The sequence below is a fragment of the Thermothelomyces thermophilus genome, chromosome 6 (assembly GCF_000226095.1).
Source record: "Thermothelomyces thermophilus ATCC 42464 chromosome 6, complete sequence".
Lineage (NCBI taxonomy): Eukaryota > Fungi > Ascomycota > Sordariomycetes > Sordariales > Chaetomiaceae > Thermothelomyces > Thermothelomyces thermophilus.
Genome location: NC_016477.1, coordinates 1,794,847 through 1,855,794, shown reverse-complemented (window position 1 = coordinate 1,855,794; position 60,948 = coordinate 1,794,847). Strand labels below are relative to the sequence as shown.

Below are 60,948 nucleotides of genomic sequence, written 5' to 3'. Positions count from 1 at the left end.
TAAGTCTAGTAGCGTATTAATACGTGCCTTACTAAACTAATCGTTATAGTATTGTTGTCCTATTTAATCTTATGGATAGTAAGTTTATATTAGCGTCTTACCTAGCTCTTGAAATTCTAAATGACTCCTATGATCTGGTCTAGCGACTTCGTCATTAGGAGGAAAGGGAAGAGCTTCCTACTATACTTATCAATAATTATAAGTAGCTATCGCGATCTATTAATTGCTTTAGGATAGTCAAACAGATCCTAGGCTACTCGCTAGAACGGGCGTGTTAACTTCTACTTAGGTAGTGTTTTCCTAGAGATAACCTTGCTTATATAAGTATAAGTATAGCTCTCGTACTTAATATATACTATCCCCTTAATATAGATATTTCTAGCGTTATTAACAAGCGCTTTTAACGCTTCTAGTCCGAGGTAACTAGCTCTCAAGTGCTGAAGATCCTTAGTATCCTCTCTTATAGTAGGTAATGCTTATATCTAGGACCTTCTACTATATATAATAAATATATTCTATAAGGACATATAAACATTTATAGTACCTGCTTTACTAATTAAGATATAATCTAGGAAGCTTAAGTAGTAGAAAAGTAGCTTATATTTAAGGAAGGTAAGATTATATTTATATTCTAGCTTACAAAGGATAATATTATTTTCTAGTGTTCTAAAACGTAGTAAGTAGTCTAAGTATAATATGCTAGCCTTATAGCATCTATAGATAAGTATACAATGTTTTATTCGACTACCTTAGGGAGGAAAAGAGGAAAAATACAAGAGTTATATAAAGGAGTACCTTTTTAGTGTATACGTATATAACCTAGGTAGGGCCTAGTTAGGCTCCAGGTTAGGTCCTAAGCAGGCCCTGACCACGCGCCCTATAAACGACCCACAAACGTCTCACGAACTAATCGTATATACTTAGGTAGGTCGAGTAGGTCCGGTCTGTTACTAGGTAGGTCCGGTCCATTGCTAGGTAAAGCCTAGCATTATTTAGCCTAGGTAAAGCCCGGGCCTATAATATACCCCCCTCCTTCCTAGGTTAGTTGCCAGGTAGACCTACCCTATATCACCATGGTAACAAGACCTATACGTGCTAGTAAGTTACGTATAGGGCCTGGTCTTTGTTTTAAGTTCCGCCCGCGCCCTCCTGGCCCTACCTCCGAATAGGTATAAATACCCCCTCTCTTTCCTTCCTCCTTTTACTTCTTCCTTCTTTTTAACCGATACTCCCTTTACCTACTTCCTATCTGCCCTCCCTCTATATTATATTTTTCTTACTACCTATACTTATATTATGTCTATAAGACTTTTTTTTTTCTTTTACATTTATTTAGAATGTCGACCATAGTCAGCTTGCTTAGTAGTAGTAGTAATAGTCGCCGCCCTAGTAGTAATAAGAATAAGGACTATTATATAAGTTTTTCCTTTTACTATTTTGACTATAGTTACCCTATATTTATATAGGACCTTGACCAGTCCTTCACTTATAGTATAAGAACTAGAACACTTCCCTTAGCAGGTTTATCATTAAAGGTGACTCCTCTAATAAGGAGTTCGAGTTACTACCTAAGAAGAAGTAATATTACCTTAACTATGTCTGCCGCCTCCTATATAGTAACTAAGTTACGTACGTTCCTAGCTATAGCACCTCTTATATAACCTATTATACCACTTATAACCCTTATATTCAGAATCTATAGCTCTAGGCTAATAACCCCTACCTATATATAGGTATTAGAAAACTTATATACTACTATAATACTAATACTACCCTTACCTCCTCTACTTACTATAAGACTACTACCTAGGGTACCTATAAGGCTATCCTAATGCCTAAGTTCTCTATACTAGTATATTTATTTACTATAGTCTTAAAAGCTATATAGGCTAACCATTCCCCTAGCTATACTACCTTCTCCCTTACCTAAGCTATAAGTTCCTACTACTTTACTAACAACCTAGGCCTAGTCACCGCCCCTTATACCCCTACCTACTATAGTAACATCGTCTAGGCCGCCACTACCCCTACCCCTACCCTATATACCATCAGGTAGCTTATACACTACGCTATAGCATAGAACGACAACATACTATACTAGATATAGCATATAAATAAGAATATATTAACTTTAGTTAACACTAATACTACCCTTGTCGCCTACGTCTTAGGCATGCTATCACCTACCTCCTACGCCTACTCGTACGCCTCCGCGCGCCCTATACCTATGCCAATTGACTTCGGCCGCTCTCGTACCTACCGCTCTTCTTCGCCTACCGACCGTACAGCACGCCCGATCTATAACCGCAAGGAGCCTGCTAACGTCTTAGAGGAGGAAGAAGAGGAGGAGGAGTTTAAGGAGGAGCTTGTGGAGTAAGTATATAATATACGTTAGTTATTATGTTTTTGTTTTGTAATTAGTAGGTTAGCGTGTTTATAACGTATCTATACGTGTCTGCTGCCTATTTACCCTAGGTTTGCCTATATATACGAAAATTTAAATCGTTTGCTTTTATACCTTTCCTTATCTCCCATTTGTAAGTAGTCTATTATTATAATATATATTTCCCTACTTTTATCTAAATGCGTTAAGCGCTTTAGTATTTTCTAGATTTTCTAATAGCTCCTAAGTTAGGGTATTATATCTCTTCTATTTTATAAGTATATTGTGTTAATTTTCTTTTCCCTTTATATTCCTAGTTATAAGGATTGCTTTTACTTTATATTCCTCTTATAGTAGTCCCTCTTAGGAGAGTTCTAATACTAGGTCTAGTTAGAAATCTAATATACGTTATAAAGGTAGTAGGTTAGATATAGTATACTTAATAAGGTTAATATAGAAGGTAGGGTAGAGGTTATAGAGAATATTTAGAGTTACTATTAATAATGTTAGTACTATAATTACTTTATACCTGGTATTAACCTAGTTAAGTTTATAACTAGGGTAGTTAGTCTTAATATTATATAAGAATAACTATACTTCATCCCCTACCTTAAATCTCTTAGCTAAGCGTTAAGAACGATTAGCGTTTTCTTACTAGCGCTACTATATATACGTGATAGCGGCCTAGGTCTATTTTATACCTTCTTTTAGGTAATGTAAGAAGTTAGTAGCTCTCCCTTATAGAGTTAAGGTAAGAGCGTCTAATAGGTCGGTAAACTACATTAGGCTTATATTATAATTATGAAGGAGGTAGCTTATACTTGTCCTAGTTACCGTCAAGTTATAATTATTAATTACGAGCTAGTATATAAGTAGGTATTTAGGCTAGTCATACTAAGCAAAGGAAACTATAGTCTATAGGATAATCTATACCTCTTAATTTATATATTCTATACCTCTATCTATCTATAGATAATAGGCTATTGATAGTAGCTATTCGATTCTAACAGTCTTATAGAGAGTAATCTAAAACTAGCTAAGCTAGTCTAAGCTATAATTAGTAATAATTTGTATCGGAAATCCGTAAAACCGCTACTATACGTCCTAGAACCGGAGCGTATACACCTCGGCTCCTATTAAGGATATAGCTTTAAGTTAGACATACTTTAATAGCTAGTCGGTAATTACTATAAGGTACTAGGGTAAGTTCTTATCTTATATAGGGAGATCGACTATAAAATCGATAGAAATCTATTTCTAGAAGTAGTTAGCAATAGGTAGGGGCTAGAGGAGTCCTTATCATAGTTATTATAAAACCTTAGCCCTTCAATATATATAATAGTTCCTTATAATTCTCTTTACGTCTAGGGATATAAAGTCCTACTAATAGTCCCGTTAGAGCATTTTAAATGACCTATTCCTCCCTAGGTAGCCTAACATAGGGGAATTATAGATACGTTAAAGAATGGTAGTTATAAGTAGCTCCTATATAGGAAGCTAAAGTCTACCCTAGAACTAAAGGGCGCCCTACGTATAAAGGGAATAATCCATAATCTAGGTCTACGCTATATTTACCTCCTTTAGAAATTTTCGGGCCCTATCTTAGACAGCCTAGAGCTAATATATATAATATTTGTCCTTAGTAACTCCCTTATTCTATAAGGCTATAAGCTATATATCTATAAAAATAGTACTCCCCTTTAGCAGGTAGTATATTTAAGGTAACGACAAGGTATCGGTCATATCTATCCAAATGGTAGAGAGGAGTTATACTATATATTATATATTCTTAGGGTAATCTTATTTATAGTAGGATAGGGCATTAAGATAAGAAGCTTATAATCCTAGTTAGTAACAAAGTTTAAAGTTAAAGAGAGAGAGTATTTTAGTCTATTAAGCTTGCTATTTGCTAATTAAACGAGGCTAAGAGAAGTATTTAAGGTTTTTATAGTTAATTAGGATCTAAAAGGGGGTAGTAATATTACAAAGCTTAGCTAACCAGGCCTTTAAATACAAAATAATCATAAGCAGTTCCTTATTATAGATCGTATAGTTCTATTCGGCTAGGGATAGTTTCGTAAAATAATAGGCTATAGGATATAGGACCCTATCTTCTCCTTATTAGGATAAGCACCTTCCTAACGCTATCCTAGAGCAGTCTGCCTTAAGTACTATCTCCTGTTTAGAATCCTATTATACCAGGACAGGTTCCGACGTAAAAGCTATCTTAAGAGCTTTAAAGGCCTCTTATTCCTTAGTCCCCTACTAAAACGGGGTATTCTTACGAGTTAATCGTATCAAGGGTACAGTTAACTTAGAGAAGTTAGAGATAAAGTCTTAGTAGAAGTTTACAAACCCTAGGAAACTCTATACTCCCTAGACCTTATATAGTACCTCCTACTTACAGATAGTAGCTAGCTTTTTAGGATCTAGGCAAACCTAAGCCCCTACCTCTATAATATGGCCAAGGTATTTAACTTTTTTTATAGTAAATATATACTTCTTAAGATCTAATATAAGTCCTACCTTCTATAGCCTTTAAAGTACGTCCTTTACCTACTTTATATAATTTTTCTTACTACCTAATATATAGATTAAGATATCATTAAGGTATACTATTATAAAGTCTCTAAGTATTAGGCTAAAAGCGTTATTAATATATTATTAGAAAGTTATAGGTATACCTATAAGTCTAAAGGGGTAGATAAGCTACTTAAAGAGGTTAAACTAGGTCTAAAATACTATTAAATACTCATAACCCTCTATAATCTAGATATAGTAAAAGGCCGCCTAGATGTCAAGCTTTATAAACTACTTAGCTCCGGCCAAAGAGCAAAGCATCTCCTTAATAAGCAGAAGAGAATACTAATCTTGCTTTATAATCTTATTTAGCACCTAATAGTCAATATAGAACCTCTATCCTCTATCTGCCTTCTTTACTAAGAGGACAAGGGCAGTAGCTAAAGAGGAGCTAGCTTAGATCTATCCCTTATCTAGTAAGTTAACGACTTACTTTCGGACTTCTAATAAATGATCTTATAGCATATTATAGAGAGGCCCCTAAGAGAGTTTAGGAATCTTTCTATCCAAGCCTTCCTTTAATTTAATATAATAGTCGGCCGTACTACGATATAAGGGGAGTCTACTAGCTTTCTCTTTATTAAAGAGGTTAGTAAAGTTATAAAGTTTATCTAGTAAGGTAACCTCTGACTCTATACTAGGCTTAGGTCGGGTACCCCCTTTTCCTAGGCCATCTCTATTAAAATAGCGTCTCGATTCCAGGATAGTTATTATATCTTAGATGCTAATGACTAGGAAGGTGTCAAAAGTCTTCTTTTTCTATATCTTCTATACTATATCTATAAAGATTATACCTATTATTTAGAAGATTCCTATTTATCTAGGCTATGAAGAGATCTTATAGATAAGTAGTCCTAGTTATATTCCGATTATAAGAATACCTATATATATATCTAGTATAACTTCCTAGTATTTTATCTATAAAAGGCTTAATATAATATTATATATAAGTCCTAGAACTATATAGAACGTGGCCTAGCTCTCCTAGCTATCGATATCCATTATAATATAGACTATCTAAGTAATCTTCTAGTCCGGTTATAGCCTAGTTATAGTCCTAAAGGTATATATAGTAGGTAAACTAATCTACTTAATTCTAAGCTTCTAATACATTCTCTTGCTAATAGCACTATAGCTAGAACATCTACTATCTACTTAAGCGTTTATAAAGCTAACAAAGTTAAGGAAGATTAAAATAAGAAAAGGAGGTCTATCTATTCTTTTGCTAATCTCTACGAACTCGTCTTCTAGGTAGTCGTAGTTTTCTAGCCCCCTTACAAGACTTTGCTTAGGGGCTACTCTTTTCCCTGCTCCCTGTCTTCTTTGTTAGACAGGTCGTTATCTTCCTTTTAATTCTTAGCCTCTAAGGCATTGATATTAGTTCTCGATTAATTCTACTATACTAGCCTTAAAGTAAGGGCAAAGTTATATTTAGTAATAAAGTAACCTTTCTACCTATACTAAATATATACTTTAGCTACCTATTAGGCCATATATACTTCTAGACTAACCTATTCTACCTATAAGGCGTTACCCCTATATTTTCCTGCCCTATCCTTATTAGGTCTCTTCCTTTATAAGTTAATATATAATAAGTTAATTCCGGTTATTAGTATATCTCTATCTATATCTTTCTCTTTTCATAGTTTAGATGCTACCTACCGCCCCTATATCTACTAATACTTATTACTAAGTCAAAGAGCCTTAAGATCTATAGCAATCTCGTAGTATTTCTTGACTACTATTATATAATTATCCTAAGGAATTCCTTATCTGACCGCTATATATTTAAGTTTTAGAGAGAGGCATTATTATAATTTAATTAGGTATAGCTTATTACCCTAAAGGAGGCTACCTACCTTTGATAGCTTAGCCTTAAACCGAATAATAAAGGCGGCAAACGGTTTATTGTCCTTCTATTATAAGAATTCTAATTCTAACAAGGCTACTATCTTCTTATAAAGGTCGGAGAAGATGCTCTTAAGATATTAGAGGGACTAAATTAGGTCGTACCTAACTTTTAGGCCTATAGATTTGTAGTAGGCCGTAACTTAGGTCTATACCTAGTATATAAGGTTTCCTTAGATAAAGATCTATTAGTTATAATTAGAGCTAATGAAATCTCTATTAGCTATAAGGATATATTCTATCGTGCTCTTCTATACTATAAAGAGTTCCTTTTTGCCATCGAAAGGTTATCTGGTTAGGAGACGCTTCTATTACGGTCATTAAGCTTTAAAGGGCACCCTAGCCGACTTAGGGGTTAGGATAGGTTAGGTTTAGGATACCCGGAGGGTGTCGATTATAGCATTCTACTATTCTACTACTGCTTAAAGGGAGTAGACAAGCTCCTGTAATTTCGCTAAGCCTAAGGGCCTGTATACTCCTAAATCTATCATAATTACATTGTCAATAACTCCCTTAGGGAGTTACTACCGGTAGGAAGGTAGTTAAAATGTAATATACTAGCCTTATAGTATCTATGGATAAGTATATAATGTTTTATTTAACTACCTTAGGGAGGAAAAGAGGAAAAATACAAGAGTTATACGGAGGAGTGCCTTTTTAGTATATATATATATAACCTAGGTAGGGCCTGGTTAGGCTCTAGGTTAGGTCCTAAGCAGGCCCTGACCGCATGCCCTATGAACGACCTACGAACGTCTTACGAACCAATCGTACACGCTTAGGTAGGTCGAGTAGGTCTGGTCTGTTACTAGGTAGGTCTAGTCCGTTACCAGGCAAAGCCTGGTATTATTTAGCCTAGGTAAAGCCCGGGCCTATAATACTAAGTTATAGTACTAAGCGCCTACCTTAAGTAGTAGAGCTTCTGAAATAATATTAATATAGAATCCTTTAACGATAGTAATATCCTTTAGTATTAACTTCTTAGTATATAGTCTATATAGTCTATCTAGAACGTTCTTAATTACCTAAGTACCCTTCTTACTAATAGGAAAGGTCGTTATACCTGCTTTAACGAACTTAGGATCTTCTACCTTAACGAACATCTTAGGTAAAAGGAACTTCTTATCGTTAACCAAGTAGGTTATACCATATAAGTCTAGTAAAGTACTTTCTAAAAGAGGATAACACTATAGAGCAACTATACTAAACGCCCTATAGTAAGTCAAGAGCTTACTAAGTAGTTAAAGGCTAATAATTAACGTATTAAGGGAACTAGGGTATCCTGCCCCTAATTGCCTAGAATAGGATAGCTCCCCCTACTTAGCGATAAGTTAATTTTTTAGTCTAGCCTACTTCGGCTTGTTAAGCTCCTAGTAAATCCTCTTATACTCCTTATTAGAAAGGTATAAGCGTTATTCGTTACTATAGACGGCTTACTTAAGTGTATAATAGTCTACTAGATCCTATAGATATCTTAGACGCTTATAGAGATGTCTTATATTATACTACTAACTACTATAAGAGTCTCTATATAAGTCTCTACCTCTCTCCTTACCGCTTTTCTAAGCTATAGGAAGTATTAGTATATAAGTTATTAAGAAGATTCTATACTTCTAAGAGACTCTAGGTTATATATCGTCATTAATTAAGATCTTAGCCATTATAATAAAGGTACTAAACTCCGGAAGTAGCTATCCTATACTATTAGTAAGCTTGATTTCTATCCTCTTGTTCGCTACCTAGGTTAGTAGGATATATATAGCGATAGCATTAAGAAAGGTATAAAGTCCTTATATACCCTATACTTCTAAGATATTATACTAGATAGCTTACTAGAAGGTAATATTAAAGTTATAAATCTAACGTTATAAATTAACTCCTAAACGCTTAGCTATATCAAGACTAGCTATATATTATATAGTAACTATTATATAGAGCGTTACAATAGATAGTATAAATATAAAGCAAAGTACCTAGATAATCTCCCTAATAAGATTAATATCCTTCTTCTTATATGCTTTTATAGCTTTATAAAGTTTAGGATCTATAGTATATACTAGCTAGCATTATAGCTATCCTATCTATTTACTAATGTCTATAATATATATAATATCTTTATAAAAAGAGTCTTATAATTATATAAATTCGGCTATAACGGCTATATTAGAAGGTATTAAATCTATAGATATCAAGGGTAACAATCCTTCTATAAGTTACTCCTAAGAAGCTAGGATAAGGTTATCTCTAGCTTACTTATAAGTTAGGCGCTATAGAACTTCCAGATCTAGCTTATAATCGCTATTAAGGTTAATGAATCCCTATATACTAGCAAATTTAGCCTATAACTATAGTTTAATATATTACAAGTTCTAGGAACTAGGCCCTATAAGGTATATATAAGTCTCGACTAGAATCTTAGATATAATAGACGTATCGTCAAAAGCATATTAAAGCAAGGTAAGAGAGTTCGTAATAGAAGAAGCTACCACTAATATTAAAGATACGTCGGCAGAGGAGTAGTCAAGGCACCAGGCTCATAACTGCCGAACGTAGTAGGAGCTCTAGGAGCGTTGAAAGCAGTCTGTAGTAGGTGGCTATATAAAGGAGACAGTGCCTTGTTAAAGCTATCTACAAAGGAGACAAAACGAGTGGTATTTATAGGCAAAGGGTCTGGCCAATGCGTTGAACAGCCTCATACAGCTGTGGCAAACGCGTGGCTAATATGCTTGGAAGCTCTACAGCTTCCGACACTTGGCGATATGGGAGGTCTTGCCATGAGGTTGGTCAAACAATTCGAAGAGTCAATGATTATCAACTTCCTCTGTGGGTTGAACTCGGGCCGCCTTAAACCCGAGGGTTTATTTACTCCAGGGCTTGCCCCAGATGCCCAGCCAAACTAACGTCAGCAGGGAACTTGAGGGGCAATCGAGGATGCAACGTCACGTAAACCCATATTAGCATTGATTAGTTATTATGCTCTCTCGCTTTCCTTTGGTATCACCTTGGTTATTAAACTTCCGACTCGATCCTTAACAACCCCGTCCCCTCCTTCTCTGATTAGTTCATAACGTTCAATGGCGACATCATCCCACGATTCAATCCTGCTTGCAACGCGGCCGGGCGGATCCGGGCCACCGGCCCCGGCCCCGTCACCGGCCCCGGCCCCGGCCTTGCCGCCGATATCCCGCAAGAAGCAAGCGGCGGTGCTCTTCTCGGCTTTCATGACCACTGCTCTCACGATCGGTTACAACCAATCCTTCGGCGTCTTTCAGCAGTACTACCTCTCGCCCAGCCAAGACGTCCTGATCCCCTCGCCGGCCTCGCAGGTCTCGCCGCCGCCGACGGCGCTGCTCGCCTTCGTAGGCACGCTGTGCTACGGGCTGACCTGGGCCGGCGGCATCGTGGTGAATCCCGTGATCGCCCGGCTCGAGCACGGGAGCTGGGCTTCCGCCACGTCCTCGACTCGGCTCTGGCGCCGCAGGCTGCTGCGCCTGCTGACCCCGCGCGTCATCACCGTGTCGGGAGTGCTCGTCACCTCTGCCGGCTTCGTGCTGGCATCCCTCAGCCGCTCCGTATGGCAGCTCCTTATCACACAGGGCTTTCTGGCCGGCATGGGCATGTCGCTCTTGTACTTTCCGCTCTTGGCTCCGGCGCCCGAGTACTTTACCAACCACCGGGCTACCGCTCTTGGTTTTGTTAGTCCTCCCCCCCCCCCCCCCCCCCGCGCGCCGGGTCTCCGTCCGGGCCCTGTAATTATCCCGCATCGGCAATCTACTGCACAGAATCTTTGAAAATAATTAATGCACTCTCTTCGTTTACCTTCCAAGATGTCCCTTCCCCGGTGTTGCTGCTCCAGCTATTATTACTGACCCTTAGGCGCGTTTCCAGATCCTAGCCGGCGGAGGCGCGGGCGGCCTCGTCCTCTCGCCCGTCATTCGAGCGCTCCTCAGCTCCATTGGTGGCCGCTGGACTCTCCGGCTCTACGCCCTCTTCAACCTCCTTGCGGGGCTACCCATCGCTTGGACGGTTCCGCGGAGCCGGTTCGCGGTAGGGCGTAATACTGCGGCAGTCTCCACTCCCGGTCACCGATTGTCGGAATCCCCCGAGAGAAGGGAGGAGGAGGAGGAGGGGCAGCAGCAGCGGGGGTTCGGCACGCACGTGTCGCGGGCGCTCGCGTCGCGACCGACCTTCCTGCTCTCGGCAGCGGCGGCGTTCCTGCAGGCGGCGGGCGCGCAGCTGCCCATCGCCTTCATCCCCTCGTACACGGCGGCGCTGGGGCTGGGTGGTGATGGCGGCGGCAGTGGCGGCGGCGGCGAGGAGGAGGGCGCGTCGACCATGGGCGCGACGCTGCTGGCGGCCAGCAGCGCGGTCAACGCGGCGTCGCGGGTGGTGGCGGGCTACGCGGGCGACCGGCTCGGGCGGCAGAACGCGCTGGTGCTGACGCTGCTGCTGGCCGCGGGGAGCGTGTACGCCTTCTGGCTGACCAGCGCGCTGCTGGCCGTGGAGGAATGGGGGGGCGGCGCGTCGTCGTCGTTGTCTTCGTCGTCGGCGGCGGCCTGGTCGTCGTCGGCCTGGTCGCTCTGGCTCGCCTTCGTCGCCCTCTACAGCTTCTCCGTCGGCGGGTATTATGCGCTCTTCCCGGCCCTGGTGGCGGATGTTTTTGGGATCAGACACTACGCGGCCGTCAATGCCTTCATCCTCTTCGTGAGGGGGCTGGGGACTTTGTTCGGGAGCCCGGTGGGCGGGCAGCTGCTCGGGAGCGCAGCCGAGGGAGCGCGGGCGTATACCAGTGTTGCCTGCTGGGACGGGGCGCTGCTGACGGCCGCGACCTTGTGCTGTGTTGGGGTCCGGTGGGCAGATGCGAAGGGAAAAGGGTGGAGGTGGATTGCATGAGGCGGAACCGAACCAGATTTCGTTTGAGGGCAAGGCACGCCTGCTTCCGACTTGGCCAGCAAGCAGGCATAGAAGCCAGAGAAGCGCCGTATCAGAAGGCTATAAATATGATAGTGTCCCTGTATTCACAAGTCGAGTCAAGAAGACCGCGAATCAGCCGTCCAGGGGCGGAATAAGGGGGGGAAAGGTTGACGAGTCATTGACGGCCTCGAGCAATGTCAATTCAGTGGCCGCCAACCTCAACTTAGGAGTGGACCGAACTCTCTGAGCAACGTGTCGCTATGTAACGTGATGGCGACCCAGATTGGACGATATGCCTGAACAGTCCTAGAGAAGTTGGGCACTCTTCTGGGATAATATGACCAACCAGAAGAACATGCCGAACGCAGTGATGAGCTTCCGGGAGCGTTGAAAGCAGAATCTACAGTAGGTGGCTATACAAAGGAAAGAGTGCCTTGTTAAACTATCTACAAAGGAGACAAAACGAGTGGTATTTATAGACAAAGGGACTGGCCATTACGTCGCTAAGCAGCCTTATATAACTATGGCAAACGCGTGACTAATACGCTTAAAAGCTCTACAGCTTCTGACCCACCCCCTAGTTAATTAAACATGATAGTCGTTTAACTACGCTTTATAGTAATACTATTCCTAGTGTTATATCCTTTATCGCTCTTACCTTAATAGCTCCTTTAGGGGGCCTGCCTTCTGTATTTAGAAGTCTGAAAGAGTCGAGTATAGTTAAGCGATTCCTTTAAAGCTATAGTAGTTTAAATATAGCTATTATAACCATAGTAGTAATAGTATCCCTAGTTTTAATTGTAATAATCATAGGATAACGCCTTCTATACTTGTATTAGTAGATGACTTGTTATCTATACCTATTGCAAATACTATAGCTCCCTTAAGCTTAACTATTGTAGCTAGTAAGCTAGCTCCTGCTCCTATTATACCTAGGAAGTATAAACGCGCTAAAGGGTCTACTCTATAAGTACTTTATTCTATCGTTAATTTTATAGTATTTTAGCAATTCTAGCGAATTTAATGTTCTTAAGTGACTTTATATAGTTTGGTTTCTTCTGATTAAATTTGATAATAATAGTAACTTTATTATAGTTTTCTAGTGCTTTACTAGTCCATCCGGATCTGCGTAGGACTTAGCAAGCACGAGCCAACGCTCGGCCGAAGTTTTGCCGGCCGAGAACTCGTTCGCGTTCCCGGACCGGGGCCGCCTCCGTAACGACTCCAAACGGCGCCGGCGACGGAGGCCGGAATGCGTCGCCCATTCTACTTCGTTCACCCCCATTGAGTCCTCCAGCACGCGCCCCACGCATTCGCGATGGCGGCACATTTTTGGCGCTAGGGTCCTGTCCCCGGTTCGGGGACGCGAACTAACTGCGCCACCGTATTGACGGTATTGCTAGTAAGCTACTGTGTTCCCGTTCCTGCGTAGTGCTCTCTCTGATTGACTCGTAGATGTGGCAGATGTGGTGTTGCCCAGACTGCTTTCTAGGCTGTCGGAGCGTGAGAACGGCCGCTTTATTGCGTGTTGAGATCTCGATACGGCTAGACCTAAGCGTTGGCAGGCTGCCTAACGCTCGTTCCGTTGCTGCAAGCTCCCCGGAGTATGGGTTTTGTTCTGATCTCGGACCCAGTCCATAGCTTTCGGCTGCTGGAACGGTGAGCTCACCGCCCCCCAGAGTGCCACCCTCCGGGAAGAAGGGCCGCCCGTCGCTGAGTCGCTGGACGCCTCATGGTTGCATGAGGCCAGCCCCAGGTGGCCGCGCCGCAAGCGACTTCGAGATCTAGCTGTGCATCTAATTTTGGCTCAAACCCTTCGCGGAGGGTTGGTTCTCTCTCTCGAAGCGAGGGCCAACGGGCAACAGCTTGTTTCGGTTGGGCGATGGTCTGGCTCGAGATTCAAACCGCAGCCGGGCTTGGTCGGTCTCTTGGTGTCGAGAGCCACCATCGGAGTGGGCATCACGCCTCCAACCGAGGCCACGCGCCGTGGCCAACGCGAGCTGGATGATGGGAGGGTAACAAGGAAGAGAAGTCGGACAATCCTCTTCTATAAAGCGACAGGTTCCGCAACCCGTTGTTGTCTTGATTCTCCCCAGACTCGACAGCGCCGACAACACCTCAGCCAAACACACTTTCCCGTCACATTTCCTCAGCACCTCACCCAGGCACGCAGGCATACTCCTTCTCTCCCACGCACGGCAACTTCCATTCGGAGCAACGCACGCCTTGCACGCTATCCCATCCCATTCCCAGTCCACCCCTACCAACCATCTCCTGACCAACCTCCGCCTACCCGCCGTCACCATGACCAAGTGCAGCCAGTGCCCCAACGACAAGACCGAGGGTCCCGGCTGGGTCATGAAGAAACCCCAGTGCTTCTCGCCGGGCTGCGTCCGCGGCTGGAAGAAGTGTACTTCGTGCACCTACGTCAATGGGTACATGGTGAAGTGCTGCGGGTCCTGCGGCAGCGTTAGCGATGGAAAGCCGGCGGGCCAGAAAAGGTGCTCGGCGTGCGACGGCACGGGTTATTCTAGCCAGACGCCCATGAAGCACGCCTGTACCCAGCCGCACAACCAACCTGCCTCCCGGCTTGGATCGCGCCCCGGGAGCTCGGCTGGTTCGCGGCCCCCGAGCCACAGGCATTGAAGGTTGACTTGTCGGTAACTTGTCGGTGCTGGGAGCAGTGTCGAGCAGGACGTGCTGGGTTCAGTCGAGCAGGGCTTGACTTGTCGGTGATGGGATGGATCAGTCGAGCGGGACTCGACGAGGAGTAGGAGAGAGGAGGATGATAGATATTTCCCCAGACGCTGGCGTCCCGAGGCTTGAAGAGCGCATACTGTAACTACCAGGACCTGCCCAGTTAGGATTTTGGAAATCCAACCGGCGTGGATTGCGCACCAAAAACTGGCCCCCAAACTGGCTCGACGTGATTCGGTCGACTTGAACATTCCCCGCGATTAAAGAGTAGGGTATTTCGGACTGTACCACTGACCAGACGACTAGAGAGAGAACCAGAGAGAGAGACAACCAAAATGCTAGAGCGCCGGATGATCTCAGTTACTTGTCGGGGATGGGGAAATGTGTGGTGGTCAGTGGTCCAGTCCGAAAAGCCCTGCTCCGATGAAAACGAACCAAAAGGTCGAGGCCAGCAGGCACCAGAGTTGGGGTGCACAGACCTCTTTCCAACGCATTGCTGTTGACCGGGTCGAGAGCCTGGCTGGGATCCTACGCGACCACACCTGCCCCTCACTTCTTCCCGCGACTGATCAAAGTGGAGAGCCATTCCTTCCCCTTGCTCTTTATAAACAAGAAAGAAGGGTTTATGCTATTTTCTTTATAACATACTTTAGGTAATTGTTTTTAATAAGTCTTTGTCGCCTTCCTCATTGACACCACCCACTTCCCATTTTTCTTCGTCGGCGGAATGGCCCAGGCGGGAGAGCAGGCAGCGGCGGGGCTGGCCCGTCTGCCGTCGGAGCTGTTCGACAAGATCCTGCTCGACGTGGATACGGTCCGCGACCTCGCCCGCTTCATCGTCACGGCCCGCTTCGTGTACAGACGCTTCAGCATCCAGAGGCGCGCCGTTCTCTTCTGCGTCCTGCAAAACGAGCTGGGCCCCGTGCTGGCCGATGCCAGGTTCCTTCTTGTGTTCCCCTACTCGGACCCCCGCGCCGACAAGGCCGCGTACATCGAGTGGCTGCGCCTCATGGCCTTCGTCTACCACGAGATGCTCCGCGACGGCAACGCCCGGAGTAGCATGCCAGTCCGAGGGTCCGATGCCCTCCCTAGCCTCAAGGAACTCACGGGCCTATGCCATACCCTCTATAAGATCAACTTTCTCGCCGATATGTACGTCACGGCACGCCTCGCCCTATTCGACCTCGCCGGCGGAGCTGGCACCCCCGCCACAACACCGCTCTCGCCCCTAGAGCGCCGGCGCCTCGTGCGCGCCTTCTACCGCCGCCAGATCATGAGCAACGCCTGGGCCGCCACAAGGCGCCCCCACTCGGGCTGGAGCCACGAGGACATGGCCGCCATCAGCAACTCGAGCACACACCAGGGCGAGCAGCTGGGCTTGTTCGGCACCCTCGAGCCCTGGGAGCTACAGCATATCGACCACGTCGATTTCTTCGTCACACGCTTGTGTTTCACCCTCGTGCACTACTCTCCCCGCACCCCCGACGGAGCCCCAGCCATCCTCCCCCGCCAGTTTGACGACCTGATCGCCCACCAGCACCACCTCGTACAGTACCTGCAGACCCATCGCCGCCTCGCCGAGATGGCCGTCCACGACCTGCCCACCGGCAGAGAGGCCGCGCGCTCCGCACACCTGTGGGACGAGTACGTGAACGTCTACCAGATGATCCCCTTGAAGTGCGCGTGGCAAGGGGCACAGGCCCATGACTTTGCAAACCCCATCAGGGACAAGTGGCAGCGGGACGGGCTAGTCGTGCCCTATGTCGGAGACGGACTCGACCTCGTCCCGTACGGCTGGCTGGACGCCCTGCGTGGGCGCTACTTCAACCAGTTTGGCGAATGCCTACACACGATTTCCTGGTTGCCTCCTTGGCAGAGCGACAGGCAATCCGTACAACAGCGCAAGACCCTGAGCCTCTGGACCCACGCCGGGTTTTCCCTGTGGGACAGGAAACGCGTCGAGGCCTTGAAGGAGCTGCCCATGTTTGAACCCGTGTATACCGGATGGGTCTTTAGTCGCTTGGTCGAGGAGAGCTGACAGACAAGGCGCCGAGAGAACAATAGCCGTGATTGTCTGCGAGGGTTTGGAGTTGGTGGAGTGTCTCCGGGGTCAGCAGCGAGGAGTAGGGGATGTACTGGTAGCCGCCCAGCGGCGGGTCGGTGGCCGTGCCGTTGGCCAGCTTCTACGTGGCCGCCGAGCCGGCGGGCGGGTACAGGCCCTGTAGGAAGACCTGGGCCGAGTTCTGCAGCACGTTGTCGGCGGGGGCTGTGGCCGTCAGCTGCGACAGCACCGCCAGGTCGTGGCTCAGGCTGGCGATGGGGGTGCTGGCGCCGCTCTCGACGTAGCGGTTGCGGAAGTAGGTGCCCGAGCTGAGCACCTGGTCGGCGCCCAGGGCCGTCAGCGACGTGGGCGGCCACTCCTTGGACGTGCGGTCGCCGTGGCGGTGGAAGATGTGCACGCCCAGCTGGGTGAGCCAAAAGCGGCGAGTGCTCACCCCAGCTCACCCCATTGGCGGGCGAGCCCGGAGCCATGCGAGTAAGAGTGCCATAGTCCCACGTGAGGTTGGATTCCAGTACGGTCTTGATACAAAAGCGGCAGATCATGTCGGATGAGAGTGCATAGGACGAGGATGAGCGATTGCAGGGCGGAACCGGGACGGGTGCGGGGAAGACGGCATATGTGGTAGGAAACACCCAAATTGGGCAGAACTATGATGGTATTCTCTAGTTGTTTTTGTGGAAGGTTGGGAAATCCCAGGGCAGGTGGACTGTCTGGAGAAAGGAAGGCACGTGGTCACACGGTTTTCCCCCCCCCCCACCCCCCCACACAGACAGCATCACCGTCTGGGCAATGAAGTCATCACCAACCCTGCTTTTCTATACGTACAGGTGAATCCACGGTGTTTACATTCATCAATCTTGGGCCCATGGCACCTTTCTGGCCACCATGCGTAGCATTCTCACAAAGGCAGCGTGTTTCTCCTTCTTCAAGGGTTTTGTGAAGCCATCTGCGGGCATATCAATGCCGTCGACGTGCCTGGCCTCCAGGAGCTTCCTTTCCGCCTATTCAATGGCCCATTTGTATTGAATGTCGATAGTCCGAGTGCGCGCCTTGTTGAGAGGGTTCATCACAGTGAGGTAGGCGTTCAGGCTGTCAGTAAACAGGATGGTCGGTTTCGGCTGCGGAGCTCCGCATTCCTACAAGATCCTGGCCACCCATAGATGTGCAGAGAGGGCGGCTGGCGCGAGGTTGGCGAACTCTGCCTCCGTCGTGCTGAGGGCAACAAATGTCTGCTTCTTCGTTTTCCATACGACTGGTGCCCCCGCTACAAATACCACTTGGCCACTGGTCGAGTGCCGTGATGGCATCCGGTCAGCCAAGGAGGCGTCTGCAAAGGTCAGCATTAATAGGTCCGCGATGGTGAGATCCGGGCCCCCGAATTCGAGACCGCGGTCCGCCGTGCCTTTCAAATTTTTCGCAAGAGGTGCTTCAAAAGGTCCAGGTGGGCTTGGGATGGTCCTACGTTGGCCTCGGCCAAGCGGGAAACTGTGTAAGCAATATCAGGCCGGGTGCCGTAGGCAACCCAGTTGAGCGCTCCCGTGTCCTTCATATAATAAGCCTTCTGCCGATCCATCAGTGGTTGCTACATCGTTGGCAGTTCGAAGTTGGCCGGCCAGGGTGTGGCGGCAGGATTGCAGTCATCTATATCCTTCTTCGCGAGGAAAGCCCTGACACGTAGGACTCCTGGGAAATGAATACCTTCCTGGCTTCTCGGTCGCGAATGACATCAAAGCCCAGGAATCGCTTGTCCTCGCCTAGTTCCTTGAGGTCGTACGAGCGCTTCAGGCCATCGCGCGTACGGTCAATAAGCTTGGTATCGGGTGCGGCGATCATGCCCAGTTCGTTGTTCCTGAAGGGGCAAGCGTCGGATTCCGGGCTCTCAAACCCTAGCGATTCCATCACAGGCTTGATCGTCGAGAACCAGTAGAGTAGGCTCTGCCGCAGTCCGTATAGTGACGCGGGGTCATCACTCCTCAAAAGAAACACACACCCAAAAACCACCCACACATCACACTTCTGCTGGACACGTCAACACGTGTGAAAGATGCAAAGAAAATGCGAACTGCTTCGCGAGTAGGACCTCAAATGTGATTCCGAGACATGTCTCCGTCTGCATGCGGGCACACGAAGGAGAATCCTCCCACCGCCGGAGCGGCGAGGCAGTGGTCGTGTTGAAACAAGTTGATATTGTCGGTGGGCTTGGTGGGGTCAATCTTGGTTGTCCCCCTGAAAACGAGGCTGGGAGGTTGAGCTCCCTTAAGTACATACAAAGGGTGGCTTGCGGGCAGCCATGGAATGCAACGGAAAAACAAAAAGTCCGGCTCCGCTTGATCTGCCTAGACGGCGACGGCCCGGGGTGCGAGGGCATCTATCTCCCTGAACCGCCTTCGAGAGCTAGAAACGGCTAATCATGGAGTACAGACCGAATTCGAGGAGTCACGCTTTCGACGAAGATGACCCCGCCCGGGTTTGCAGCGTTTGTAGGCATACGCTCCAATTGTCTGCCATGATTGGTTTTCGGATGATCTATCCGGGCTCCTCATTTTCGAAATGCTTCCTCGTTATACTACGGGCAGGGCTAAATATAAGTGACAAAGTATATACCTAAAGAAGGCTATTCTTAATTGCCCACTTATAGTAGAGGCTAAACTAATAAGTATCTTAACCGTATTTAACGAAGGGTAATGTCTCCTCTCTTACCTATAGAAATGTTAGGGTAGCTCCTATATCGAGCTAGCAAAGTCTAACCTTAAAATAATCTCCTTAGGCTTAACATTAAAGCTATTCTTTTCGACCTGCCTCTTAAGCGGCTTAGAGCCTCTAGCAAGTAAAATGTTAGCATAGTATAACAAACCTAGTCAGACTATCCTCTAAAAGGGTTTAGCTAAAGGTATATTATCTATAGAGTCTATAGGTTTAGTAAAGCCAAAAGGTTTATAACAATAGATTATCTCTTATAGTAATAATACTTAACTTAGGACTAAGACTATAATTCTATAATTACTAACTAAGGAGCTATTCTCCCCTATTAAAGGAGTGATTTTATAATATACTAGCCTTATAATAACTATAGATAAGTATATAATATTCTATTTAACTACCTTAAGGAAAGGAAGAAGAGAAAGTAAGTATAGGGGCCAAAGGAGGTTCTACTTCTTATATAGGGGTTATATATATACTCTAGTTAGGGCCCGGTTAGGTACCAGGTTAGGGCCTAACCAGGTCCTAAGCATATGCCCTACAAACGCCCTATAAACGTATATAAGTCTAGTCTAAAACTAGGTATAGCCTATTATCGATTAGCCTAGGTAGAGCCTAGGCCCGTAATATACCTCCCCTCTTTTCTTAGTTAGATACCTAGGTAGGTATTACAGATAAGCATATAGACGGCCTAGCAGGCTACAGCCAGGACATAGGACATTCCGATAGCTAATCACTTGACGGACTAATCAGAAGATTATCACCGCCAAGACTAAGGTCTTCACTAGTGATAATAACATATCACCGTCAATAACACAGAATCATAAGGTAAAAGGAGAAATAGTACTAGTAATAACTATTAAAGAAGGATAGACAATTATATATATATAACTAGCTAGTCACTCGTTAAGTAGACTCTAAGAGTTTACTAGTAGTAACAATTCTAATTACAGTACTTATACTAAGTATTGTTAATTATTATAAAAGACAACTCTAGTATTATTATAAACCCTTTAGCTTTACCAAATCCCTTAGATAACCTGCCTACTTGTCCTGCTTAATCTACCTTTGTCTAAACCCTTTTAGAAGAAGTCTAAGCCGGGTTTGTTATACGTTATTACCACTCCCTTTGTTCTATTATAGTTTAGAACAGAGGTGACTTTGACCTTAATATCGATATAGCTACTAACATTATAGCTAAATAGCTACTTACCTAGCTTAGTTAACTCTAGTAGCAGATCTAGGAGTTAGACTAGAAAGATAAGGCTACTTAGGCCCAAATTAAGGAACTCGAGAACGGCGAAAAGCACTTGTAGAAGTTAGTTAACGAGGCCTACGCTAAAATTAAGGCGCTCGAGACTACTAAAGCAAGCTATATTAAGATCGAACTACCTAGCAAATATAGAGGAACTAAGGAGGATCTTGTAGGATTCCTAATAAACCTTTGATCCTACTTCTAGCTTAATAATAATAAGTTTCTAGATAATAAAGCTAAAGTCCTCTATATAGCTATAAGACTAGAGGGTAAGGTACTTAGATAGTTCGAACCTATATAGAACGACTATCTTACTAAGGAAGATAAAGACGACTAAGATACGTTTATATAGGTAATCCTTTGATCCTATAACCATTTCGAAGAAGAGCTTTAGAAGGTTTTTAACGACAAAGATAAGAAGATTTATATATAAGAAAGACTTACTAATCTCTGATAGACTAAGTTAGTAGCCTTCTATACTATATAGTTTAAATAGAATATACTTAAATCTTAGCTTAACGATAAGATATTAATATAATTGTTCTATAATAGCTTAAAGGAAAAGGTTAAAGATAAGCTATATAAGTACGATCGGCTTAAGACCCTAGATAAATATATCGTATAGGCTATTAGAATCGATAATCGACTTTATATATAAGAGTAATAGAAATAAGGTTAAATAAATAGAACTATAGTTAAGGCTAATAACAAGAAAAAGCAAGCATATATTAATACCTTATATAGGATATACCCTAGAGCTATGGATATAGATATAGTATAGAAGCAAGACCGGAAAAAGACGACTAAAGACAAGTCTAATATTACCTACTATAACTATAGAAAGAAAGGGCACTATAAGTAAGAATGTCAAAGCCTAAAGAAAGAGTAGAAGACAGTCCCTAGAAAGGAAATTACGGTTATTAACGAAACTACTAAGGACGTTATTAAAGTAGCGGCTATAAGCTATAAAGATAGGGGTAGTAATATAGATAGTCTCGGATATAATAGCAATAGTAAAGACGAACAAGTACCGTACTCTAAACTAGTCACTATAGACCTAGAGACAGGTCTTGCCGAATAGGACACGATAGGAGAGTATATATTACCAATTTCGATTCTCCTAGCCTTAAGGCAATGGGGTTTTACGGTCATATAGAGGCAGGATAGATCGTAGATAACCGATACCTAAGGAAACAAAAGACCTAGACCTAATGTTCTATTCCTCTAGGAATAAATCGAATAGTACTATAATAAAGTTTTCTAACTTAATACGGAGCTACGCGAACGGGATAGACGTTTAACTCGACTTACCTAGTAGAGCGATAAAATAAAGGACAAGATAAGGGAACTCCGATGTATCGTAGAAACCTTTAAAGGAGAATAGCCTATGATATATAATAGGCCTGATAGCTATACTAAGTACCTTGACGACTAGTAACTTAGTAACAATATATAGAACCTAAAATACTAGTTTATATATATAAGCTATAGAAAAGACGAGCATATATAGGAAAGCTATTGGAAGAAACACTCCTATCTTAGCATTAGAGTACCTATAGTCTATATATAGTAGGAAGGATTTAAGAAAGAATTCTAATACTTTCTAGGTAACGCTATATAACTATACCCTCGATATAAGGTATATATACAAGCGCCCTAGTTTTAGTGTATAGTATACAAATGCCAATACTACTTCCGTGACAAATTCGAAAATAATCACTAGCCGACCTAATAAGAAAATAAAGACAGAAGCTTACACCCTATAGAATAGGTCTATAACGTAAGGAATAGAGTAGCCAAGTTACTCTAGAAAATCGAAGCTCGGAGTTTAGAAGGCATTATAGTAGTTCTAAAACGAGCCTAGCCTAGGTACTATAGAATAGGACAAGACATATAGGACTCGTGCTAGAGTAACGATTACCTCTATTACGCGGACGAAAAGAAGTCGCGAATTCGGGAGCTTCAGATAAAGCTATAGCATATACGACAGAAAGCAGAATAGACCTAATAGTAGGAAGCTATAAGCACTTAATGGCTTACGGAAATAAGCACGATCGACGAAGCTACTATTAGCTAAATAACCAAAGAGGTTAGCACTAACCTAGGAAACAGGTCAGGGCCCTTTAAGGGGCCTAGGAACTATTAACGCCTGTATAGTGGCGAGTAGTAGCGTAATATAGGAGGAACTAGTATAAGAGACTACTATATCGAGACCTCCTAGTAGAAATATAGGAAATCGCTATAATCTTTAGATGATGGTGGTAAGATAAGCGACTATAGATAATAACACAATGGAAATAGCACGAAATACTCGTACTAGTAGATAGTAGAGTAGAAATAAACCTGATTTCGCCGATACTTATAAATTAGCTATAAATACCCTAGAGAATAAAGCGGAAGTATAGCATAGTTAAAGAGCTATTTCCGACGTAATAGGTATATAGGGAGACTAAACCGATCGATATTACTATAGCAAGGAAAACTATAGTAATTATATTTAATATTATAGATATAGGTAATAATAAAGATATAATATTAAGGTTACTATAATATAAAGATTATAACCTAGATATTAGCTAAAAGAATAGTAGCTACCTATAATCTTAAATAGAGTTATATTTAACTAGTAAGATAAGGAATATATAAGGATTATAGGCAGACGATACTCAAAGAAAGGCATATCCTATAGATCTACTATAAGAGACAGATAATAGTAGGCAGACTACTATAAACTTTAAAAGAAGCAGTATAACGATACTAACGTTATAATAAGAGGAACAAGCTAAACCACCAATAGCTATTCTCTCCGTTAACAAATACGGAGTACTATAACTAGAGTAGTAGGTTAAGATAAAAGAAATCGCTAGCATTGCTATAGACGGAACCAAGTTCGTATACTATTAGAAAACCGAGAGACAAGACAAGACTAGGGAAGTACCAAAGGAATACAAAGGACACCTAGCATTTAAACCGAAACATCTAGAAGGATTGCCAGAATACGGCCTATAGGATCACGAGATTAAGCTTAAGGAAGGAGCATAACTAAAGTTCTTCAAGATTTACTATACGAGCTAGATATAGAACGAAGAACTTAAGTAATATTTAGAGGAGAACCTTTAAAGAGGATATATCTGCCTGTCGATATCGCTAGCAGGCTACCTAATCCTATTTGTGCCTAAGAAAGATAGAAAGCTACAGTTATATATTAATTATTAGTAACTTAACGAATAGACTATAAAAAATTAATACCTATTACCACTAATCTTATAGCTCTAAGATTAGTTAGCAGGAGCCTAATATTTTACGTATCTTAACTTACTATTAGCCTATAATTATATATAGATTAAAGAAGGCGACGAGTAGAAAATGGCCTTTAGGATACCCTATAGCCACTATAAGTACCTTGTCATACCATTCGGACTTACAAACACGCTAGTAACGTTCTAAGCCCTGATTAATCAAGCTATCTAACCCTTTCTTGACAAATTTACGGTATATTATCTCGATAATATACTTATCTTCTTTAAGACGATAGACAAATACCAGAAGTATATAAGAGTAGTACTAGATATGTTATATGTATATAAGCTATTAGTTAATAAGGAAAAGAGCGAATTCTACATTAGGAAGACGGTATTTCTAGGATACGAGATATCCCTAGGACAAATCCGGATAGAACCTTCAAAGGTCGAAGCCATCAAGGATTAGCTATAACTAATGTCAGTTATAGAAGTACAAAGTTTTATCGGGTTTACAAACTTCTACCGGATGTTCATTAGGAACTTTGGAGTGATCGTATAACCTTTGTACGAACTTACTAAGAAGAACGCTAAATTCTAATAGGAAGAGTAATACAAGCAAGCATTTACGTAGATCTATAACACCATTACTAAAGATCTAGTACTAGTGCTACTAGACCCTAAGAAGCCATTTGAGGTGGAAATAGACGCTTTAGACTACGCCATCGGAGGATAGTTAGGATAACAAGATAAATAAGGGAAGCTATATCCTATAGCCTTCTTTTTAAAGAGGCTCGATAGACTACGTCTTAATTATTTGATCTATAATAAGAAACTACTTATAATTATTAAAGCTTTTAAGGAATAGCGACTATACCTTAGTAGTATAATTGAACTAGTATAAGTATATATGGATTATAAGAATTTATGATACTTTATAACGACAAAGGAGCTTAATAGACGATAAATACGATGGGTAGAATTCCTTACGGAATTTAATTTTGAGATCTACTATAAGAAGGGTAAAGAGAACGTATAAGCGGACGCCTTAAGCCGATGAACAGATTATACGGAAAGACGAACGGAAATAACGCTACCGTTATTTAAGGAACGAATAGACGGAACGCTATATTATGAAACGTAGATACCTATAGAAGACGATCTACTCGACTCGTTCCTAGAATATTACGTAATCTTTCGAGAAGAAAGGATTAACGAGGTATAGTATTAAGTAATACCTAGACTAGTAGTATCTAATAGAGTAGAAGAAAAAGATAGGAAACTCTAGTACTAAGGCAAAGCGTATATCTATAATAAAGATTAATAGCTACGAATGATTTAAGAACTCTATAAGTCGAAACTCGGAGGATATAAAGGAGTTACGAAGACTATTGTATAAGTTAAGAAACATTACGACTTTCTATAGTTAACGGCACGAGTCAAGGAAGTTATATAGAACTACGATATCTATAATCGAAGTAAAATAGCACGATATAAGCCGTATAGGCTACTTTAGCTACTGCTAATAGCTAACAAACTATAGAGTTTAGTTACAATAGACTTTATTACGAAACTACTAGAATCTAAGGATATAGCTATAGGGGTAATCTATAATAGTATTCTCACTATAGTAGACTACCTGACTAAATAGGTATACTTCTTTCCCTATAAGGAGTCCTAGATAGTAAAATAGCTAGTATACGTGATTTATTGGTAAGTCGTATTAGTATATGCTTGGCCGTAAGAATAGATTACTAATAGAGATACCAAGTTTGTATTAAAGTTCTAGCAAGCGTTAATGTAACGATTAGGCGTTAATAGTAAACTATTAACGGCATATTACCTACAAACTGACGGATAAACGGAGCGACTAAACCAAGTTATCGAGTAGTACTTCCGTTCTTACGTTAACTACTAGTAAGACAACTAGGTCATGCTATTACTAACAGTATAACTCGCTTATAATATAACGCTAATAGAAATAACTAAAGTTATACTATTCTTTGGAAACTATAGATATAAAGCAGACCTTAGGTAAGGATTAGAGGTTATAGTGCTAAGAGTAATAGTCAAAGTAAAATAAATGTATATACTATATAAGAAGCTTAAAAAGGAACTTAAGTTTGTTAGAACTAGAATAAAGAACTACTACGACAAATATAGGCTTAAGGGACTTTGCCTAGAGAGGGGAGACAAAGTCTACCTAATTATACGAAACTTACGAACCAAACGACTAAGTACAAAGCTAGACTTTAAGAAGGTCAGACCCTTTATTATCAAAGAACGAATCTCGACATCTAACTATTGACTATTATTACTATTATCTATATAACTATAGATAGACATTTTTTATATTTCACTTCTCGAACTAGTGTTAAAGAACGCTAAAATCGCTATAAATATCGAAGCAGAAGACGAAGAGGAAGAATAGGACATCGAAGAAATTCTAGATTTATATATTATTAATAGGGAACTATAGTATCTGGTTAAATAGCTCGATTTTAGATTAAAGGACAACTTATAGGAACTAGTTAAGAATTTAAATTACCCTAAGAAACTAGAACAGTTCTACTGCTAGAACTTAGATCGACTATAGACATTAGCTTAGACAAAACGGCTAAGTCGGCCTCTAATAAATCTAGGCCTAAAGAGGACTAATTAAATAGGACGTTAGCACCCTAGGACTATATATCACTAACAACACGTACCTTGGAATCCTATACCCTCTGTTCTTCCGCCTCTATTTCCTCTAGAGACTATATACCTTGACGAAACAGCTCGGAACCCTACTCCTTCAAGAAACGTTTCTAGCGACAAAGACGAGCTAATCGACCGATAGCCGTCTGAAGTTAAGTCTGAAGAACGAAAAGGGCCTCTTTAGTATTAGCCTCTTCTTGTTCTACGCGTTTCTATTTAGATATAATCTTTGTCATTATAAAAGATTAGCTATAAATATTAAGGTAATAAATAAGGCTATAAATAAGTAGATACTATATTAGAATTATCATAAGAACGACCTTAATATATATACTTGCTATAGCAAGAAGAGCCTAACGCTATATGATAAGCTAAGTTCTGCTTAAAATACTACGAACATAGTATAATATCTACGCTAGAAGAATTAATAAAAGAAGCAAGCGTAGCGTGTTGTTAGGATTTCGAAGATCGACACTTAGAGATACGATCTACCATCTCGTTAGTTATTAGCAGTATAGAAAAAGGAAAAAATTACGAGGTATACATAGAAAAGGACGTTAGCGCTATTTGAAACGGCCTAGGATAGGCTTTTAGGTCGAAAGCCTTAAAGGAGGGGCATCGTGTCATGGAAATATATATATAGGATACCGCTTAAGCTGCCTCCCTAATAGGCTAATAGGATAGTAGGAATGATAGGCTAATTAAGATAGGATTACACTTAGCAAGAAATAATCTTAGTAGAGGATTATTAGCTTATGATATAAGCTAGGTAAGCTAGTACGGAGGATTACTACGACTATTAGTGATCTTAGGATTATATATATATATAGATAGTCACTTGTTATAGTGGACTCTAGGAGTTTACTAGTAATAGTAACCTATAATTATAGTACTTATACTAAGCATCGCTAACTACTATATGTGACGAACCTAACTTAGACTTCTTTTAAAAGGGTTTAGATAGAGATAAATTAAGCGGGACAGGTGTATAGGTTATCTAAGGGATTCGGTGAAGCCAAAGGGTTTATAATAACACTAGAGTTGTCTCTTACAGTAGTTAGCGATGCTTGGTATAAGTACTATAATTATAGGTTACTATTACTAGTGAACTCCTAGAGTCTACTATAACAAGTAACTATCTATATATATATATAATCCTAGGATTACTAATAGTCGTAGTAATCCTCTGTACTAGCTTACCTAGCTTATATCGTAAGCTAGTGATCCTCTGCTAGGATCATTTCTTGCTAAGTGTAATCCTATCCTAATTAGCCTATCATTCCTACTATCCTATTGGCCTATTAGGGAGGCGGCTTAGGCAGCGTCCTATATATATATTTCCGTAACACGATGCCCTTCCTTTGAAGCTTTCGACCCGAAAGCCTATCTTAGGCCGTTTCAAATAGTACTAACGTCCTTTTCTATATATACCTTGTAATTTTTTCCTTTTTCCGTACTGCTAGTGACTAATGAGATGGTAGATCGTATCTCTAAGCGTCGATCTTCGAAATCCTAATAGCATGCCACGATTACTTCTTTTATTAATTCTTCTAACGTAAATATTATACTATATTTATAGTGTTTTAAGTAAAACTTAGCTTATTATATAGTATTAGGCTCTTCTTACTATAGCAAGTATATATATTAAGGTCGTTCTTATAATAGTTTTAATATAGTGTCTACTTATTTATAGCCTTGTTCATTACCTTAATATTTATAGCTAATCCTTTATAGTAACGAAGATTATATCTAAATAGAAACGCGTAGAATAAGAAGAGGCCGATGCTAAAGAGGCCCTTTTCGTTCTTTAGACTTAACTTCAGACAGCTATCAGTCAATTAGCTCGTCTTTGTCACTAGAAACGTTTCTTAAAGGAGCAGGGTTCTAAGCTGTTTCGTTAAGGTATATAGTCTCTAGAGGAAATAGAGGCGGAAGAACGGAGGGTGCGGGATTCCGAGGTACGTGTTGTTAGTGATATATAGTCCTAGGGTGCTAACGTCCCGTTTAATTAGTCCTCTTTAGGCCTAGATTTGTCGGAGGCTGACTTGGCTATTTTGTCTAAGCTAGTGCCTATAGTTAATCCGGGTTTTAGCGGTAGAACTATTTTAGTTTCTTAGGGTAGTTTAAATTCTTGACTAGTTCCTATAAGTTATCCTCTAGTCTAAAATCGAGCTATTTAACTAGATACTATAGTTCCCCGTTAATAATATATAAATTTAGAATTTCTTTGATGTCCTATTCTTCCTCTTCATCCTTTGCTTTAATGTTTATAGCAATTTTGGCGTTCTTTGACGCTAGTTCAAGAAGTGAAATATAAAAAACGTCTATCTGTAGTTATATAGATAACGGTAATAATAGTCGATAGTTAGATGTCGAGATTCGTTCTTTGATAACGAAGGGTCTGACCTTCTTAAAGTCTAGCTTTATACTTGGTCGTTTGGTTTGTAAGTTTCGTATAATCAGGTAGACTTTATCTCCCCTCTCTAGGCGAGGTCTCTTAAGCCTATGTTTGTTATAGTAGTTCTTTATTCTAGTTTTAACAAACTTAAGTTCCTTTTTAAGCTTCTTATATAGTATATATATTTGTTTTACTTTGACTGCTACTCTTGGTATTATAACCTCTAGTCCTTACCTAAGGTCTGCTTTATATCTGTAGTTTACGAAGAATGGTATGACTTTAGTCGTTTCTATTAATGTTATATTATAGGCAAGTTATACTATTGGCAATAGTATGACCTAGTCATCTTGCTAGTAGTTGACATAAGAATAGAGGTATTACTTGATAACTTGGTTTAGTCGCTCTATTTGTCCGTCGGTTTATAGATAATATGCCGTTGACAGCTTGCTATTAATGCCTAATTGTTACATTAACGCTTGCTAGAACTTCGATACGAACTTGGTATCTCTGTTAGTAATCTATTCTTACGGCTAAGCGTATATTAATATGACTTGCCGATAGATTATGTCTGCTAGCTGTTCCGCTGTCTAGGACTCCTTATAGGGAAAGAAGTATACCTATTTAGTTAGGCGGTCTACTATAGTAAGAATACTATCGTAGATTACCCCTGTAGCCGTGTCCTTAGATTCTAGTAGTTTCGTAATAAAGTCTATTATAACTAAACTCTATAGTTTGTTAGCTATTAGCAATGGCTAAAGTAGCCTATACGGCTTATATCGTGCCGTTTTGCTTCGATTACAGATGTCGTAGTTCCGTATAACTTCCTTAACTTATACCATTAACTATAGAAAGTTATAATATTTCTTGACTTATATAACAGTCTTTATAACTCCTTTATATCCTCTAAGTTTCGACTTGTAGAGTTCTTAAATCATTCGTAGCTATTGATCTTTATTATAGATATATACTTTGCCTCGGTACTAGAGTTTCCTATCTTTTTCTTCTACTCTATTAGGTACTACTAGTCTAAGTATTACTTAATACTATACCTTGTTAATCCTTTCTTCTCGAAAGATTGTATAACATTCTAGGAATATGTGACGAACCCAACTCAGACTTCTTCTGAAAGGGTCCAGACGGAGGTGGGTGAAGCAGGACAAGCAGGCAGGTCGTCTGAGGGATTCGGTGAAGCCAAAGGGTTCACAACAACACTTAGAGTTGTCTCTCACAGTAATCAGCAATGCTTGGTATGAGTACTGTGATTGTGATTGTTACCACTGGTGAACTCCCAGAGTCCACCATAACGAGTGACTAGCTAGCTATATATACACAATTGTCTGTCCTTCTTCAATAGTTATCACCAGTACCACTCCTCCTTTCACTTCGTGATTCTGCGTTGTCGACGGTGACATGTTATTATCACCAGTGAAGACCTTAGTCTTGGCGGTGATAATCTTCTGATTGGTCCGTCAAGTGATTGGCTGTCGGAATGTCCCGCGTCCTGGCTGCAGCCTGCCAGGCCGCCCATGTGCTTATTCGTGACACGATGCCCCTCCTTCAAGGCTTTCGACCCGAAAGCCCTCTTAGGCCGTTTCAAATAGCGCCAACAACCCTTCGCTTGTGAGTACTGCATTCTCCCTGTTTCTGCGTCGTGGTCGCCATGTTGACAAAATGCCGATAGAGAAACGGAAGTCGCATTCTGCACGTTACCGTGCTTCCCTTGCTCAGAACATCGCTGAGAACGGTTTTGTCGTTATGCCTTGCTCTTGGTGCGCGTCGCAAGGCCTCGTTTGCAAAATGATCGCGCGTACGAAGCGTTGCGAAGCCTGCGTTCGTCGAGGTCGTTCTTGCGATGGCTCTGGCATACCGCTTTCTTCCTGTAAGCACGTTTTCTTCTTCTTTTTTTTTTTTTTTTTTTTTGAATGTGATTCCTGATGTTCGTTCTAGTGGATCGCATTCTCCAGGAGCAGCGTCGTATCAAGGATGCTGAACGTCGTGCCGAACTTGAGCTGGATGAATCTCAACGCCGTCTGGAAGAAGCCCAGCGCGAGTTGTCCGAAAAGCTTGCGCGGCTCCGGCGTCTTCGTCAGCAGAAGGAGTTTTTGGTGGAGAAAGGTGCCGACATGGTGGCGCGTGGTCTGTCGACCTTGGACGAGTTGGAGGAGGTTGAGCGGCAAGAGACGCCTGCTATGCCCTCGTCACAGATTAATGATGCCGTCGATGCTGTCGACTGGGGCGCCGTCTTTGGTTCTGTCCCGGGTTTTCCTTTGGTCGATCCGGATTCTGCCGGTGGAACTGTTCCAGTTTCTCAGGGCAGTTCAAATTCTTGACTGGTTCCCATGAGTTGTCCTCTGGTCCAAAATCAAGCCATTTGACCAGGTACTGCAGTTCCCCGTTGATGATGCGTGAATCCAGAATTTCTTCGACGTCCCATTCTTCCTCTTCGTCCTCTGCTTCGATGTGCGTGGCAACCTTGGCGTTCTTTGGTGCTGGTTCGAGAAGTGAAATATGAAAAACATCCGTCCGTAGTCGCATAGATGACGGTAACGATAGTCGGTAGTTGGATGTCGAGATTCGTTCTTTGATAACGAAGGGTCCGACCTTCTTGAAGTCCAGCTTCGTGCTTGGTCGTTTGGTTTGCAAGTTTCGTGCGATCAGGTAGACTTTGTCTCCCCTCTCTAGGCGAGGTCCCTCGAGCCTGTGTTTGTCGTAGTAGTTCTTCATTCTGGTCTTGACAAACTCGAGTTCCTTTTTGAGCTTTTCATGCAGTGCGTGCATCTGTTCTGCTTTGACTGCTGCTCTCGGCACTGTGACCTCTGGTCCTTGCCTAAGGTCTGCTTCATATCCGTAGTTCGCGAAGAACGGTGTGACTTTGGTCGTTTCTGTCGGCGTCGTGTTGTAGGCGAGTTGTGCTGTTGGTAACAGCATGACCCAGTCGTCTTGTTGGTAATCGACGTAAGAGCGGAGGTATTGCTCAACAACTTGGTTTAGTCGCTCCGTTTGTCCGTCGGTCTGCGGGTGATATGCCGTTGACAGCTTGCTGTTGACGCCTAATCGTTGCATTAACGCTTGCCAGAACTTCGATGCGAACTTGGTGTCTCTGTCGGTGATCCATTCTTGCGGCCAAGCATGCACTGATGCAACTTGCCGATAGATCACGTCTGCCAACTGTTCCGCTGTCCAGGACTCCTTGTAGGGAAAGAAATATGCCCACTTAGTCAGGCGATCTACTACAGTAAGAATACTGTCGTAGGTCACTCCTGTGGCTGTGTCCTTGGATTCTGGCAGCTTCGTGATGAAGTCCATCGCAACTGAACTCCATGGTTTGTCAGCTGTTGGTAGTGGCTGAAGTAGCCCGTACGGCTTGTGTCGTGCCGTTTTGCTCCGATTGCAGATGTCGCAGTTCCGTACGACTTCCTTAACTCGTGCCGTTAACTGTGGAAAGTCGTAGTGCTTCTTGACTTGTGCGACAGTCTTCGTGACTCCTTTGTGTCCTCCGAGTTTTGATTCGTGGAGTTCTCGAATCATTCGCAGCTGTTGATCCTTGTCGTGGATGTACGCTTTGTCTCGGTACCAGAGTTTCCCATCTCTTTCTTCCACTCCGTCAGGTACCACTGGTCCGGGTGCTGCTTGATACTGTGCCTCGTTGATCCTTTCCTCTCGAAAGATTGCGCAGCATTCTAGGAACGAGTCAAGTGGATCATCTTCCACGGGTGTCTGCGTTTCGTGGTGCAACGTCCCGTCTGTTCGTTCCTTGAACAACGGTGGTGTTGTTCCCGTTCGTCCTTTCGTGTGATCCGTTCGTCGGCTTAAAATGTCTGCTCGTGCGTTTTCTTTGCCCTTCTTGTAGCGGATCTCGAAGTTGAATTCCGCGAGGAATTCTGCCCATCGTATTTGTCGTCCGTTGAGTTCCTTCGTCGTCGTGAAGTATCGCAAGTTCTTGTGATCCGTATACACTTGTACCGGTTCAATCGTGCCGCTGAGGTATGGTCGCCATTCCTTGAAAGCTTCGACAATCGCAAGTAGTTCCTTGTCGTGGATCGGATAATTGAGACGTGGTCCGTCGAGCTTCTTTGAAAAGAAGGCTACAGGATGTAGCTTCCCTTGTTCGTCTCGTTGTCCCAATTGTCCTCCGATGGCGTAGTCTGAAGCGTCCGTTTCCACCTCGAATGGCTTCTTGGGGTCTGGCAGTACCAGTACTGGATCTTCGGTAATGGCGTCGCGGATTTGCGTGAATGCTTGCTCGTGTTGCTCTTCCCATTGGAATTCAGCATTCTTCTTGGTGAGTTCGTGCAAAGGTCGTGCGATCGCTCCAAAGTTCCTGATGAACATCCGGTAGAAGTTCGCAAATCCGATGAAACTTCGTACTTCCGTGGCTGACGCTGGTTGTGGCCAATTCTTGATGGCTTCAACCTTTGAAGGTTCCATCCGGATTTGTCCGGGGGATATTTCGTATCCCAAAAAGACTGTCTTCCTGACATGGAATTCGCTCTTTTCCTTGTTGACTGATAGCTTGTACGCGTGCAGCGCGTCCAGCACTGCTTTCACGTGCCTCCGGTGTTCGTCCATCGTCTTGGAGAAGATGAGTATGTCGTCGAGATAACATACCGCAAATTTGTCGAGAAAGGGTTGGATAGCTTGATCAATCAGGGCTTGGAACGTTGCCGGCGCGTTCGTAAGTCCGAATGGCATGACGAGGTACTCGTAGTGGCCGTAGGGTGTCCTAAAGGCCGTTTTCCACTCGTCGCCTTCTTTGATCCGTATGTGGTTGTAGGCCGATGGCAAGTCAAGACGCGTGAAATATTGGGCTCCTGCCAACTGATCTCGGAGCCGTGAGATCAGCGGTAACGGGTATCGGTTTTTCACGGTCTGTTCGTTGAGTTGCCGATAGTCGACACATAACCGTAGCTTTCCGTCTTTCTTTGGCACAAACAGGATTGGGTAGCCTGCTGGCGATGTCGACGGGCGGATATGTCCTCTTCGAAGGTTCTCCTCCAAATATCGCTTAAGTTCTTCGTTCTGCGTCTGGCTCGTGTGGTAAATCTTGAAGAACTTCAGTCGTGCTCCTTCCTTGAGCTTGATCTCGTGATCCCATGGGCCGTGTTCTGGTAATCCTTCCAGATGTTTCGGTTCGAATGCTGGGTGTCCCTCATACTCCTTCGGTACTTCCCCAGTCTTGTCTCGTCTCTCGGTTTTCTGATAGTATGCGAACTTGGTTCCGTCCATGGCGATACTGGCGATTTCTCCTGTCTCAACCCACTGCTCCAATTGCAGTGCTCCGCATTCGTCAACGGAGAGAACAGCTATCGGCGATTCAGCTCGTTCCTCCTGTCGCAATATCGATGTCGTTGTGCCGCCTCTTCCAGAGTCCGTAGTGGTCTGCCTGCCACTGTCCGTCTCTTGCGGTGGATCCGTAGGACATGCCTTTCCTTGAGCATCGTCCGCTCGCGATCCTTGCGCGCTCCCCATCTTGCTGGTCGAATACGACTCCGTTCGGGGTCGCAGGTGGCCACCATTCTTCCAGCTGATGTCCGGGTCGTAATCTTCATGCCATGGTAACCCCAATATCATGTCTTTGTCGTTGCCCATGTCCACGATGCTGAATACGACTGCTGTGGTCTTCCCTGCCACAGTGATGTCGATCGGTTCGGTCTCTCTGCGTACCCATTGCGTCGGAAATGGCCCTTTGACTATGCCATGCTTCCGCTTCATTCTCCAGGGTATCCGTAGCTGATTCACAAGTGTCGGCGAAATCAGATTCATCTCTGCTCCACTGTCCACTAGTGCGAGCATTTCGTGCTGTCTCCATTGTGCTGTTATCCACAGTCGCTTGTCTTGCCGCCGTCGTCCAAAGATTGCAGCGATTTCCCATGTTTCTGCCGGGAGGTCTCGATATAGTGGTCCCTTGCGCCAGTTCCTCCTGTACTGCGCTACCACTTGCCGCTGCACGGGCGTTAATGGTTTCCGGGCCCCTCGAAGGGCCCTGACCCGTTTCCCAGGTCAGTGCTGACCTCTTCGGTTGTTCGGCTGATAGCGGCTTCGTCGATCGTGCTCATTTCCGTGAGCCATTGAGTGCTTGCGGCTTCCCACCATTGGGTCCGTTCTGCTTTCCGTCGTGCGTGCCATAGCTTCGTCTGAAGCTCCCGAATTCGCAATTTCTTTTCGTCCGCGTGATAGAGGCAATCGTTGCTCCAGCACGAGTCCCATGTGTCTCGTCCGGTTCCGCAGTGCCTAGGCCAGGCTCGTCTTGGAACTATCGTGATGCTTTCTGAATTGCGGGCTTCGATCTTCCAGAGCAATTCGGCCGCTCTGTTTCCTGCATCGTAGACCCATTCCACAGGGCGTAAGCCTCCGTCCCCGTTTTCCTGTCGGGTCGGCCAATGATTGTTTTCGAATTTGTCGCGGAAGTGATATCGACATTCGTGTGCCACACACTGAAACCAGGGCACTTGCGCATGTGCCTCGTGTCGAGGGTGCAGTCGCATGGCGTCGCCTGGGAGGTATTGGAATTCTTTCCCGAATCCTTCCCATTGTACGTGGACCGTAGGTACTCCAGTGCTGACATAGGAGTGTTTCTTCCAGTAGCTTTCCCACGTGCGTTCGTCTTTTCCGCGGTTCGCGCGCATGAACTGGTATTCTGGGTTCCGCACGTCGTTGCTGAGTTGCTGATCGTCAAGGTACTCGGCGTAGCTATCGGGCCCATCATATGTCACAGGCTGTTCTCCTTTGATGGCTTCCACGATACGTCGGAGTTCCCTCATTTCGTCCTTCATCTCTTCGCTCTGCTGGGCGAGTCGAGTCAAGCGCCCATCCCGTTCGCGCAGTTCCGTGTTGAGTCGGAAAACTTCGTTGCGGTACCATTCGATTCGTTCCTGGAGGAATAGAGCATTGGGTCCGGGTCTTTCGATTCCTTGGGTGTCGGTTGTCCACGATCCATCCCGCCTCTGCGTGACTGTGAAACCCCACTGCCTCAAGGCTGGGAGAATCGAAACTGGCGGTGCATATTCTCCTGCCATGTCCCATTCGGCAAGACCTGTCTCTGGGTCCACAGTGACCAGTTCGGAGTACGGTGCTTGTTCGTCTTCACCGTTGCCGTCGTGTCCGAGACTGTCCGTGTCACTGCCCTTGTCTTCGTAGCTCGTGGCCGCTACTTCGATGACGTCCTTGGTGGTTTCGTCGATGGCCGCAATTTCCTTTCCAGGGGTTGGTTTCCATTCTTTCTTCGGGCTTCGGCATTCTCGCTTGTAGTGCCCTTTCTTTCCGCAGTTGTAGCAGGTAACATTAGACTTGTCTTTGGCCGTCTTCTTCTGGTCCTGCTTCTGCGCTGCATCCACATCCATGGCTCCGGGGTGCGTCCCGTACGAGGTACTGACGTACGCTCGCTTTTTCTTGTCGTTGGCCTTAACCGTGGTTCCGTTCATTCGACCTCGTTTCTGCTGCTCTCGTGCGTAGAGTCGATCATCGATCCTGATGGCCTGCGCGATGTATTCGTCCAGAGTCTCAGGCCGATCGTACTTGTACAGCTCGTCCTTGACCTTTTCCTTCAAGCCGTTATAGAACAATTGCATCAACGCCTCGTCGTTAAGCTGAGACTTGAGCATGTCCTGTCTGAACTGTGCGGCGTAGGAGGCTGCTGACTTGGTCTGTCGGAGATTGGCGAGTCTTTCTTGCGCATGGATTTTCTCGTCTTTGTCGCCAAAGACCTTCCGAAGCTCTTCTTCGAAACGGTCGTAGGATCGAAAGACTGCCTGCGTGAACGCGTCTCGGTCGTCTTCGTCTTCCTCGGTGAGATAGTCGTTCCACGTAGGCTCGAACCATCTGAGTGCCTTGCCCTCTAGTCTCGTGGCTGCGTAGAGGACTTTGGCTTTGTCGTCCGGAAACTTGTCGTCATTGAGCCGGAAGTAGGATCGGAGGTTTGTCAAGAATCCTGCGAGATCCTCCTTGGTTCCTCCGTATTTGCCAGGTGGTTCGATCTTGATGCGCTTCGCTTTGGCGCCCTCGAGTGCCTCGATTTTGGCGTAGGCCTCGTTGACCAACTTCTGCGAGTACTTTTCGCGGTTCTCGAGTTCCTTGATTCGAGCTTGAGCAGCCTTGTCTCTCTGGTCCAACTCCTGGATCCGCTGCTGGAGTTGACCAAGCTGGGCGAGCAGTTGTTCGGCCGTGACGTTGGTATCCATGTCGGTGTCGAGGTCGAGGTCTCCTCCGTTCTGAACCATGACAGAACAAAGGGAGTGGTAACAACGTGTGACGAACCCAACTCAGACTTCTTCTGAAAGGGTCCAGACGGAGGTGGGTGAAGCAGGACAAGCAGGCAGGTCGTCTGAGGGATTCGGTGAAGCCAAAGGGTTCACAACAACACTTAGAGTTGTCTCTCACAGTAATCAGCAATGCTTGGTATGAGTACTGTGATTGTGATTGTTACCACTGGTGAACTCCCAGAGTCCACCATAACGAGTGACTAGCTAGCTATATATACACAATTGTCTGTCCTTCTTCAATAGTTATCACCAGTACCACTCCTCCTTTCACTTCGTGATTCTGCGTTGTCGACGGTGACATGTTATTATCACCAGTGAAGACCTTAGTCTTGGCGGTGATAATCTTCTGATTGGTCCGTCAAGTGATTGGCTGTCGGAATGTCCCGCGTCCTGGCTGCAGCCTGCCAGGCCGCCCATGTGCTTATTCGTGACAGAATAAGTCGAGTAGATCGTCTTCTACAGGTGTCTACGTTTCATAATGTAGCGTTCCGTCTATTTGTTCTTTAAATAACGGTAGCGTTATTTCCGTTCGTCCTTCTATATAATCCGTTTGTCGGCTTAAAGCGTCTGCTTGTATGTTCTCTTTGCCCTTCTTATAGAAGATCTCAAAATTGAATTCTATAAGGAATTCTGCCTATCGTATTTGTTATCTATTAAGCTCCTTTATCGTCGTAAAGTACCGTAAATTCTTGTAATCTATATACACTTATACTAGTTCGATTATACCACTAAGGTATAGTCGCTATTCCTTAAAAGCTTCGATAATCGTAAGTAGTTCTTTATTATAGATTAGATAATTAAGACGTAGTCTATCGAGCTTCTTTAAAAAGAAGGCTATAGGATATAGCTTCCTTTATTTATCTCGTTATCCTAACTATCCTCTAATAGCGTAGTCTGAAGCGTCCGTTTCTACCTTAAATGGCTTCTTAGGGTCTGGTAATACTAGTACTAGATCTTTAGTAATGGCATTGTAGATCTATATAAATGCTTGCTTATATTACTTTTCCTATTAGAATTTAACATTCTTTTTAGTAAGTTTGTACAAAGGTCGTACAATCGCTCTAAAGTTCCTAATGAATATCTAGTAGAAGTTTATAAACCTAATGAAACTTCGTACTTCTATAACTAACGTCGGTTGTAGCTAATCCTTAATGGCTTCGACCTTTGAAGGTTCTATCCGGATTTGTCCTAGGGATATCTCGTATCCTAGAAATACCGTCTTCCTAATATGGAATTTGCTCTTTTCCTTATTAACTAATAGCTTATACACGTATAATATGTCTAGCACTACTCTTATATACTTCCGGTGTTTGTCTATTATTTTAGAGAAGATAAGTATATTGTCGAGATAATATACTGTAAATTTGTCGAGAAAGGGTCAGATAGCTTAATCAATTAGGGCTTAGAACGTTGCTAGTACGTTTGTAAGTCCGAATAGCATAACAAGGTACTTATAGTAATTATAGGGTATTCTAAAGGCTATTTTCTACTTATTGCCTTCTTTGATCTATATATAGTTATAGGCCAATAGCAAGTCAAGATATATAAAATATTAGGCTCCTACTAACTAATCTCGGAGCTATAAGATTAGTAGTAATAGGTATCGGTTTTTCACAGTCTATTTGTTAAGTTACCAATAGTCGACGTATAACCATAGCTTTCCGTCTTTCTTAGGCATAAATAAGATTAGGTAGCCTGCTAGTGATGTCGACGGGCGGATATATCCTCTTCGAAGGTTCTCCTCTAAATATCGCTTAAGTTCTTTGTTCTATGTCTAGCTCGTATAGTAAATCTTAAAGAACTTTAGTTATACTCCTTCCTTAAGCTTAATCTCGTAATCCTATAGGCTATACTCTAGTAATCCTTCTAGATGCTTCGGTTCAAATGCTAGGTGTCCTTTATATTTCTTTAGTACTTCCCTAGTCTTATCTTATCTCTCGGCTTTCTAATAGTATATAAACTTAGTTCCATCTATAGTAATACTAGTGATTTCTCCTGTCTTGACCTACTACTCTAGTTATAGTACTCCGTATTTGTTAATAGAGAGAATAGCTATTAGCAGTTTAGCTTGTTCCTCCTGTCGTAACGTCGGTATCGTTATACCGCTTCTTCTAGAGTCTATAGTAGTCTGCCTACCACTGTTTGTCTCTTGCGATAGATCTATAGGATATACCTTCCCTTAAGCATCGTCTGCTCGCGATCCTTGTATACTCCCTATCTCGCTAGTTAAATACGACTCCATTTAGGGTTATAGGTAGCTACTATTCTTCTAGCTAACATCTAGGTCGTAATCTTTATATTATAGTAACCCTAATATTATATCTTTATCGTTACCTATATCTATAATACTAAATATAATTATTATAGTCTTCCTTACTATAGTAATATTAATTAGTTTAGTCTCCTTATATACCTATTATATTAGAAATGGCCCTTTAATTATACTATACTTTTACTTCATTCTCTAGGGTATCTATAGCTAATTTATAAGTGTCAGCGAAATCAGGTTTATCTCTGCTCTACTATCTATTAATACAAGCATTTCGTACTGTCTCTATTATGCTATTATCTATAGTCGCTTGTCTTACTACCGTCGTCTAAAGATTGCGGCGATTTCCTATATTTCTACTAGGAGGTCTCAATATAGTGGTCTCTTACGCTAGTTCCTCCTATATTATGCTATTACTCGCTATTATATAGGTATTAATGGTTTTTAGGCCCCTCGAAGGGCCCTAACCTGTTTCCTAGGTTAGTGCTAACCTCTTTGGTTATTCGGCTAATAGCGGCTTTATCGATCGTGCTCATTTCTGTAAGCTATCAAGTGCTTATAGCTTCCTACCATTAGGTCCGTTCTGCTTTTCGTTATACGTGCTATAGCTTTATCTGAAGTTCCCAGATCCGCGATTTCTTTTCGTCTACGTAGTAGAGGTAATCGTTACTCTAGTACGAGTCCTATATGTCTTGTCCTGTTCCGTAATGCCTAGGCTAGGCTTGTTTTAGAACTATTATAATACCTTCTAGATTATAGGCTTCGATCTTCTAGAGCAATTTGGCCGCTCTATTTCCTACATTATAGACCTATTCTATAGGGTAGAGGCTCCCGTCCTTATTTCCTTATTAAGTTAGCTAGTAATTGTTTTCAAATTTGTCGCGAAAGTAGTATTGGCATTTGTATGCTACGTACTAGAACTAGGGTACTTGTGTATATGCCTTGTATCGAGGGTATAGTCGTATAGCGTCACCTAGGAGGTATTGGAACTCTTTCCTAAATCCTTCCCACTATACGTAGACTATAGATACTCTAATGCTAAGGTAGGAGTATTTCTTCTAATAGCTTTCCTATATATGCTTATCTTTTCCGCGGTTTACATATATAAACTAGTACTTAGGGTTTTATATATCATAGCTAAGTTACTAGTTATTAAAATACTTGGTATAGCTATTAGGCCTATTATATATTATAGACTATTCCCCTCTAATGGTTCCTATAATACGTTAGAGTTTCCTTATCTTGTCTTTTATCTTATTACTCTATTAGGTAAGTCAAATCAGGTGTCTATCCCGTTCATATAGTTCCATATTAAGCCGGAAAACTTCGTTACGATACTATTCAATTCGTTCCTAGAGGAATAGAATATTAGGTCCAGGTCTTTTGATTCCTTAGGTATTAGTTATCTATAATCTATCCTACCTCTATATAACTGTGAAACCCTACTACTTTAAGGCTAGGAGAATCGAAATTAGTAGTGTATACTCTCCTGCCGTATCCTATTTAGCAAGACCTGTCTCTAGGTCTATAGTGACTAGTTCGGAGTATAGTACTTGTTTGTCTCTACCGTTACTATCATGTCCGAGACTATCCGTGTTACTATCCTTATCTTTATAGCTTATAGCTACTACTTCGATAACATCCTTAGTAGTTTCGTTAATAACTATAATTTCCTTTCTAGGGACTATTTTCCACTCTTTCTTCAGGCTTTAGTATTCTTATTTATAATGTCCTTTCTTTCTATTAGTTATAGTAGGTGACATTAGACTTGTCTTTAGTTATCTTCTTCTGGTCCTGCTTCTATGCTATATCTATATCTATAGCTCTAGGATACGTCCTATATAAGGTACTAACGTATGCCTGTTTTTTCTTATTATTAGCTTTGATTACGGTTCTATTTATCTGACCTCATTTCTACTACTCTCGTATATAGAGTCGATTATTAATCCTAATAGCCTATACGATATATTCGTCTAGGGTCTTAGGCTAGTTATACTTATATAGCTTATCTTTAACCTTTTCCTTTAAGCCGTTATAGAATAGTTATATTAACGCTTTATCGTTAAGCTAAGACTTAAGTATGTCCTATCTAAACTATATAACATAGGAGGCTACTAACTTAGTCTATTAGAGATTGGTAAGTCTTTCTTATATATAAATCTTCTTGTCTTTATCGCTGAAAACCTTCTAAAGCTCTTCTTTAAAACGGTTATAAGATCGAAAGACTGCTTACATAAACGTATCTTAGTCATCTTCGTCTTCCTTAGTAAGATAGTCGTTCCACATAGGCTCAAACTATCTAAGTGCCTTGCCTTCTAATCTTATAGCTACATAGAAGACTTTAGCTTTGTCATCTAGAAACTTGTTATCATTAAGCCAGAAGTAGGATCAGAGGTTTATTAGGAATCTTATAAGATCCTCCTTAGTTCCTCTATATTTGCTAGGTAGTTTGATCTTGATATGGCTCGCTTTAGTGCCTTCGAGTGCCTTAATTTTAGTATAGGCCTTGTTAACTAGCTTCTACAAGTGCTTTTCGCCGTTCTCGAGTTCCTTAATCTAAGCTTAAGCAACCTTATCTTTCTAGTCTAACTCCTAGATCTGCTACTAAAGTTAACTAAGCTAGGTAAGTAACTATTTAGCTATAACGTTAGTAGCTATATCGATATCGAGGTCGAAATTACCTCTGTCCTAAGCTATAATAGAACAAAGGGAGTGATAGCAACGTATGACAAACCTAACTTAGACTTCTTCTAAAAGGGTTCAGACGAAGGTAAATTAAGCGGGACAAGCGTATAGGTCGTCTAAGGGATTCGGTGAAGCCAAAGGGTTTATAATAACACTAAAGTTATCTCTTATAGTAGTTAGCGATATTTGGTATAAGTACTGTAATTATAGGTTACTATCACTAGTAAACTCCTAGAGTCTACTATAACGAGTGACTATCTATATACATATATAATCCTAGGATCACTAATAGTCGTGGTAATCCTCTGTACTAGCTTACCTGGCTTATATTGTAAGCTAGTGATCCTCTACTAGGATCATTTCTTGCTAAGTGTAATCCTATTCTAATTAGCCTATTATTCCTACTGTCCTATTGGCCTGTTAGGGAGGCAGCTCAGGTAGCGTCCTACATGTATATTTCTGTGACACTGTAAGAGATAACTCTAGTGTTATTATAAACCCTTTGGCTTTACCAAATCCCTTAGACGACCTATACGCTTGTCCCGCTTAATTTACCTCCGTCTAAACCCTTTTAGAAGAAGTCTGAGTTGGGTTCGTCATAGCCTAGGAACTATTAACGCCTGTATAGTGGCGAGTAGTAGTATAATATAGGAGGAACTAGTATAAGAGACTACTATATCGAGACCTCCTAGTAGAAATATAGGAAATCGCTATAATCTTTAGACAATAGTAGTAAGATAAGCGATTATAGATAATAACACAATGGAAATAGCACGAAATACTCATACTAGTAGATAGTAGAGTAGAGATAAACCTGATTTCGCCGATACTTATAAATTAGCTATAAATACCCTAGAGAATAAAGCGGAAGTATAGCATAGTTAAAGGGCTATTTCCGACGTAATAGGTATATAGGGAGACTAAACCGATCGATATTACTATAGCAAGGAAAACTATAGTAATTATATTTAATATTATAGATATAGGTAATAATAAAGATATAATATTAAGGTTACTATAATATAAAGATTATGACCTAGATATTAGCTAAAAGAATAGTAGCTACCTATAACCTTAAATAGAGTTATATTTAACTAGTAAGATAGGGAATATATAAGGATTATAAGCAGACGATACTCAAAGAAAGGCATATCCCATAGATCTACTATAAGAGACAGATAGTAATAGGTAGACCACTATAAACTTTAAAAGAAGCGGTATAACGATACTAACGTTATAATAAGAGGAACAAGCTAAACCACCAATAGCTATTCTCTCCGTTAACAAATACAGAGTACTATAACTAGAGTAGTAGGTTAAGATAGGAGAAATCGCTAGCATTGCTATAGACAGAACCAAGTTCGTATACTATTAGAAAACCAAGAGACAAGACAAGACTAGGGAAGTACCAAAGGAATACAAAGGACACCTAGCATTTAAACCGAAACATCTAGAAGGATTGCCAGAATACGGCCTATAGGATCACGAGATTAAGCTTAAGGAAGGAGTATAACTAAAGTTCTTCAAGATTTACTATACGAGCTAGACATAGAACAAAGAACTTAAGTAATATTTAGAGGAGAACCTTCAAAGAGGATATATCTGCCTGTCGATATCGCTAGCAGGCTACCTAATCCTGTTTGTGCTTAAGAAAGATAGAAAGCTATAGTTATATATTAATTATTAGTAACTTAACGAACAGACTATAAAAAATTAATACCTATTACTACTAATCTTACGGCTCCGAGATTAGTTAGCAGGAGCCTAATATTTTATGTATCTTAACTTACTATCGGCCTATAACTATATATAGATCAAAGAAGGCGACGAGTAGAAAATGGCCTTTAGGATACCCTATAGCCACTATAAGTACCTTGTCATGCCATTCGGACTTACGAACACGCTAGTAACGTTCTAAGCCCTGATTAATCAAGCTATCCGACCCTTTCTTGACAAATTTATAGTATATTATCTCGACAATATACTTATCTTCTCTAAGACGATAGATAAATACTAGAGGTATGTAAAAGCAGTGCTAGATACGCTATATATATATAAACTATTAGTTAATAAGGAAAAGAGTGAATTCTACGTTAGGAAAACGGTATTTCTAGGATATAAAATATCCCTAGGATAAATCTAGATAGAACCTTCAAAGGTTAAAGCTATTAAGGAGTAGCTATAACTAACGTTAGTAATAGAAATACAAAGCTTTATCGGATTTGTAAACTTCTACCGAATGTTCATTAGGAACTTTAAAGCAATCATACGACCTTTATACAAACTTACTAGGAAGAACGCTAAATTCTAATAGGAAGAATAGTACAAGCAAGCATTTACGTAGATCCGTAACGCCATTACCAAAGATCTAATACTAGTATTACTAGATCCTAAGAAGCTATTTAAGGTAGAAACAGACGCTTTAGACTATACTATCGGAAGACAATTAGGATAACGAGATAAATAAGGAAAGCTATATCCTATAGTTTTCTTTTTAAAGAAGCTTGATAGACTATATCTTAATTATCTAATCTATAATAAGGAACTACTTACGATTGTCGAAGCTTTTAAGGAATAGCGACTATACCTTAGTAGTACAATTAAACCGGTATAAGTATATACAGATTATAAGAATTTACGATACTTTATAACGACGAAGAAGCTTAATAGACGACAAATATAATAGGCAGAATTCCTTATAGAATTTAACTTTGAGATCTGCTATAAGAAGGGCAAAGAGAACGTACAAGCGGATATCTTAAGCCAACAAATAGATTATACGGAAGGACAAACGGAAACAATACTACTATTGTTTAAGGAATAAATAGACAGAACGCTATATTACAAAACGTAGACACCTATAGAAGATAATCCACTTAACTTGTTCCTAGAATGCTATATAATCTTTCGAGAAGAAAGGATCAACAAGGTATAGTATTAAGCAGCACCTAGACTACTAGTACCTAATAGAGTGGAAGAAAAAGATGGGAAACTCTAGTACCAAGGCAAAGTATATATCTATGACTAGGATTAATAGCTATAGATAATTCGAGAACTCTATAAGTCGAAACTCGAAGGATATAAAGGAGTTATAAAGACTATCGTATAAGTCAAGAAACACTATAACTTTCTATAATTAATAGTACGAGTTAAGGAAGTTATACGGAACTGCGATATTTGTAATCGAAGCAAAACGGTATAATATAAGCCGTATAGGCTACTTTAGCTACTACTAACAGCTAACAAACTATAGAGCTTAGTTACGATAGACTTTATTATAAAGCTACTAGAATCTAAAGATACGGCTATAGGAGTAATCTATAATAACATTCTTACTATAGTAAATTGCCTAACAAAATAGGTATACTTCCTTCCCTATAAGGAATCCTAGATAGCTAAATAGCTAGTAGATATAATCTATTAGCAAGTTATATTAGTATATACTTAGCCGTAAGAATAGATCACCGATAGAGATACTAAGTTCGTGTCAAAGTTCTAGTAAGCATTAATATAACGATTAGGCGTTAATAGTAAGCTATTAATGGTATATTACCTATAGACTAACGGATAAATGGAGCAACTAAACTAAGTTATCGAACAGTATCTCCATTCTTACATTAACTACTAGTAAGACGACTAGATTATACTATTACTAATAGTATAACTCGCTTATAATATAACGCTAATAGAAACGACTAAAGTTATACTATTCTTCGCGAACTACGGATATAAAGTAAACCTTAGGTAAGGACTAGAGGTTATAATACTAAGAGTAGCAATTAAAGTAGAACAAATATATACACTATATAAAAAGCTTAAAAAGGAACTTAAGTTTGTCAAGACTAGAATAAAGAACTACTATAACAAATACAGGCTTAAGGGACCTTGCCTAAGGAGGGGAGACAAAGTCTACCTAATTATACGAAACTTACGAACCAAACGACTAAGTACGAAGCTAGACTTTAAAAAGGTTAGACCTTTCGTTATCAAAGAACGAATTTCGACATCTAACTACCGACTATCATTACCGTCATCTATATAACTATAGATAGATGTTTTTCATATTTTACTTCTCAAACCAGCACCAAAAAATGCTAAGGTTACTATATATATCGAAGCAAAAGACAAGGAAGAGAAATAGGATATCAAAGAAATTCTAGATTTACGTATTATTAATAAGAAACTATAGTATCTAGTCAAATAGCTTGATTTTAGACTAAAAGATAACTTATAGGAACTAGTCAAGAATTTAAACTACCCTAAGAAACTAGAATAGTTCTACCGGCAGAACCCAGATCGACCAAAGAAAAACCTAGGACAGAACTAAAGACAACGCCCTAGTCAATAGCATCGACGGCATCATTAATCTCTAACGAGGGCATAGTAGGCACCTCTTGCCGCTCTTACCGCTTAACCGCCTCTAACTTGTCTAAGGTCGACAAACTATACGCTACCATATTAGCACCTTTCTTTACTAAAAACTCCTTCTACTAACGAAGACACTAGAGCCGTATAAGCTTTTTAGATAACTCGTGCTAGGCTTCTTCTAGATGATATTAGGATTTATCTAGCTTAAGTTCGGTACGACGTTTAGTATCCTTAATATAATGCTACTCCTAAAGAATACGATCTACTAGAATAAATATTAGGAATTATAGTACTAAAAAAAAAAAAAAAAGAGAGATAAGCTTATAGAAAGAAAGCAAGATACTAGAGCTATCGTAAGAACGACCTTGACAAATATAAGCCTTGTAACGCTTTATATACACGATCATTTTACAGATAAGGCCTTATAATATATACTAAGAGCAAGGTATAACGACAAAACCGTTCTTAGCGATATTCTAAGCAAGGGAAGCATAGTAACGCATAGAATATAACTTTCGTTTCTCTATTGGCATTTTGTCAATATAACGACTATAATGTAAAAACAGGAAGAATATAATACTTATAAGTAAAGGGTATTAGCACTATTTAAAACGGCCTAAGAGGGCTTTCAGGTTAAAAGCCTTAAAGGAAGGGCATTATATTATAGATAAGCATATAGATGGCCTAGCAGGCTATAGCCAAGACGTAGGACATTCCGACAGCCAATTACTTGACAGACCAATCAAAAGATCATCACCGCCAAGACTAAGGTCTTCACTAGTGATAATAACATATTACCGTCGACAACACGGAATCACAAGGTAAAAGGAGAAATAGTACTAGTAATAACTATTAAAGAAGGACAGATAATTGTATATATATAGCTAGCTAGTCACTTGTTAGGTGGACTATGAGAGTTCACTAGTAGTAATAATTATAATTATAGTACTTATACTAAGCATTGCTGATTATTGTAAGAGATAACTCTAGTGTTGTTATGAACCCTTTGGCTTTACTGAATCCCTTAGACGACCTGCCCGCTTGTCCTGCTCAATCTACCTTCGTCTGAACCCTTTTAGAAGAAGTCTAAGCCGGGTTCGTCATAGTAGGTCTGCCTAGTGTCGCTATAGTAATAGGTCCTATATATATTAGTAACCTATATATATAGCCTAGCTTTGTTTAGGTTATATATAGGACTTGGTCTTTGTTTTAGTGCTATATAGGTCTTATCTTTTATTTAGGTTTAAAGTAGGGCCTAGTCTTTATTTAGGCCCTATATATATTCCCCTAGCCCTATTCTCTAAATGTATATAAATTCCTCCTCTTACTCTTTCTATCTTCTACTTTTTTCCTTTTATAACCTATATACTCCCCTCTTACCTTTGCTTACTTATATATTATTCTATTATCTGTACCTATATTATACCTTTGAGATTTTTTTATTTAGAATATCCATTATAGTTAGCTTATTTAGTAATGGTAAGAGTAATTATTATCTTAATAATAATGAGAATAAAGATTATAATATAAGTTTCTTATTTATTTTTCTAATTATAGTTACTATATATATATATATTAGGTTCTTATTAATTGCCTACTTTCAATATGAGAATCAGAACATTTTCCTTAGTAAGTTTACTATTAAGGATAACTCCTCTAATAAGGAGTTTAAACTCTAGCCTAAGAAGATATAATATTATCTTAATTATATTTATTATATTCTAAGTAGTAATAATATTATATATATTCCTAGCTATAGTATATTCTATATAATATACTATTTTACTTATAATTCTCATATATAGGACCTATAATTATAAAAAAATAATCTATATTTATATATAGGTATCTATAACATTATATACTATTATAATAAGGGTATAGCCTTAGAGACCTCCCCCTAGCTAAAGACTATAAAATATAGTATATATAAGGTAGTCCTTATACCTATATTCTCCACCTTAGTATATTCCTTTATTATAATTATCAAGGATATATAGGCTAACTAATCCCTTACCTAGCTTACCTTCTCCCTTACCTAGGGTGTTACCTCCTATTGCTATAGTAATGACTATACCTTAGTTACCTTCCTCTATACTCCCTCTTATTATAGTAATAACCTCCTAGCTACCTCTAACCCTACCCTTACTCTATAAGCTACTAGGTAACTTATATACTATACTATTATATAAAATAATAATATACTATATTAAATATAGTACATAAATAAGAATGTATTAACTCTAGTTAATACTAATACTACCTTTGTTACCTATATTTTAGGTATATCTTTACTTACCTTCTAGGCTTATTATATTACTATTATATACTTTATACCTATCTTTATTAACTTTAGCTAGGCCTATACCTAATGCTCTAGCTCTCTAACTAAGCGTACATTATACCTAGTCTATAACTATAAAGAGCCTATCTTTATAGCTTCTAAAGATATAATAGAGGAGGAGGAGGAGGTTAAATACTTAGGGGAGGATAAAGAGTAAGTATAGAATACGTTAGCTATATTCGTTTTTTTATTTATATAATTAGTTTATTAGTATATCTATAATATATTTACTACTTACCTATCCTAGGTTTGCCTACCTAGGTAATATAATTAAATTATCTACTTTCGTATCTTCTATCGTCTCCTATTTATACCTAGTCCATCATTTAGGTATATATCTCCCTATTCTTATTCGAAAGTATTAAGTACCTTAGTATTCTCTAAGTTTTCTAATAGTTGCTAAATTAGGGTATTATATCCCTTCTATTTTACTAGTACATTATAGTAGTTTCCTCTCCTCCTTATATTCCTAATTATAAGGATCGCTTCTACCTTATATTCTCCTTATAATAATCTATCCTATAAGAGTTCTAATACTAGACCTAGGTAGGTATCTAATATATATTATAAGGGGAGTAGGTTAGAAGTGGTACGTCTAACTAGATTAATATAAAAGGTAGGGTATAGGCCTTAAGGGATATCTAAAGTAATAGTTAGTAATATTAGTATTACTATTACTCCATATTTAATATTAACCTAATTAGGTTTCTAACTTAGGTAGTTAATTCGAATATTATATAGAGATAGCTATACTTTATCTCTTACCTTAAACCTTTTAACTAGACGTTAAGATCGATTAGCGTTTTCTTATTAGTATTACTATATATATATAATGATACCTTAGGTCCACTCTATATCCTCTTTTGGGTAATATAATAAGTTAATAGCTTTCCTCTATAGGGTTAAAGTAAGAGTATCTAGGAGATTAGCAAACTAGATAAGACTTATATTATAGCTATAGAAGAGGTAACTTATACTTATTCTAGTTACCATTAAGTTATAGTTATTAATTATAAACTAATATATTAGAAGATATTTAGGCTAGTTATACTAGGTAAAAGAAACGATGGTCTATAGGATAATCTATACTTCCTAGTTAATATATTCTATACCTTTATCTATCTAAAGGTAATAGGCCATTAATAGTAATTATTTAATCTTAATAATCTTATAAAGAGAAGTCTAGAATTAATTAAACTAGTCTAAGCTATAATTAGTAATAATCTATATTAGAAACCTATAAAACTATTATTATATATTATAATATACTAGCCTTATAATAACTATGAATAAGTATATAATATTATATTTAACTACCTTAAGGGAAGAAAGAGGAGAAAGTAAATATAAGGTCTAAAAAGGGGTCCTACTCCTTATATAGGGGGTATATATATATTCTAGTTAGGGCCCGGTTAGGTACCAGGTTAGGGCCTAACTAGGTCCTAAGTACGTGCCCTACAAACGCCCTATAAACGCGTATAGGTCCGGTCCGAAACTAGGTATAGCCTATTATCGATTAGCCTAGGTAGAGCCTAGGCCTGTAATATACCCCCCTTCTTTTTCTAGTCGGATGTTTAGGTAGGTCTGCCTAGCATTACTATAGTAATAGGTCCTATATACGTTAGCGGTCTATACGTATAGCCTATCTTTGTTTAGGTCCTATATAGGGCCTAGTTTTTATTTTAATATTATATAGGTCCCGGCCTTTGTTCGAGTTTAAAGTAAGGCCTGGTCTTTATTTAGGCCTAGTATATGCCCCCCTAGCCCTACTCTATAAACGTATGTAAATTTCTACTCTTACTCCTTCTAACTCTAACTTCCTCTCCTTTTATAACCTACTAATTCCCCCCCTACCTCTGCCTACCTATATACCATCTTACTACCTATACCTATACCATATCCTTAAGATTTTTTTTTATTTAGAATGTCTATTATAGTTAGCTTACTTAATAGTAGTAATAATAGTTATTATCTTAATAGTAATAAGAATAAAGATTATGATATAAGTTTTCCTTCTATTTCCCTAACTATAGTTATAATATATATGTCTTGGGTCCTTATTAATTGCCCAAAGTTTAGTATAAGAACTAGAATATTTCTCTTAGTAGCTTTACTATTAAGGGTAACTCCTTTAATAAGGAGTTTAAACTCTTACCTAAGAAGATATAATATTATCTTAATTATATTTATTATATTCTAAGTAATAATGATATTATATATACTCTTAGTTATAATATATCCTATATAATATACTATTTTACCTATGATCCTTATATATGAGACCTATAATTATAAGTAAATAATCTATATTTATATATAAGTATTTATAAGATTATATACTATTATAATAAGGGTATAGCCTTAGAGATCTCTCTCTAGCTAAGGACTATGAAACGTAGTATATATAAGGTAGTCCTTATACCTATATTCCCTACCCTAATATATTCTTTTACTATAATTATAGAGGTTATATAGGCTAACCGCTCCCTTACCTAGCTTGCCTTCTCCCCTACCTAGGCTACTCCCTCTTATTACTATAATAATGACTATACCCTAGTTACCTTTCTCTATACTCCCTCCTATTATAGTAATATCGTCCTAGCTATCTCTAACTATACCCCTGCCTTATAAGCGACTAGGTAACTTATATGTTATACTATCGCCTAGAATGATACTATACTATACTAGATATAGTATATAAATGAAAATATATTAACTCTAGTTAATATTAATATTACCCTTATAGCCTATATCCTAGGTATACCTTTACCTACCTCCTAGGCCTATTAAGCTATTACTATATACCCTATACCTATCCTTATTAACTTTGGCTATGCCTATTCCTACCGCTCTAGCTCCCTAGCTAAGTATATATTATACCTAGTTTATAACCGTAAGGAGCCTGCTCTCTAGGCTCCTAAAGACTTCATAGAGGAAGAGGAGGAGGCTAAGTATTTAAAGAAAGATAAGGAGTAAATATATAGTATAAGATTATTATAGTTACTTATTTATATAATTAGTTTATTAGTATATTCGTAATACATTTACTACCTACCTATCCTAGGTTTGTCTACCTAAGCGATATAATTAATTTATTTAGTTTCGTATTCCCTATTACCTTCTTTTCATAATTAACCTATTATTTAACTATATATCCCCCTATTCCTATTTAAAGGTATCAAGTGCTTTAATATTCTCTAAGTTTTTTAATAGCTCTTAAATTAGGGTATTATATCTCTTTTATTTTACTAGTATATTACGATGTTTTTCTTTCCCCCTTATATTCCTAGCTATAAGGATAGCCTCTACCTTAAATTCTTCTCATAGTGACCTATCTAATGAGAATTCTAATACTAGGCCTAGGTAAGTATCTAATATATATTATAAAGAGAGTAGATTAGAGGTAATATACTTAACTAAATCGATATAAAAAGTTAGGTATAAGCCTTAGGGAATATCTAGAGTAACTATTAATAATATTAGTATTACTATTACTTTATATTTAGTATTAACCTAGTTAAGTTTATAGCTAGGGTAGTTAGTTTTAATATTATATAGGGATAGCTATACTTAATCCTTTACCTTAAACCTTTTAACCGGATATCGAGATCAATTAGTATTTTCTTACTAATATTACTATATATATATAATAATAGCTCAGGTCTACTCCATACCCTCTTTTAGATAGTATAAAAAGTTAATAGCTGTCTCCTATAGGGTTAAAGTAGGAGTATCCAGGAGATTAGCGAACTAGATAGGACTTATATTATAGCTATAGAGGAGGTAACTTACGCTTATTCTAGTTATTATCGAGTTATAGTTATTAATTATAAGCTAGTATATTAGAAGATATTTAGGCTAATTATATTAGGTAAAGGAAATGATAATCTATAAGATAGTCTATACCTCCTAGTTAATATATTCTATACCTTTGTCTATCTAGGGGTAATAGGCTATTGATAATAACTATTTAATCCTAATAATCTCATAAAGAAAGGTCTAGAATTAATTAAGCTAATCTAAGCCGTAGTTAGTAATAATCTATATTAGAAACCTATAAAACGACCATTATATATCCTAAAACCAGAGTATATATGCTTTAGCCCTTATTAGGGATATAGCCTAAAGCTAGACGTATTTTAACAGTTAATTAGTAATTATTATAAGGTAATAGGGTAAATTCTTATCTTATACTGGGAGATTAACTATAAAGTTAATAGAAATCTGCTTCTAGAAGTAGTTAATAATAGGTAGAGGTTAAAGGAGTCCTTATTATAGTTATTATAATATTCCGCATATCCACCGCGTTTACCTTAATGATATCTATATAAAAGACCTATAGTTAGACTATAGAGGGGAAGAAGTTACCCCCAGGTTATAGAAGTTTATAGTTAAATACCTCTAGAATGTGGATATAGTTCTCTTAAATGCCGAACTTATTAGAGCTACCATTATAGTTAGAAAGTCCTAGTAGTACTAATCGTAAGTAGTTTTGCTTAACTATCTCTATATACCTAAAGGGCGTCTTTCTAATGATACTAAAATTGCGAAAATCCTAGAGTAGACTTTCTATTCGGATTTAAAGAATATCTATACCTTCCTAGGGATCATTAGCTATTACCAGATCTAGATAGAACACTTTACTACTATTATATAGCCACTTTATAACTTGATAAAGAAGAATACCCATTAGGAATAGGGGCTGACTTAATAGGAAGCTATAAAAGAACTTTAGAAGTAGATAACTACTGCCCTAGTCTTTATACTACTTGTTTTCGATGACCTTAGATATAATTAGATATACCTAATGATTGACATTAGTCTATTTAGCTAGGGAGGGGTTATTAAATAAGTTAGCCCTAATAAGAAGAGGTACTTATACCATTTTAAAAGTAGGATTTGGTCTAAAGCTGAGAAATAGTATAATCTAACTAAATAGGAGCTTTAGGGACTACGTTTTCTATTAAAACGCTTTAGGCACTATCTCTTTGATATTTACTTTATTATAGAAATGGATGCTCTTATCCTAGTTTATTAGTTAAACGGTATAGCTAGTAATATCTTAGGAGCCCTAATAATATAGTAGATTATATAAATTTAGCTATTTGACTTTAAGGTTAAATATATCCTAGGTTCTAAGAATATAGTAGCTAATAGCCTTTTACGGAAGCCTCCTAGCCCCTCTAACTAGAGGGAGAAAGTAAATAAGGAAGATATTAATGATTAGGTTAACGTATAAATCTATACTAATTATATTAGTGATCCTCCTAAGCCTAAGGACCTAAATCTTAAAGATAGGTACTCTAACTACTCTAGAGCGATCATATAGTATTTAACTACTCTAGAAGAACCTATAACCATCTAACTATACTAGTAGCGATATCTATTTAAGAAAGAAGCGCTTAAATACTTTATAGACAAAGGATATCTATTCCTACGCCCTATAAATAATAGCTAAAACCCTTGCTATATAGTAGATACCCTAGAAGAAGGGAGAAGAATCTTCTAGTTCTACAATAATAAGATAGGCTATAAGGGTAGAGAAGTAACTTACTAAAGAGTTACTAACTATTACTATTAGAAGGGAATATATACTAATATAATAAAGTAGATTTATACCTACCTAAAATATTAGGTATAGGATATCTAAAGATTTAAGGAGGTATATTTATATTCATAACCTTCTTTAATTCCTTTCATAAAATGGTACCTAGATATCCAATTCATACCCTCTAACTAGAGGGGGAAGCCTTATTTCCTTCTCAAGGCATATAATAATCTCTTAGGATCTATAGAAATAGAGATCCTATCTAATAAGTTAGCTAGAGCGGTTAAGAACTCTATTAACTAAAATATTCTCCTCTGCTAGGAACTCCTAGTAGTTATAATTATTAATAGGGGATCTAAATTCAAAGGAGAAGTAAAGACTATTCTAGAAGAGTTAGGAGTAAAACGCGTAATCATCTCTCCCTATAACTCTAGAGCTAATAGTATTAGCGAAGTAAAGTATATACCTATTACGGCTACCCTAGTAAAGATAACTATAGAGACTAGAAAGAACTAATAATAGCTTCTCCCCTATATTCTATATACTAACCAAACTACTATTTAGAATAGTTATAGCTACTTACTCTTTAACCTTATCTATAATTATAATCCTATTAGCCTAATCGAGAACGATATCCTAACTTAGCAAATTCTTTACTAGGACTCTATAACTATCTAACTAGGTAAGGAAGATTAATAGGAAGCCTGCTAATAGCTATTAGAGCTCTATACTAAGGTATTACTAGATATAGAATTTAACCTAGAAATTACTACTAAGAAAGTTACTAAGGTAAGACGCTAAATAGCTAAGCGCTAGAACGAAGCTTATAGTTAGAACTTTAGAGCTAAAAACGCCTAAGTCAAGATTAGGGATCTGATCCTAATATATAACAATATCTAGTAGATTAATATAAGCTTATTTCGAAAACTTTAATACTAGTAGTATAGTCCTTATTACGTTTAGGAGGTTAGGAACCAAAATACCTACCTCCTAGAGACTCTTAATAGTATAGCTATAAGGATACTATATACTATAAACCGTATTAACAAGTTTTTCAAGCAAGATAGAGTTTAGCTTAAAGCTAATGGATCTAATAGTTTCCTAGTAAACCGAGGGCCTTAGACTTATAAGATAAGATCTATACCACTAGAAGCACTTAAGGAAATAGTAATAGAAGAGGAGGTACCTAGACAAGCTAGTTAGCTATAGCTAACTAAACGAATTACTAGATTAAAAGCCTATAAGTAGTAATAGTAATAATAGGAGCTTATAGTTAAACTAACTAGAGGGAGACTACCTAGATTCTAACGTTTTAGTTAATAGGAAACGCGAAAAAACAGGCCCTTAGACTTCGCTTCTAGTTACTCGTTACTACCTAAGCCCTAGAAATACCCCTATTATATAAATGTCTACTATCCCTATTCTACCCCTTAAGTATCTACCTTTATCCTATGCTTACCCTAATTATATATAGCCTATTAATTCTTAATAGCCTCTTCTAAATCTATTAAAATCTATATACATTTCTTCTATATAGTAAGCTAGACGTTCTTTGGCTAACTATTTAGGTTAAATTTAGCCTGCCCTAGGAGCTAAGGATCAAGATCTTAGGAGCCGTCATTAACTATATCTTCCTAAGAATACTTCTTATCGGTCTAGTAGTAATTTTCATACCGTCTGTCTAGAAAGGGACCTATAGAAATATAGCTATAGAACAGCTATATAGCGTGAATCGTTATAGGTTTCTTACTACTAGGAGGAGTAACCTTAGTAGTTAACCTTTAATATAACTACTTATAGGCCTAGTATAGTGCTAGATTCCTATTCCCTGGTTTAGCTCTTTATATAACCAGAGAGAGAGACCTATTTTTATATATCTCCAAATACCTAAATAAATAGGCTAAGGACTTAAGCTTAGTAAGTAATTATAGTATAAATCTACTAGCCAAATAGACTATTATCATTAACTTCTATAAACACTAGGTAGATTCGCTTTACTAGGGCTCCCTTATAATGGTAAAAGAATTCTATATAGGAAAGAGTAAGCTTTAAGATTCTAAATAGCCTCTTTAGAGCATCTAGGTTAAGGTTTAGTTCCTAATAAATATAGAGAACTAGCTATATCTTTAGGTACTTAATAGTAAAGAATCTATAGTATAAGAGGAAAAGTTTATATTAGTATTATATTAAGGCTACTTCTAGACTATCTAAAGATATAGGAGGATCTTCTAGGTAAGCTACTCTTACTACCTATATAAATTTAGGAGGTATAAGAAAATGGTTATCCTAGGTAGTTATTAAGTCTACTAGTCGGTTAGTTATTATAGGAAGGACTAGTTTAATATTATTATTAACTTCTATATCTTCCTAGACAGAGGTTTTATATCTCTAGCATTTAACTCTCTTGGTTACTATAGTATTCGAACTTACTTATAGAAGCTTATAGCAAGTTCGAAGGGGAAGTAATATAAGGGAAAGACACTAACCATCCAGGTAGAGGAAGATTAATATAGATAAGGAGTAGGTTAGAGGATTCGAGAGCTAGAAGAAGTTAGGGAGAGAAGAAGGCTACTTATCCTTTTATACCTACCTACTTTAGAGCTTTAGAAGCTATAGATTCCTATATAGAGAAGGTATACCTAGGCTAGAATAACCTATTATATAATAGGTTATATCTCTTTATTACTACTAGATGAAAAGTAATTCGGGGTTATACCCTAGAGTTATAATAAAGAATAACCTAGTTATATAAAGGCTAACTAGGTAGCTACTTCGGATAGCCCTAAAAATAGTAAACCTAGGTTAGAATGACTAGATAGGGAAGGAATTAAGGAGGAACCTAAAGATCTATAAATATCTCTAACTTAAACCCCCCTCCCTCCTCTAACTTTTAACTAATAACTAACTACTTTACAAATCAGCTACTTACAAAAATACTAAATAAAATGTCTTCTATATCTAGTTAGAAGGCTAGAAGCCGATAGGTAAGTATTCTATTAAGTGATTCTTTTCTAAATATTAGTAATCTAGGTTTCGAGTAACTCTATATAAGTCTTCTAACATTAAATACCTTTAGTAATAATATTAGAGACTTAGAATACCAAAGAAGAGAAGGATCGGTATCTCTCTATCCAACTAGAGGACCAAACTAGCTAGGTACCGGCCTGCCTTTACTACTCCTAGAGGAAGACCCTAAAATATTAAGATAGTTCCTATAGTACCTCCTTATAAGCTAGACTCTAAGATTAGAGGCTAGAAACTACCCTAGACCTAGCAATTTTAATAGGCTTTTTAAAGAGCTATATAAGGGGCCTATTCCCTATCTAAGTAAGGTATTATAATAGAGGCCTAACTAGATTATAAGCCCTAGTTTATTAGTAAATAAATAGAATATTAGCTACCTCTTTCCCTTATATATAGGACTATATAATAGACTAGGGCTAGAAGTTCTTAATATAACCAGAGGGACTCAAAGTATAGTTTTGTTTTTCCGGTTCTATAGAGCTTTGCTATATATAATAGGCATAAATAGGGGTTACCTATCTAGGGGTACCAGACAGACAGACAAGGACAACAGATAGCTTTCAATACTTGTTTGCTCTGATAGATTAGAGTGATAAGATATAGTTCTTCTTTCTTTTGTAAGTTAGAGTATCTTTTTCTACGTAAGTAGACTCTTCTACGTCTATCTAGAGGGACATCGTTACCGCCACCTTCGCCCCTATCGTTGTTGCCGTCTAGATGGTTAGACTTGCCTACTATGACCGCGAATACTCGGATGCCCTGGACATTTTGAGCCGACGCTCCTCCCTATCTGACTAGACGGAGGTTTAGTTCTAGAGGTGCTAAGTAGTACCCTAAAGGGTTAGCATTAGCTTATATTTTTAGGGGCTTAATCGGGGAAGAGCTTAGCTCTAAGTCTAAATTGGACTATCGGACTTCGAGTATGGTAGGATAGTAATATTCGCGATAGAAGAGCAAGGATATACGTATAGAGGCATATATAGTAAGACTGTTAGGAAAGCGAGAAGAGCGAATATAGGTACTAAGAGATTGGTATGTTTGGCGGTAGGCTAGGGAACTACTCTTGCTCTAATATAATAATATTGCTAGTAGAGACGGCAGGAATTGCGGAATAATAAGTTTAAAGGAGTTCGACGTCTGTCTAGAGGGATAGAAACTCCGAAATACGGATTAGCGACGCTAGAACTGTTTAGGATTCGGAAACGAGATTTTAGGGTCACGTAAGCGCTAGAGGAGAGCTTTATAGCTATCCTAGCCCTGGTTACCTTGGTACTAGCACTTACTAGCAAGGGTATATCCATTTATATATTACTACTCTTTAGCGGTCTAGTATAGGTTTATCTTATTATTTTAGGAGTTCTAACTTCAAAGGTTAGAGCGCTATTATTATAGAGTATCTCCTATTAGAAGGTTTAAGAATAGCTTTATTAGGTATATTCTAAAGGAGTAAAAGTAGTAGACTAAGTTTATATTCGATCTTACTAGTTATAGGGGGACTTAAAGAAAAGGAGGAAGGCTTCCTAAATTAACTACTTAGATAGAAGAGTCGCCTTTAAGGAAGTTACCTAAATAGGAAGGCGTAATTAAGGATAGTAACCTTAGGTACTACTCTTCTTATCAATTTAGTAAATACCTTAATCGGAATCGCTACCCTTAATGCTTTTTATATCTAGGTATACCGAAACCTCGTTAGAAAGGATGCTATTAGAGTTGCCTTAATCGCTAGAGTTTAGAAACCTTACTTTAGACTTAGAAGTCAAGCGTTATACTTAAGCAGATATTATAGTAGACAGACTTGCTAAAGTTATTCGGGTTATATTCCCTTTACTAATAGATAAAGGATTACCTAGTCTCTTCTCTAGTTATAATACTACTAAATACCTTAAGCATTTTGAAAAGGCTTATAAGATCTTTAGTAAAGATAATAGCAATAAGATCTCTTACTTTAAGTAGTAGTATATAGATGACCTCTCAGAAATCCTAGATTAGTAGCTAGAGTTAAAGAAGAAGGACTAGGCTACTTTCGAAGCTGCTATTAAGGAACGCTAGAAATAGAACGACTCTTACTAGGAGACCTCTACTTAAGAGCTAGAACGTCTTTTAGACTCCTAATATACAGATTTAGCTAAGTCTATCTATGACTACCTAGAGTACGTTAACGTCCTACTTACCTAAGTACTAAAGAAAAAGAAAGCAGTCTATTAGTTGTCGGCTATCTAGAAGGTATAGGATAGATTTCCCCCTACTCTCTAGACTAGTCTTTAGGTCTATAAGAAGGGTGATTCGCAGGTTAATAATATAGAGTAGGAGGACTTCCGTAACTTTATATAGGAGTGTCTATATAAAGGAGTTAACGCTAGGTTAGTATATTATAAGCTAGATCTAAAAGGAGGAAAAGTTAAACTATAGGTAAGCTAGACTATTAAGAAGAGTCCTTTAGCTCCCTAAGTATAGGAGAGTCCTTTAGGTTTATCTGCCTAGAGGGATACTACCTTCGATAAGATCGTCGACAGGCTTATAGACGCCTTATATAAGCTTCGGATTAACAAAGGCAAAGTTAGCTATAAATCCTTAGATAGGGGAAGGCGTTCCTATGACCGGACGGACGACCTAAGCGATAATAAGATTAAGGAGATCTAGACCTACCTGTCGGCTACTTAAGAGTCTTAACAAAAGAAGAAGAGTGGTAGGTTCTGGCTAAGTTTAACCTTAGCTATACCTTATAGCTACTATTATTATAATGACTAGATATACTTTACCTATAGATGTCTAGCCTTAGTAAAGGATATCTATAACGGTCTTATCTATTAGCTTAGTTTTAAATAGATTTTAGGTAAGAGAGATTCTAGTCTTTTAGAAAGCTAGTAAGTTAAGATCCTTAGTAAGGATATAGCTATTATAGCTAATTAGGGGACCTAGTAATATATTATTTGTACTTATACCTCTCTTTAGCTAGATCTTTCCAGCTAGGAGCTATATTAACGATTTATAGAGAGCTACTAAAAGAAACGTAGTTAAAAGTACTATCTAGACCTAAACCTTATTACTAATAAGGCCTTCCTTTAATATATTAAAGGTTTATACCTATTAGAAGTAGTTATAACCTCCCTTAATCGCCTTACTAATACTAAGAGAGTTTCCTTAGAGTTAATCTATAACTATACTAAGGCTAGAAAGATCAATTTCTAGATAGATCGTAAGTAAGGTAGACGTACTCTTATCTAATAGGTAAAACAGACAGCGTCTCGAACGGACGACCCCATTTTTACCACTAACTATAAGGGCTTACCAGTAGACACGTCATAGTCTAACCAGACAGTAATATAAGCTTTTAATGCTATCAAGTTAGAGGTTAATAGTAAAGATATTTCCGATAGGGATAGTAATACAGTAACTATAGTATAGAGTACTATGACAAACCCAACTCAGACTTCTTCTAAAAGGGTCTAGACGGAGGTAGGTTGAGCGTGACGAGTAGGCAGGTCGTCTAAGGGATTCGGTAAAGCCAAAGGGTTTATAACAACACTTAGAGTTGTCTCTTACAGTAATCAGCAATACTTGGTATAAGTACTATGATTGTGATTATTACCACTGGTAAACTCCCAGAGTCCACCAGAAC

General features: G+C 39.6%; 6 protein-coding genes across 6 annotated transcripts; 4 read left to right on the top strand and 2 right to left on the bottom strand.

Annotated features, from left to right (window-relative positions):
• The first annotated feature begins 9,765 nt into the window (after window positions 1-9,765).
• MYCTH_2310405 (uncharacterized protein) lies at window positions 9,766-11,884 on the top strand. The gene is made up of 2 exons (XM_003665995.1): window positions 9,766-10,566; window positions 10,760-11,884. The coding sequence occupies exons 1-2, from the start codon at window positions 9,946-9,948 to the stop codon at window positions 11,762-11,764; spliced, it is 1,626 nt and encodes a 541-aa protein (XP_003666043.1). The 5' UTR covers window positions 9,766-9,945; the 3' UTR covers window positions 11,765-11,884.
• A 1,271-nt stretch (window positions 11,885-13,155) lies between these two features.
• On the bottom strand, window positions 13,156-13,479 carry MYCTH_2070109 (uncharacterized protein; the record flags this gene model as incomplete). The annotated part of the gene is made up of 1 exon (XM_003665994.1): window positions 13,156-13,479. A coding segment is annotated over one exon (324 nt), but the record flags the coding sequence as incomplete, so codon positions are not given.
• Window positions 13,480-13,503: 24 nt separating this feature from the next.
• Window positions 13,504-14,453, top strand: MYCTH_2310404 (uncharacterized protein). Its single transcript, XM_003665993.1, has one exon. It carries the CDS (start codon window positions 14,090-14,092, stop codon window positions 14,429-14,431), a length of 342 nt encoding a protein of 113 aa, XP_003666041.1. The 5' UTR covers window positions 13,504-14,089; the 3' UTR covers window positions 14,432-14,453.
• Window positions 14,454-15,034: 581 nt separating this feature from the next.
• Window positions 15,035-16,757, top strand: MYCTH_2310402 (uncharacterized protein). The gene is made up of 2 exons (XM_003665992.1): window positions 15,035-16,556; window positions 16,619-16,757. The coding sequence occupies exon 1, from the start codon at window positions 15,210-15,212 to the stop codon at window positions 16,518-16,520; it is 1,311 nt and encodes a 436-aa protein (XP_003666040.1). The 5' UTR covers window positions 15,035-15,209; the 3' UTR covers window positions 16,521-16,556; window positions 16,619-16,757.
• A 518-nt stretch (window positions 16,758-17,275) lies between these two features.
• On the bottom strand, window positions 17,276-24,464 carry MYCTH_2135602 (uncharacterized protein; the record flags this gene model as incomplete). The annotated part of the gene is made up of 6 exons (XM_003665991.1): window positions 17,276-17,633; window positions 17,685-17,756; window positions 17,819-17,871; window positions 18,007-18,105; window positions 18,243-18,393; window positions 24,460-24,464. The coding sequence occupies 6 exons, from the start codon at window positions 24,462-24,464 to the stop codon at window positions 17,546-17,548; spliced, it is 468 nt and encodes a 155-aa protein (XP_003666039.1). The 3' UTR covers window positions 17,276-17,545.
• A 6,040-nt stretch (window positions 24,465-30,504) lies between these two features.
• On the top strand, window positions 30,505-31,338 carry MYCTH_2069072 (uncharacterized protein; the record flags this gene model as incomplete). Its single annotated transcript, XM_003665990.1, has 3 exons — window positions 30,505-30,712; window positions 30,781-31,136; window positions 31,249-31,338. 3 exons carry the CDS (start codon window positions 30,505-30,507, stop codon window positions 31,336-31,338), a joined length of 654 nt encoding a protein of 217 aa, XP_003666038.1.
• Window positions 31,339-60,948: the final 29,610 nt, after the last annotated feature.

Coding starts and splice junctions, on each gene's coding strand:
- MYCTH_2310405 (XM_003665995.1), top strand. CDS start 9,946: ATGGCGACATCATCCCACGATTCAATCCTGCTTGCAACGCGGCCGGGC. Junction 10,567..10,759: donor GGGCTACCGCTCTTGGTTTT/GTTAGTCCTCCC, acceptor GCGCGTTTCCAG/ATCCTAGCCGGCGGAGGCGC.
- MYCTH_2310402 (XM_003665992.1), top strand. CDS start 15,210: ATGGCCCAGGCGGGAGAGCAGGCAGCGGCGGGGCTGGCCCGTCTGCCG.
- MYCTH_2310404 (XM_003665993.1), top strand. CDS start 14,090: ATGACCAAGTGCAGCCAGTGCCCCAACGACAAGACCGAGGGTCCCGGC.